Raw genomic sequence first — 62,408 nt, forward strand, 5'->3', positions numbered from 1 at the left:
GTTGGGCTGATAACCTGATAACCGGTAACTATTCCATTAGCAGGATGTGTGTGGCTACGTCTAGACTGGCATGATTTTCTGCAAATGCTTTTAACGGAAAAGTTTTTCCGTTAAAAGCATTTGCAGAAAAGAGCGTCTAGATTGGCACAGACGTTTTTCCGCAAAAGCACTTTTTGCAGAAAAGCGTCCGTGCCAATCTAGACGCGGTTTTTTTGCACAGGAAAGCCCCGATCGCCATTTTCGCCATCGGGGCTTTTTTGTGCAAAACAATACTGCGTAAAAAGCATTTGCGCAAAAAGGCTTTTGCCCGAACGGGAGCAGCATCGCATTTCCGCAAGAACACTGACAATCTTACATGAGATCATCAGTGTTCTTGCGGAAATTCAAGCAGTCAGTGTAGACAGATGGCAAGTTTTTCCGCAAAAGCAGCTGTGTGTATATGTGTAAATGCATATGCTATTTGTTGTATTGTCAATAAATGCAGCATGTTGCCTTATCCCCCTGAAAAAGATCCCGTGTGCTTCTTATAAGCATAACATCATAACTGGGGGGGGGGGGGGGGCAGCTCGATGTGCCACCTCGGGTGCGGGGACCTCGTCGGGGTGGGTGTGTCCAGGGAGCACAGGGAGGGTGAAGAGGTGGAGCTGGAGCAGGGTCTGGATTGGCAGGGTGCCCAGGGGAGGGGCCATAGGCATCACTTGCAGAGGGGGCATGGGCCTGGCATGGGGAGGGAGCAGAGGCATGGCAGTGGAGGCAGGCGGATGAGGAGTGGGTATAGCGGGGGGGCAGGAGGCTGGAAGCCAGGAGCAGCGGCATCAGGCGGGTGTGCCATCACGTGGGACATGATGGCACACATGGTGTCACACCGCTGCATCAATTGATCCCAGGCATGCTCCCGCCACTCCAAGTCGGCGTGGATCTCGTGCGCCAGGGTTTCATGGATGTTGGACATCAGGTCCTCGTGCACCCTGGCTTGCCTTTGGGTCCCCCAGGCTCTGGCAGGTGGCTGCGGTGGTGTAGCTCAGCCCTCAGTCCTAACTGGTCCGGCTGTGGAGAACACACAAGAGGGAGAGGCAGTCAGTCATCCCTACAGACACCGTCCCTGGGGCTGTGCCCTTCTCTGTGAGCAGCGACCAACAGTCCGCAGCCAGAAGAGGGGGAAGGCCATGTGGGGCCTGCACGAGGCCCTGTCGCACAGGGGCCATGACGAGCCCAGAGGACCGTGCTGCTCACTTCCCACCCAACCTCCTAGGGCCCATGGACAAGCAGCCAAGGAAAATGTCCTGCCACAGTGGGATCCCCTTGCGGGTGGGAGAGGAGCCGGGCGTCCCTGAGGTCTGCACACACAGGTGCAGCTCTCTGGGCTGCCTGTGGGAGCAGCTTCTGCCTTGCACATGCAGACATGCCCGCGTGCGGTGTGCGGCACTCCTTGGTCTGTGTGGGGTCGTGTCTGCATCCTTGTGGCAGGACGCGTGGCTTCCCCTGAGCCTGGGAGTAGGATCCCACCCACTGCCTGCTGCGTCCATGTGCCACACAGTAACTCAGCACGTGATTGCACATGCATGGACCACTGCACGATGTCCAGCCCGGGCGACACTGTGCACCCACCTTCCCACCCCCAGTTTTGGAGATTAGGACATAGTGGAAATAGAATCCCTTGTCTCTGTGCTCCTGAGGAACCTCTTATAGAGAGAAGCCCCAACACCTCCTGAATAAGGAGCAGCTCATGAGAAGGATCCCAGAACAGGGATGAAGAAGGAGGTGGGAAGGAGGGAGAAGAGCAGGATTAGAGAGAATTTCCCCTTCTACCATGTGAAGAACTCAGGAATCCAATGTTATTTGGGACAAAGCACAGTAGAAGTGGGATAGAAGGTTCATGAAATAAGGGGAAGGATCCAATGTTGTAGCAGATGCAGTCTCCTCAGGTACACCTTCCAAACACCTGCTTTGAGCTTGAAGATGGTTTGCTTTGGCCCTGGCCTGCCCAGAGGGAGGATGGGAAGGCTTACACTTGCCACTCTTACCCCTCCGCCTATAGAAGTCCTGACTTGGACAAGGATGATAGAAGTGTTGCTGTTGCCGCTGCGGCTTCAAATGTTTATGTTCGGTTACCAGGTGTGCATACCCAACAATTTCATGACTGCCTAGGAGTCCATGTGCGTTCTAGAATCCATGTGCTTCGAAAATAACCCTGTTCTGACAAACGGCACATCCTGCAGGGTTTGCTGCACTTCAGAGGGCAACCTGGATGCTTGTAGCCATGAGCCCCTTCTTATGGTTATCCCAGAAGAAAGGCTGTGGGTGGCAGAGTCTGCAGCATCTAGAGAGGCCTGGAAGGAGGTCCACGCCCCTGCCTTTCCTTCAGCAATAAGAGCCGCAAACTAGGCTTTGGAGTCTGTTGAAATTAGGTCCTTAAATTTCAGCATGGAGGCCCATCAACTGAAGTTATTTCTACTGAGAACAGCTCACTGATTAGATATCCTCAGCTGCGCGCTCCCAGTTTAGTAACTCATTCTACCGAAGAGGTTTAACCATTTTGACTCCTTAGATTTAGGAGTTGGCCCCTTTTCTCCTCATTAACCATGGCCACTACAAGGGTAGTGGTATTTACAAGGCTGTAAATGAGAGACCAGGTACTCAGACCCATTGGAGAGGACAAAGTAATTGGCTTCGTCTAGACTGGCATGATTTTCCGCAAATGCTTTTAACAGAAAAGTTTTTCCGTTAAAAGCATTTGCGGAAAAGAGCGTCTAAATTGGCACGGACGCTTTTGTGCACGGACGCTTTTGCGCAAGAAAGCCCCGATAGTCATTTTCGCCATTGGGGCTTTTTTGCCCAAAACAGTTTTTAGCTGTCTACACTGGCCCTCTTACGCAAAAACATTTCCGGAAAAGGGCATTTGCCCGAATGGGAAAGTCAAAGCATTTGCGCAAGAAACACTGATTTTGGACTGTAGAACGTCAGTGCTTTTGCGCAAAATCAAGCGGCCAGTGTAGACAGCTGGCAAGTTTTTGTGCAAAAGCGAATGCTTTTGTGGAAAAACTTGCCAGTCTAGACGCAGCCCTTGTGTTCTACACCAGTTGCTTTTGCGGAAAAACTTGCTAGTTGTCTACACTGGCCGCTTGAATTTCCGCAAGAACACTGACTTCCTACTGTCTGAAATCAGTGCTTCTTGCGGAAATGCTATGCTGCTCCCATTCGGGCAAAAGTCCTATTTGCACAAAAGGGCCCGTATAGACAGCTAAAAACTGTTTTGCGCAAAAAAGCCCCGATGGCTAAAATGGCGATCGGGGCTTTCTTGTGCAAAACCGCATCTAGATTGGCACAGATGCTTTTACGCAAAAAGTGCTTTTACGCAAAAGCATCCGTGCCAATCTAGACGCTCTTTTCCGCAAATGCTTTTAACGGAAAACTGAAAAAGCATTTGCAGAAAATCATGCCAGTGTAGACGTAACCCTTCAGTAATAGGCAAGATTGATGCATGGGTCTGCCAGTCTTAAAGTTGCTCTGAATTGTTTTTATCCAGGCAGAGCTACCCCAGAAGTACCCTCTGGTGTTAGGATGTCGACTATGAGATTGATAGCCTGCAGCCCCATGTCGTAAAAGACCCTATGCAACAGGTCTTGGTATGCCTTGTATTCTGAGCTCAAAATCCATTTTTTGAAGTCCTGAGCTCAAAATCCATTTTATTGCCTCTGGGAATGAGGAGGCGGCCACAGACAATACAGGGGTGGGTGAGATTCTGTGGCCTGCACTGTGCAGGGGGTCAGACTAGATGATCATAATGGTCCCTTCTGACCTTAAAGTCTATCGAGTCTATGCGGGTTCTTATGATGGATAGGACGAGTGCTGGCCAGTACCTATGACTAAAGGGTTAAATTCGGGTAGCTAGCAAGGGTTTTGTCAGGGGGGGCAGAAGAACCAATGGGATACAGTGCTGAATTTTAAAATCCTGCTGCCTTTCTCTTTGCGTGAGTTCTAAGTTAAGGGCAGGAGGGAGCAGATACAGTCATCAAAATTAACATGCCTAGCCTACAAGGAATATTGGGCATGGAAGTGAACTGGGCCTTGAAGTACGGATCAGCGCAGATTGTGAGCAGAATATTTAGTCCCGCTGAGGGCATTTTTCTTTGTTTTGGTTGTTTGGTTAAGCTTCTTTATGTAAAATCTATGCCTTCCTTCTCCTATTCACTATCGAATGAGATAGAGAATATCTCTGGGTACACTGTTTTAATTTGTTTTGCTCAGTTGCTCTGTAACACCTAGCAAAGAAACATGCTTTATCAAGTATATCTCTTGTTCTGTTAATAAAACCACCTTTTTAAAAATTGATTTGATTCGTGTCCTGAAAAGAATCAGGAGGTCTGTCTGTCTGTATTCATGCCTCAGACTAAAAAGTCAGCTACCAGAGACTGCAGCTGTTTTCTCTGTTTTTCAAGCTGTCTTGTGGTAAAGGAGCTTTGGGGCACCCCTTTGGTAGAAGTCCAAGTGCTTTCTTCCTGGGTTCAAGAAAGGGGTTTTCTTTTGTTTCACTTGGTGGTGGCAGCCACCTCACCAAGTCAGTGAGTCTGTGTCTCTGGGGCGTTTCTGTAAACAGAGCCTATAGTGGCAAGGTAGATAAGGTCACTTGCGGGCCCCCACCTTCTGCACTTGGAGTGCCAGAGTGGGGAACAGCCCTCCTGACCTTCCATTTCTCTCATCTCCTCCTGGTCAATTTGGGTGAGGGCGCTGTCTGACCTGACTATTGTTGCAGCAACAGTGGTCTGACTGGGCAGCAAAACCTGAAGTCATGTCGGCAGTGACCTGGAGAGATTGTCATATTGTGTATTCCCAGTAGGTAGGCTGCTGCTATTAGGACATAGTGGGATATATACCAGTTCCATAACTTCAGCGCTTCAATGCACAAGGAATGAGACCAGGTGCCTCCTTGTAGGTTTATGCAGTATTTGACCTTTGTGTGCATGTCCTTGACGGAGGAAGTGAGTGCATGTATTTCTGACTGCTCTGAGCTCAAGCAGGTTGCTGAGAAGACATGTCTCTGCTGGAGACCATTTGTTCTGTTTGACTATTGAGATGCATTCCCCATCCTACGAGGGATACGTTAGCGGTCAGAAGGGATGAAGAAAAGGGAGCAAATGAGATTCCCAGCTAGATGTTTACTGAGTCCTTCCACAAGACTAAGTACAGCTTGACCTTGGTGGACATGGATAAAAGCTCGCCTATGTTGTCTCTCTTCTGCTTCTAAAAAACAAACAAACCAGGCTTGGAGACATCTCATGTGTAGTCTGGCATGAGCAATAACCGATATGCCAAGTGCCCCAGAACCGGAGGGCAATGTTTGGCCAAGATTTGAGGACTGCATAGTATTGCCTGCATCAATAAAGAGAGACTGAAAGTTCTGTGATATGGATGGAGTACCCTCACCTGAATGGAGCTGAGGTCAGCTCCTATAAATTCTAGTCTTTAAACCAGTATTAAGACCAATTTTTGTTAATTAATCTGTAGGCCCAGTTTCAGAGACAGGTCCTGGGTAGTCCGAGTGAAACTTCTTGGCTTTGACTGCTCATCTAGTAATTTGATCTACGCCATCAAATGCCAACAGTGCCCCTCTACTATACACACTGGTCAAACTGGACGTTCTCTACAGGAAAGAATCAATGGACACAAATCGGATATACGTAAAGAAAATACTCAGAAGCCAGTTGCAGAACATTTCTGTTTACCTAACCATAATCTCACAGATCTGAAGATGGCGGTCTTGTCACAGGCCAGCTCCTCAAGCCAAATACACAGGGAAAGCTTGGAATTACAATACATATGCACATTCAATTCAATTACTAATGGACTTAATCAAGCTATGGAGTGGTGGACCCTTTATCACTGAAGGTGCTAACAGCTTTCTGAATGGTATCCTTCCTGCCTTACGAATCTATCCACTGACTTTGATCTTTATCTACTCAGGTTTAGCACCCTTTCTCCTGATACTTTGGCTGTGTCTACACAGGCAAGATTTTGCACAAAAGCAGTTGCTTTTGCGCAAAATCTTGCCGCCTGTCTACACTGGCGTTGTAATGTACAAAATCAGTGCTTCTTGCACAAATACTCTGATGCTCCCGCTCAGGGATAAGTCCTTTTGTGCAAGAGGCCAGTGTAGACAGGTAACATCAATTTCTTGCGCAAGAAAGCCCGATGGCTAAAATGGCCATTGGAGCTTTCTTGCACAAGAAAGCATCTACATTGGCACGGATGCTTTTGCACAAAAGCAAATCTTTTGCGCAAAGGCACATGCCAGTATAGACACTCTCTTGCGCAAATACTTTTAACGGAAAAACTCTTCTGTTAAAAGTATTTGCGCAAAATCATGCCAGTGTAGATGCAGCCTTTATGTATAGAGGTGGAGGGTGGGCGACAGAGCATCTTTCTCTCCCCCTCTTCCCTTCTCCTATTTCGAGTTTTCTTATCCCCTAGTCATTACTCCGGTCATCTGAAGAAGTGGGCTGTGCCCACGAAACCTCATGATACCATCTACACGTTTTGTTAGTCTATAAAGTACTACCAGACCCTTTGCTCGCTGTTTTTTTCTGTAACAGACTAACTCGGCTACCCCCTGAAGTTTGTGGCTTCTGTGCACGAACATGCTCTGAGAAGGCAATCATCTAGGTAGGGATAAATCATAGAATCCTAGGTCTGGAAGAGACCTCAGGAGGTCATTGAGTCCAAACTCCTGCCCAAAGCAGGACCAACCCTGCCAGGACTTTGTCAAAACATCCCACCAAGGGCTTTGTCAAACTGGGACTTAAAAACCTCTAGGTATAGAGATTCCAGCACCTCCCTAAGTAACCCATTCCAGTACTTCACCACCCTCCCCAGGAAATAATTTTTTCTAATATCCAACCTAGTCCTCCTCCACAGCAACTTGAGACCATTGCTCCTTGTTCTGCCATCCCTTACTACTGAGAATAGCCTCTCTCCATCCTCTTTGGAACCTCCCTTCAAGCAGTTAAAGGCTACTATCAAATTCCCCCTCACTCTTCTCTTCTGAAGACTAAAGCCCAAATCCCGCAGCCTCCCCTTGTAAGTCAAGTGCTCCAGCCCCCTAATAATTTTTGTTGCCTTCCACTGGACTTTCCAATGCATCCACATTCTTTCTGTAATGAGAGGCCCACAATTGGAGGCTCCAGATGCAGTCTCACCGATGCCAAATAAAGGAGAATAATGACATCTCTGGATCTGCTGGCAATGCTCCTCTGAATGCACCCTAATATGCCACTGACCTTCTTGGCTACAAGGGCACACTGTTGACTCCTATCCAGCTTCTCATCCACTGTAATCCCCAGGTCCTTTTCTGCCAAACTGCTGCTAAGCCAGTTGGTCCCCAGCCAGTAGCAGTGCTTGGGATTCTTCCATCCCAAGTGCAGCACTCTGTATTTGTCTTTGTTGAACCTCACCAGATTTCTTTTGGCCCAGTCCTCCAAATTGTCTAAGTCACTCTAGAGCTAATCATTATGGCAAAGAGCAAAAGTAAGCCACTACTACAAGAGGACTGTGGAGAACATCCTGAGGGCCAAAGAGAGGCTAAAAGAGAGTACTCAACCGGCAGTGGACCAACATGAATCTGAAGAAATGCCTGTGACTTGGTATGATAGAAATGGGGAACTACGAGTCTTGAAGGCTGATTCCCAAAAACAGTCTCCTTCTACTGCTAGGATGCTCATTTATGGACTTATCTTGAATTTCTACACTTTGACATAGCTGTTGAGCACTGAGGTTCAGCATAGGTTTCCAACCTCCCTTATCAGGAATTGACAAGAAGTCTTTGCCTCTTGGATGTAAGGATATAGGTTCTACAACTTCTATGCTGACACAGTAGACTTGTGAGAAGGGCCCCAGAAGAACAGGGAAGGGTGTTTGGGAGGCGGAAGGGAGGAGAAATGAATAGCATAGCCATTTTGGATTATTTCCAACACTTACTTGGAGATTCTGTTCCCAGGTGCAGCAGAATGAGGTAAGGCAATAGCCAAAAGGAGGAGTAACATTTTCCAGAACAAGGTGGTGAGGAGAGTGTTCTACGGGCACCCTGACCAACCCATCGAAACTGCTGCCTCAAGGTTGAGGACTAAGATGAAGTTGGTTGCGGTCCTGATTGCTTTTAATTCAGGAACCTTGATTTCTTACTCCATGGTTCATGAGATCTGATGTGTTCTGAGGTGTATACTGTGATGACCGGGGCTAAAAAGTCAGCAGAGGATTGTTTTTCTCCTGTAGGTTGGCATGTATATCCCTATGGGACAAAGGCTCACCTGTGAATCCTTTAAGAAACAGATTTGTTCCCTCAAAAGGAAAAGCCTTCCACTGTGATGTGGACCTCTTTAGGGGAGCAGAATTACAGTTATGAGGCAACCCCAGCCACAAAAATAGATATGGCAGACATGGTAAAACATTCAAATGCAGACCGGAGAGATGCTTCCACCACTAGTTTGCCCTTGTTAATTAGGTCATAAATTGGTCTCTCTTAGAATGCAGGAGCTGATCAATAAAGGAATCTAATTTCACATAGATCTGGTATCATATTTGGCCAACAAGTGCTGGTAATTAGCCACTTTAAACTGAAAAGTAGCTGATGAATATCCTTTTCTCCCAAACAGACCCAAGCACTTTCTATCTTGATCATAAGGGGTAGATTTAAACTGGCATTGGTGACCCCTGGAATTGACCATATCTACAATGATAGAATGTAAAAGTGAATGGGAAAATAAAAATTCTACGCCCGTTGCTGGCTTATAGAATGTTTTGTTCCCCCACTTGCCTGTGGTGGACTGATGCAGGAAACTGCCATATAATGCTGGCAGGATCCAGGAGCACCTAATTAACTGGGAGGGCCACTCTGACAGAGATGGAAGAGAGCAGAATGTCTACCAGCTTGTGGTGAGGCTTGGTCACTTGGTGCAGCTGTATCTGCAGGCCAATCCTGAGCTAAATCCTGGAAGGATTTAAAATAATCTACCATGTATGGAGGGAGGGAGGGGGCACCACTGCCTCATCAAGTGAGGAGGATGAGATGAATTTGAGGGATATCCTCCCTTTCTGCCTCAGCTTCAACTTCCTCCCCCAGTTGCTCAGAAGTGTGACCCTTTTGACACAACTGAAGGAGGTACCTCCTTGCCTGTTGATATGTCACATTTATGGCCTTAGAGACTTAACTCTGAAAATGGCAGGAATCCCAGGACAGCCATTGTCCGCACCATGAAGCAGATGTTCATGATGAAAATGGGACTCATGGTTGGTAGGATGAGTAGTCAGAAACCAAGTCCTCTTGCTCACCATCTGAATCTGATGGGAAAGATTCTAGGAGAGGCAAGGCCAGTGCATCAGACACCAACAGATCAATTGTACACCAGAAATCCGCTCATGAAGATGTCAGTGGCAATGGTTGTCAGTGCCAAGCAGCTTGTACCAACAGAACTGAGATGTAGACCTAATTATATGGCCTTTTGGTGCCATGTGCACCAGGGCTGATCCCAGTGACCATGTCTACACAGCCCTCCCTAGAACAGATCTTTAATGCTTTTCATGGCCCTACTGTGCCAGTATTACTTTGCCTATACCTACTGGCTACGTCTAGACTGGCATGATTTTCCACAAATGCTTTTAACGGAAAAGTTTTCTGTTAAAAGCATTTGCGGAAAAGAGCGTCTAGATTGGCACGGACGCTTTTCCACAAAAGCACTTTTTGCGGAAAAGCGTCCGTGCCAATCTAGTCGCGCTTTTCCGCAAAAAAGCCCCGATCGCCATTTTCATGATCGGGGCTTTTTTGCGCAAAACAAATCTGAGTTGTCTACACTGGCCCTTTTGCGCAAAAGAACTTTTACCAGAACGGTAGCAGCATAGTATTTCCGCAAGAAGCCCTGATTTCTTACATGAGATCGTCAGTGTTCTTGCCGAAATTCAAGCGGCCAGTGTAGACAGCTGGCAAGTTTTTCCGCAAAAGCAGCTGCTTTTGCGGAAAAACTTGCTAGTCTAGATGCAGCCACTGGGTCATAGGCAGACCAACTTGCTCTGTTGGGTTGGTACCACATGTGCCCTGCGTACCAGCACTAGACAGCTTTAATTCTGTTTTCACCAACAGAACCAGAGATAGCTTCTGACTTGATCATGGCTTACAATGGGGATGCTCAGATCTTTTCTTAGTGGTCCTGAGTGGCTCATCTCCTTGGAATCACCTGTCTTTCACATAGGAGGTTGCGGTGAAAGTTCTTGCCAGGACTCCAGGGCTCAAAGGGTATAAGCAGTTTAAGCCTTAACTCTTTGTACTTCCAGGACCTGGGTTTTAACTGCTGGCACCAAATCACATTTCTGTGGATAGTGTTTTCCCCCAGGCAATGAACAGCACAAATGTCCATCTGTTATGGGGATAGATTCTTTGCAGATAAAGCATTTTGAAGCCTGGAGCGCTAGGCATACCCTTGGCCAAGAGTGTCACTCCCGCCTCCCCAAAAATAAACAAGGCACTAACAAAAAGTCTTCAAAGGAAGCTAAAATTTGCAAAACTTCAGAGGATTAATGCTCTGTGAAAAGGGAGCTCTGCATGCATCGGCAGAATGGACTGCTAAGGAAATTCTCCAATGTGCAGCACCGAAGGCGCACTAGGGAGCCATTTGTCAACCTCCCTGGTAAACCTCATCCCACAAGGCATAATGGGGAGGTCAACAAATGCCTTTGATGTCGACTGCAGAGTGTCCAGACTACAGCGCTGTGCTGCCAAACAGCTGATCAGCACAGCGTGGCAGCCATTTACATTTAAATGAAGCGACGATTATTTAAATCAACACTTCATTTGGGTATGTCTAATAAACTAATCTACATGGCTCTGGCGACAGAGCCATGTAGTCTAGACATACCTAATGTATTTGCATCTGCTAACTGGTAAGTAACCAAAAAGTCAACCAATTCTCACTTCTATAAAACCTCTCTCTCTTCCATAGAGCTGTCAGTAAGTGAAATTTACTAATTGTGCATGAGCATAGTTTTGTTATTGAGAAAGCAGAGGGAAAAGCCCAGGCTGCAATTTTATAGGACCTACAAGGCAATCTCTTTCTACAGGAGCTTTAGCATTCCTGGAAATGTGATTGGTGCTAAGATCTGATCTGCAGCAAAGAAACAAACATTCCCTGAGATAAACAATCTCATGCAGTTCTTGGAAGCCTCACATATTTACAGCTATTACACCAGAAGCTATAGTGGATTTGAGAATCCAGGGGATAACAGAGGGCCTGACATGGGGAGGCAACACGTGTTCTTTCTCCCCTGCCTCCGGCACTCACTCCAGCAGTGGGAGCCGGAGCGACTCAGCACCTGCTCCACTCTGCTGCCATTGGCTTTTCCATAGCAGCCGGAAGCCAAGCATCCAGCAGTTGCTGCATAGAACCCGAGCGCAGCAGGCCAGGAGAAGGCAGTGGGGCAAGAGTGGGCTGCGCCCTGGCTCCCACTGCTGTGATGAGTGCAAGCAGGGATAGATCCCTGGCTGCTGCCCCATGCTCACATTTAATCCCCTGGGTCCCATCCATAGACAATTGAGGAAGCCGTCGCAAGGCCTGGGGCAGCCAACCCAAACTCTCTTATGGATGGGATGGCTCTGCAGACAGTGATGGATTTTCTCTCAAGTGTGGCAATGACCATTAAGAAAAAGCTTGCACATGGTGTGTGTATATATAGCATCTTCATCTTGATGCCCTGAGAATCAGACCATGTATTCAGTATCAGAGGGATAGCCATGTTAGTCTGGATCTGCAAAAGCAACAAGGAGTCCTGTGGCACCTTAAACTAACATGTATTGGAGCATAAGCTTTCGTGGGCAAAAACCCACTTTGTCAGATGCATGTATTGTTACCAAGACCATGTATTGTTACCAAGATCTTTGGTGCCACAGATTTAGCAGTTACAAAGTACTAATTTATAGAAAAACTTAGCTACCACTCCAGGCAGATCTCAGCTTCTCTCAGACTGTCATGTCTGATATCTCAGTTTTCCCTTTGCATGTATAAATGTTACGTTACATTTGCACAATGAATTGAAGGCAGAAATGAACGTGATTTCTGCAGCAGAAAGCTGCAGCCTCCCAACCAAAGTTCCCTTCTTCCCAACCTGCGTAGTAGCATGGCATCAGCCCCGCCCAACCAAGGGCTCAGTGCATGGAGCTGCCTAGCTGGGGGAGGGGCACTTCTCCCTCAGCAATAGCAGCAACTCCCTCCTGAGGACAGAGCAGCAAGTCTCTCCCAGCCGTTAGGGAGAGTCCCCTCCCTACCAGCTGGAGAGACTCACTGCTGTCCTCAGCAGGGAGCTGCTGCTGTCACTGAGGGAGAAGCGCCCTAGTCCATAGTTGAGCGTGGCTGACTAAGCAGCTGGTTGGGCTGTGCTGCCACGTAGCTTAGAGGGAACCTTACTCCCAACCCTCCATGCACTGTGGAAGAGAATTTTTACAAAAGCACCACCTGCATTAGTTCTTATAAGAAGTGTATGATATCTTCCCAGAACCTAAGACCCAGAAATGAAACTGGTGGTTCTCATTTTAAAAATCTTTAACAAGTGCTCAAAATGCAGACATTTCATAGGCAGCTCAATTACAATTAGCAGTGGTTGGGGTTTTTTCCCCCCAGATTCAGAAGTTTATTTAGACTTTAAGACCAAGAATTCTGGATTTATTCAAAATAATAGTGGGTCTATATCAGACTTAAAACACTTATACCACAAGCATAGATAATAACACTTAAGTCAGCTGTTCCTACCATTCGCTGATCTTGGTACTGTTTGAATAACCCTGTGACAGCATTTTGGCAATCAGCTTTGTACTGTGAATGAGACTATAGTGACCCTATTAAAATGTAGAAGGAAAGACAAATGGTTTTCAAGGGAAGTGTAATTCTTCCCTCCCTCAAAGTAGATCTCTAAATCAGTGCACTATACAAAGCGTGGCCTGATTTCTAGCCATAACCAACTTGGTACTTAAAAACAGTAAAACTACATATCCTAAATCTCATGCAGTACTGGAGTTTTGACAGATGAAGCTAGTGGATCTCATGACAAAAAAATCCTCTCCTTTCCAGGAGTATTTAAAATGTAATTAATTCCCTACAGGTAGAGATAAAAAATGTTGAAGGTATTTATCAGCTCTCAAATTAGTAAAGGACCAAAGTCTCTGTTGCAAAAGAAACCATACTGTTTTAGCGCTGCACTTAAAAACCAAACAGCTGTGAGAATCTAATCATCATGTTTTTATTTTGCAAATCCTGCTTTTCATTCTAAAATTCAAAAAGATGATGCACCTCAAGTGTTTCTTGGGGAATGTACGGCTTCCTGCAGTCTTCAACCTAAAAAATTATGTAGAAAGCAGAACTAAGCAAGTCTACAGAACAAGACAGTTACGCACAAGACTGCTCCCATAACAGAACAGTTGGGTCCCTCCCCTTGAACAAAACCAAAGCCAGACATATTTCTGGCAATGCACATTCAGGAACTGCATTCAAATAAGATGGGGAAAAAAAATCAAAATAATGGATTATACAATTGTGCAGGACAAGTCACCTTTACACAAACATTCACGCAGTTATTCTTGCTGCAGCTCCGTTTCTACAGGTGGTGCCTCCTCTTCCACCTTTGCATCACTGGTTTCAGACTGTGTTACCTCACTTGGTTTTTGCTCTTCTTTTTCGACCTGCTGTACCTCAGCTTCAGCTTCTGCAAAAGCCACTGTCGCATCTGTATTTTCTTGAGGGGGGGTTGGTTCTTCTGTCGCAACCTCTGTTGCAACCTCTGGTGCTTCTATTCCAGCCTCTGCCCCAACCTCAGCTTCCTCTTGGAGTGATTGTGGCTCCTCTGCCTCTTTTTTAGGTAATTCATTTTCAGGCAACTCCTCAGAGGCATTTTCTATTTCTTCTCCTTCTACTTTAGTGGCTTCAGGGGCTTCTGTGGTTTCACTTGCATCCCCAGTACCTTCCTCCTTAGCCTCTGCAGTCGCACTTTCATTAGCCCCTTCAGCACCTCCATCACCTCCTTCCAAGGCCTCAGTTTCATCAACATCCTGGTCAACAATTTCATCTGTAAATGGATCATCACCCTGATAAAGAGAGGAGAAAAGACAGAAGTCATTTGTTTGTAGTATGGTTTAAGTTTCTCCTACAGGAAACCTCAGACATGAAATTCAGAGGTTTGTAATTGGAAACGAGATCCTCGATTTCAGGAAAACTGTGAAAATTGATCCAGTCAAGCTCAAAGCTCCTATAAAGTTGTGCACTCTAAACTTTTATCATGAAAAGCACCCAGGAAAATATTTGTCGAAGCCCCATATCAATAGGCAGTTACTTATTGTTGGGAAAGCCTCTACCTTGCAGAAATGCAAATTATATGTGAATCTCCTGTATTGTAACCTATTCAGGGTGCAGTAACCCCGGGGCTGGGGAAGGGAAGGCATATTATTAAGAACTGTGTGTGCTGCAATACTTAGGAAAACCAGGGGTGTCCAATCTTCTAAAAAGCAATTAAAACTATTTTTCACCTTCTGTCCAGTCCCACTTGAGCACACAACCCAGTGGTAGAGCAATTTCTCCCACTGGAAATGGTCCAGGCAGATCAACAACTGAAGTAACAGTTTTCATACCACCCACCCCATCTTTAGTAGCCAAGAAATCCAGGTATTTTTTGAAGTATTATTATAACTGATTTCAAATGAAAACTGTCTTGGTAGTCTTAGGAATTGGTTCCTGCTAAACCAACCCATGATAAGTGATAACTAATTAGATTGTTATTTTAGTGGGAGTTATTCACATTTTTCAGAGAAGGTCAAGGCCCTGAGAGTTTTGGCCTTGTTTAGCCTGAATAAGGCTGAAATCAGAGCTCACTTTACTCTTGTGGGACAGGGAACCCCCTAAGTTATCTGAGGGAAAATATTGTATAGCCAGCAGATGGACCCCCTGTATGGTTTGTTTGGGATTATGGTGTGGTGGCTCCAAAGCTCTCCTTCCCTTCCTCACAGATCACCTTGGTATGCAGGCAGCCTGCAACAGATGACATGTGAGCGAGGAAGATAACATGCCAGAGGCAGAAATCTTGCCCAGAATCTAAGAGCTTTTGAACTCTAAGTCATGGCTGTGATGGAGGTGAGGAGAGAAAGTTCTCCTGCTCTGCCAGTATCCGTGAAATCCTACTTCATGTACCAGAATGATCAGATTCAGACCAGTCTGGCTGCCTCCACAAGAGCAGATCCATGCAGGTGGAGGACAAACACAATGTCGTCTTCTCTGGCTGGATTTCAGCCAGCCAATCTTATCTACTGAGGTTCTGGAAGAACTCCGGGCTACACCCTGCGATCTGGACTCAGGTCCATAATCGCCAGTAAAATCTACAGGGGAATATGGAGTCCACTACTGGTGGAGACTGTCACAGCCTCCTCTTAGAAGGGCAAGGTGCCAGCATCCCTCAGAGGAGGAATCATTGGGCCCACGTTCAAGAAACCATCTCTTGACGCTGACAGTCTTGGCAATTATCGCCCTGTCTCCAGCCTTCCTTGGGGAAGGTTGCTGAGAAGGTTTTGGCGAGGCAGCTCTGGCATTACCTGGAATCCTCAGATTTCCTTCACCCCTTTCAGTCTGGTTTTGCACCTGGGTATGGTACGGAGACCGTGCTGGGATCGGTCGAAGATCTCCTCCTGCTGATGGACAAAGGTCAGGTGCCCATGCTGATTCTTTTAGATCTGCCGGCAGCCTTTGATACAGTTGATCATGAGGTGTTGTTGATGTGCCTGCGGACCCTGGCAGGGGTAGACGGAGTTGCACTTGAGTGGTTCCGTTCTTTCCTCTGAGAGATCCCAGAGGGTAGCACTGGGCAATTGCTCATCTGCCCCAAGGGCTCTCTCGCGTGGGGTACCGCAGGGTTTATTGTCACCCCTCCTGTTCAACGTGTATGAGAGGCCGCTAGGGGAGACAGCCTCACTATCTGGGCTGCATTGCCATCAATGTGCTGATAACTCTCAGCTCAAAGTCTCTTTCACTGGACCCAGAGGGTGGAGTCTCAGTTTTGCTAGTGTCTAGCAGAGACTGGGGCTTGAACGAGAGCTAGTTGGCAGAAGCTCAATCCAGATATGATGCCGGTGGAACAGGGAAAACAGCTGCTCCCCCCATATGAGGGGGTTTGCCTGCCCTGTTAGCCAAGTTTGCAAATCAGGGGTCCTGTTGGATCCTTGGCTGCTCCTGGATTCCCAGGTAGCAACAGTAGCCAAAGTGCTTCTTTTCATCTTCGCATGGCAAGGAGGTTGCGACCTTTCGTCTCAGATGCGGACCTCGCCAGTTACCCACGCCCATGTCACCTCCAGATTGCATTACTGCAATGTGCTTTACATGGGCATACCCTCGAAGGCAACTTGGAAATGTTAGTGCAGGACGTAACTGCCTGCTTACTCAGCGGTGCTTCTGCATGGAACACTTTACACCCATACTCTGAAGACTGCACTGGCTTCCAGCTTCTTTCAGGGTGCAAGTCAAAGTGCTGATTTGACCTAAGAACCCTACTTGGCGTGGGCCCTGACTTAGTCCTCAAGTTCCATCCCGACACTGAGGATCAGCTAGGGTGCTTTCACTGATACTCCCCTGCTTTGATCTCAAGGGACATGGACAGGACCTAAAGGCAGTGTGTTTCAACTCTGGAATTTGATGCCCCTGTTGGTCTGTCAGAGTTTGTTGACCTGCTGGGAAAGTTCAGAGCCTAACTATTCATGCAGGGTGAATTTCACCCCAGGCAGGTAGCTAGGATGAGGTCTAGGCACCACTTCAGTCCAATGCATGCCCTGTGGGACTTAGATGGTGACTATGCCTTGTCTCTCCTTTTGGTACCAGGGTGAATGCCCCCTCAGGCCACAGCCTGAGGGCTGGGTTTAGGGCACTGGAGTGCCTTTTGATATTTTGTCCCTTTAAAATTGGATTTTGGTTTGAATGATTTCATAACTAGTCTATGTGCACCTGGGGAGTTGCAACAGGTAAAATATGTAAGTTAAAAAAAATACATGAAAAGTGGTAAGCTGACTAAAAGAAAATAAGGAAACCAGACCCACAGCTCAGACTGCACATAAGAAATCAGAGTGGTATCTATGTTTCTCCCAACTGTATACAGAAGCGAGTTTTGTGACCAACATGCAGCACACACAGTGATACTCAGCTATGTCTTCTATATCAGTGTTCAGGACCATGTCGGTGTGTATCCCCATTCTCTGTGGAAAAGCAAGACTGTCAATTTTCCTATTCACTCACCTTGAGATACTTTTCCAGCATTTTTACTATGTGTTTGTTATTTAGAACACTCTTGGCAACATGGAGACTAGTCTTCTTGAACTGCTCAGCAGCCATCTGAAAAGGAAACCAGACACTGGGGGTTACTCTGTGGGTTAAGTCAAAGAAGGGTTTAAACAGAGACCAGTCACAAGCAATATTCCTTCTATTTTTTCCCATCCATGTACAGAATAAGTTTGGTTACATGCACCAAGGCAAGTGCAGATGTGCACCACTGGTAGAAGCACATGCTGCCAGCTGTGACTGGATATGGGTGCTCTGTTAATCAGCTGGGCAGCATCTGAATCTTTCCTGGGGATTCATCCAAACCCACAGCTTACAGGGAATACTGGTCATAAGAGGTTAGTTTCCTGGTCAGCTAGACTGTAAAGGGGAAATTCCATAAGGTATCTAGTCAGCCGTGGAGGACATGCCCAAGCTGGCAATACAAGCCCTGCGGGAAAGTCCATTTAAGGACCCTCGCTGAAATGATCACCAAAATGCAAGGTGCTGGACAAGGAAGGAGAAATGTAGCAATCTCTGGTTAAAAGAAGTAGATTCTTAGGTCTTTTCACTACCAAAAGTAAGTTTATTTCATGATCAAGACAGCTAAACAATATCTGCTATGCTCTGTCTGCATTCACATCCAAATACCATGAAGTGAAGACTGGCATTATGCCTTGACTTTTAATTTTAATTGAAACTGTTCCCAATAAGACAAGAAAACACGCCTCAAATACCTTAACAGTAAAATCAGATGCAACAAAATGTTAAGACTTTAAAATGAATGCTGTCTGAACAAGAGTCAGTGCAGGATCTCCAGCAGAATGGCTAGCATAAAATGAGCAGATGCACCATACTTGAGCTTGGCAGGATTCCATTTTAAATTGACAGATGTGAGCAAATATTGAGTTCAGCTGACACAATGAAAACTGATGAAAACAGTTAGTGGAACTGCAGCTACCCAGTCCCTTGCACGTATAGAGACTTGGTGTCAGCAGCCCTGCAGCAGCGCAGAATCCCCTCTGCTCCTCCACTCCTGTGACAGCAGGCCTCCAGATGATTCCCTGCATGGCTGCAGGTACAGGTGAGCCCTGTTCCCTGCAGGCACAACATGCAGGGAAAGCTGTGGTCCTGGAGAGATGAGTGGAAACCAGTGCTTCAAGAATGACGACAAATCCCCAACATTAGGACGGTCAGCCACTTCTAAATGTTATAGCTCCTTTCCTAGCAGGAGCCAGTGGGAGGGGCTTTCTGTGGCCAGAGATTCATCTAGCCCAGTGGTCTCCAACCTTTTTATGACCAAGATCACTTTTTAAATGACAGAACAAGCCAAGATCTACCATCCCACCTCTTCCTTGAAGCCCTGCCCCTTCCTCTCTATTCTCCTCCTCTCCATCACTTGCTATCCCCAATCCTTATACTGTTGCTATTTTCCCACAGGGTGTCAGTGGAGTCAAGGGACAGGGTGCTGGGGTGGGGACAGGGTGCCAGTGGGGCGTGGGGACAGGGTGCCAGTGGGGGCAGGGTGTTGGCTGGGGTAGGGAATCCTTGGCACACACCTCCCCCCCCCCAAGGAGGGAAGCCCTAGTGCACGCTTCCCCCTGGGACTCCTCCCCCTCTGCCCGGCGCACACTTGCCCTCGGGACTCCTACCTCTTCCCCAGTGCACGCCTCCCCTCCCCTCCAAGCTCCAGCACGCGCCTTCCCTCTGGGACTCCTACCTCCTCCCGGCACACCACAGACCTGGAGGAGGGGAGCAGGCAGCGCACTTCCTTCCACCCACGGGAAGCCAGCACTACCTACATTTTCGGAGGTAGGTAGTGGGGCTTCTTGGGGGTGGGGGGAATTGGGGGGGCCCCGAATGCCTCGTGAAGGACTCGTCGGTGACCACGGATCTAGCCAAAGGTCTCTGCTCAGCCTCCCCAGGACTGCTGCCTTCTCTGCATCTTGTGCCTGCAGGGATTAGGTGCCATCCGCCCTACAGCTGCACAGGGAGTCCTCTGCAGTCTTGGCCTCACTCATCCAACAACCAAGAAGGTAGAAATCATACTGGGGAGAAACAGTTCAGCAGCACCTAGCGTTTGGGGGTTTGTACTACCTGAAGTGTAGCCCTGACTGAGCCAAGACCACAGCCTCCCTGCACAGTGCACCCCAGTGTCTTGGGCCACTATAAAAATAAAAATTATTAGAAGTAGGAGACACTCTCTTTTTATTAAAGATTATAGATCTCATCATTAAGGCTAAGACTATCAGTTATATTTAGTAAAAAAAAAAAAAAGTCACAAAAACAGGTCACTGGCAATAAACAAAAATTTACAGAACTCTGGACCTGTCTGACATTTACTAAAAGTAACTTTAGAAGCTGCAGGACAGGGGCGTGCATGCAGCCCAGGTTGCAGAGCTAGGGCTGGCTCCAACTGCTGACATCTGAAGCCAAAGTAGTCACGGAGATCAAGTCAAGTCATGGACTCTATAACTGCCATGACCGCTGTGTCTAAATCATAGCCTTATTCGTCATGCATTGCTCCATTCTGAACTGAGACTAAAGGGCTCCTGGAAGCTGTACTGTAAAGCTCCAACTTCCATTGCAGCCTATGCTGGTTTAGGTGCTCATCTAACATGATAACCTGTTGGATTTATTATTGTGCTTGCCTCAAATATTCTAACAAGGGAGGTTTCTGAATTTTTTAAGAAGCGCTATAAAAAATGCAACCCCAAAAGAACAGGAAGGAAAAGCCAGACCATCACAAATTACCAGGGACATGACTGCTAACATGTATTATGCAACAGGAAGTCAGACTAGTTCGCAATGCTCTCTTCTAGCCTTAAAATGTATAAATCCAACTAAAATATAATTCCTGGCCCAATAAGGATCTAGCTAGCTCCCTGCGTATCATAGTCAGCATATAGAAACTTCTTAAATTCACTGATGGCAGATTACAAAAGTCAAGACCTGGTCTTGCTTTCTTTGTACCCATTTCTATTAATCACTCTCACTCCCAATATGTACTGAAACCCCTTCCAGTTCAACTGCTAATACCTACCTACCTACTTGTTAATACCTGCATCAGAACAAAAGCCACATGTCCAGTTCCTTGATCTTTCCATAACCACCAGCACCCACCATGTGATTTACTTGTTGGTTTCATACTCCATCAGGTCAGGAACAATAAGTCAGAAGATGAGAAGAGCTTCTAACAATGTCTAGCAAGCTGACATTTCTCTATGCAAAAGCATAGAGTACACCAGTTTCTCCGTGGTCAGTAACCTACAGTCCCTCATCTGTCCATAAACCGTTTCTCTGAATTAAAGTTAGATGATTTAAAGTAATGAGTAGTTAGCCGGAAGTAAGTATACTTGCTTACCCTGCGGTTCCTATTGTGGTCTGCTGACCTCAGGTGTCTTTGGAGGAGGTGGTTCTGTGCAGGAATTAACATGTCACAAGCCATACAGTGAGCTGCTTCGATCTTCTTGAAAAAGTGTTCCTGGCCGATACCTGGGGTGACACAGACATTCATTAGAGTTGCTGTTATCTCAAAAAATGTTCTGTTACGTCACATAAGGGATGTTAGGAAGTGTGTAATTTGGTAACTGTGTAGCTGACAACAATTTTGTCGGTTACACAATTAACCACTGTGGCTCTGCATAAAAAGGAGACTCAGGAGCTGCCGTGTAGTCAAGCTGGCTCGCGCTGGGTCCCTGCAACTAACCCCCGCTGAAGCTCTGCATTCAAAGCATTTGAGCCAGCAGGCATGCATGCTAGCCCAGTCTCAGCTCACATCAGTCCCAGAAGCTATTCCTACTGCGGCTCTTTATAGAAAGGACTTTCAAAGCTGGTGAGCAGGTATGCTAGCTCAGTCTCAGCTTGTGCCAGTCCTGGCGGCTACTCCCCACCCACCCCCAGCTCTGCACAGAAAGGATTTGCAGAGCCAGCAGGGGTAGCTGCTGGATTCAGAGTTAGCCGAGACTGAGCCAGCGTGCCTGCCCATCAGCTCCAAAAGTCCTTTCTATACAGAGCTGCGGTGCGGGTAGCTGCTGGGACTGAGCCAGCCTGACTGAGCGCCAGTTCCCAAAATACTTTAAATGCAATTCCCTCCCCGCCTCCCCACCCCCGCCCAGTGGCTCTGTATGTACTTGGTACTGTTAACCAATAAGCTTATATCCGCTTTAACCAGACATATACTTTTACAACCCAAACTTAATGTACTGAGAGTCCCATCAACACCCTCTCACCACTCCCACAAATCTCACATAACTCCCTCTGGGATGTAATGGGCAGTAATTTGACACCAGTACCTCATTTTCTTTCAATTCTGCCTTTTATTCTGAGAGCCAGACATGCGTGTCATTCTAAGAACAGAATTTGAGAAGCCACTTGTCTAACCAATCTAGATTCTAACACATGCCCCACGACTGTTGTATCACAGCACATCAAATATCACCTATATCCTAATGCCAGACAAACACAAAAATCACTGACTTTCCCTAAGCAGAGTGGGGAATGGAACCCAGATGTCCAGAGTCCCAGGTAAGTGCCTTTGCCACAACATACCTGCTTCTGCAAGACTCTCACTGAAACTACTTTCTAGTCTCAAATTCATTTCCTACATTTTAGAATAGTTCACTCTTTGTTTACCCATTTTCAGAGGCCTACAGCAAAAACCTGTCAGCTGGCTTACTGCTGGTCAATGCATAACTTAATTCAAGTGTATCTGTCAGAACCTAAGATCACAATATCAAAGCAATGTCGATTCATTAATTGGTAGCGTCTGAAGAGACAGGCAAGTTCTGTGGCAATGTTCCAGCTCCCATTTCTAAAATGGCACAAATCGGGGGGAGGGGGAGGGAGAAACTAACCATGAACAACAGCTTTTAATGAAGTTAAATAGTAAAATTAACATAGGATCTGCAGTGTTCAGCTGAATATTTACAAATATTGTAAACTTGCTTTGGAACATTTTCCTATCTGCCACTGCCACACATTTACACTGGCTACAGAATTTAGCGTCAGTAACACTCAGTCTACTATGCATAGAATCTACAACCTCTCCCCCACCTACATAGTGAGTAGGCATGCTAAGAAAATTTTATTGACTACATAAGTAATCGATAAGGGTTAGCACTCAGTCCCAGCTTGAGATGAATCCCAGCAACTACACCCACTACAGCTCTGCATTATTAGGGGACTGGAGAACCAGTATGCAAACAGGCTGGCTCAGTCCCCTAATAATGCAGAGCTGCGTTATTAGATAGCAGGGTTATTGCCACAGAACTTACCTGGTCCTGCTTAGCACACAATTCCCAACACATCTATAATGTGCCCTCTCTTCAGACACTGCCAGTTAATGAATAGGCATTGAACTGATATTGTGACCTTGGGTTCTGACAGATACACTTGAATTAGGAAGAGCCAGTAGTTGCCAGGACTCGGCTTGAGCCAGGACTCGGCCAGCCTGCCTGCCCGCATACCAGCTCCTAAAGTGTGTCTAATGCAGACAGCCCACTACAAAATTTACTTGCAGTGCTGTGCGGCAGGTGAGGGGGGATATCGTGTGTAGCCGACAGTGTTAATTGATAAGCACCCACTTATCTGTTAATTGTTTAATCAACTACACTATTATAATCCCTAATAGTGAGGACTTATTTTTACAAAATCTGCCACAGCATTCACATGTACTGTGATACAGCATCGGAAGCAAGGCTGAATTAGAAATGCTTACATCAGTGCCTCCCAACCTTTTTGAGAACACAGACCCCTTTTCAATCTATTAAAATTTTTAGAGATCCCCCTCCCCCCAAATAACAGAGCTGTGTCTTCAACCTGCACCCCTCAACCCGCTCGGGAAGCGGTGCAGGTTGAGGGACTTGCTGGCTGTGGCATGGAGTTTTCATGTCGGCAGCCAGCAAGTCCTTCACCCTGCATTGCTCCCCACGGCTTGGGAAGCAATGCAGGCTGAAGGACATGCTGGCTTCAAGAGGCTCCGTACATTTATCTCAAAATTCTATTTTAAGCTTTCCGCAGATCCCCTACAGAACCATCATGGACCACCATAGGACCGCAGACCATAGGTTGGAAACTACTGGCTTACACAAATGAGTAGATCATAGAGCAAGCCATTAGGCCTTAGAAAATGAACAAGCATAATTTTTAAACTTTCAAGATGCAGTTCTTTTTAGCAGGTATCTCAGTCACTGGAGTGAGATAGCAAAGTTGAAATAGAAACTGAACTGAGGGGAGGTGGCAATATTAGCTTCTGTCTTACCCCAGCCCTTTCAGATAAGGAATTTGGCACCAGAAAGGAAAAGCAAATGAGGCTCCTGTATCTTTCCTTCACCCAATAACGTCCCATCTACTAAGTCTTTTCTGTCAGCCCTACTGATTTCCCACTGACCATCTAAGCCATGTCAGATCTGAATAATACAACTGTTTTCTGCTAGGCGAGTTGGACAGTTTGTAGCATCTTGAGCCTAATTAAGAGTTGATCGATCTAGATTTACTGAACAGGCAGTAGTTAACTGTAAAATCTGCAGGGCAAGGATGGTCTTTTTGTTTTGAGTTTGTACAGCATCTAGCATAAAAGCGGTCCTGTTCCATTACTAGTGCTTCTAGGTGGCACTGCAAAACAAAATCTCCAAGCACTCAGAGACATCACTTACCTTTGAAAGGGTCTGGTTTCTGCTTTGTACCCTCCTTTTCAGTCAGCTCCTGACGACGCTTTTCAATTTTCTTGTTTCTGTTCACAATATATTCCTAAGGAGAGGAGAGGGGAATGAAACTCAGACTCATAGACTTTAAGATCAGAAGGGACCATTATGATCATCTAGTCTGACCCCCTGCACAATGCAGGCCACAGAATCTCACCCACCCCCTCCTAGAATAATCCTCTCACCTATATCTCAGATATTGAAGCCTTCAAATAGTTTGAAGACCCCAAGATGCAGAGAATCCTCCAACTGTGATCTGTACCCCATGCTACAGAGGAAGGTGAAAAACCTCCAGTGCCTCTGCCAATCTACCCTGGAGGAAAATTCCTTCTTGACCCCAAATATGGCGACCAAATATGGCGATCAGCTAAACCCTGAGCATGTGGGCAAGACTCACCAGCCAGACACCCAGAATGAAAATGGCACAAGCAAATGTCATCAGTAAGTAGCACAATCTACACCATGCCACTAAAAGAGGAAATGAGAGCTTTGCAAGAAAACCCAAGGGGAGAGGAAGAGAGCATAACTAAATAATTAAGAGACATGCCAAACACTTCCTCCCCATCCTGCCTATACCTTCAGGAGCTCAAATATCTACTCAGTCAGATCTATACACCTCACCACACTACAGGAAGCCAATAGCGCCATCAAAGTGGAAAATGTCTCTTTAAACCTGTCACCTGGAGAAGAATAAAATAGAGGCTGCAGAAGCACAAGCTGTCTGACACCTCACCTGATCAGAAGATCAATCTCTAGAATTTATACATTTCTTAGTTTCTCTCCTGAGCCAGCTAACTGATGGCTTAAACAGCATCAATTTAGCGTTATTTGTGTGACATGTACAAGTAATCCACTAGGAACTAAACAAAACACTGTATTTCAGATGAATCAGTAAATGCCAGCAGGCTCTGGATCCCATTACTAAACCCTATACAATCCAATTACCAGATGTGACAGAGACTAACACAATTCTTCAATTATCCTATGCCTTCTCCCACACCATTCTAGGACTTTTAAATAAGGACTCAAGAAAAGCTAAGCCAACCACATACCTGCAGAAACTCAACTGTTTTATCAGGGAGTTTTGTGCCAATGTATCGCAGAGTGTCTTTGTGAAACTTGCTTTGCAGGTGTTTCTGGATTTCTTCATCTTCAAAGCTTCGGAACTTACACACAGAGCAGGCAAACTGGATTCTGAAGAAAGTAATGTGTAGTACAATAACCTACACAGCGGAACTTTTCATGAGAGTAAAAATCATTAGCTTTCTCATAGAGAGAGAATTCCAATTTGAGGAATTTTGTGCTCAAATTTTCCTCTCCAGCTTCAACTGATGCAAAATTATTAAATTCCTAAATTGTGTAATTTTTGTTTGTAGCATGTATGTGCATGTTCAAAGAAGTGTATTTTATGGGTCAGAGTTAAGCCTAATTTTGGAATATACAAAGTGAATTTTCAATTGATTATACTATTGTTAATTTGTAGATATGGACTGAATGGGTAAATTATCTTAGTCATTAGAGTGTTTATTTTTTAAAATGACAATGCTCTGTATTTAGCATTTGGGTTATCATGAATTATAAACTATAACTGTAGCTATTAGCAGGGCTCGAAAATAGTGTAATCTACTCGCCCATGGCGAGTAAATTACAACCCGGAAGAACCAGCGCGGAGCGATCTGTGCATGCACAGAACCGCACGGCTGGCGAGCAGAGCTCGCTGCCACTCGGCAAGCCCTGGCTATTAGACAACACCTACATTCCCTTTTCTTTAATGGGAGCCACAAAGCACAGAGGAAATAGACTGACTACAAATAGGGATGTTAAAATACACTTATTTTGGAATTTTCAGAGGTTACATGTTTACATGTGGGGGTAGGGAGGATTGTGCCAAAAGTCGGTTCCCTGCGAGCACCAGCTCCCACAGATCCCCCCTCTCCTGCTGCTGCTTCTGTGTCAGAGGCAGCAGCATGCGAGGGGAGTGGGTTCTCACAGGGAGCCTGCTTAAAAGCCAACTCCCCTCAAGCGCCAGTTCTTGCCTCCCCCTCCCCCCCCAATTCCTCCTGCACTGCTGCCTCTGATACAGAGGCAACAGCACGCGGGAGGTGTGTGCACCTGGATGTAACTGGGCTCATTTATATGTGTACACGATCACATCCCTAGCTGAAACTGATGGGCTGATCCACTATGCTGACTTCCAGACAGGCACTTATATCTGTGCAGTATGAGTAGGTGGGAGTACACATCTCCTGCAGGGATCCCAGGAAACTTCTGTGCCAGGTGGGTTAGCAATGATGCACCACAGCACTGCCTTAGAAAACTGGATTTATTAATTACGCCTTCTGTAATCACTTACCTGTCCATTGCACGATCACGCATTCTATCTCTTCTCCTCTGTTTCTCCTTCTTCTTTTTCACCTCATCATCATCATCGTCACCACCATCTCCAGATGCTACAGAGATTCATATTTAAAAGTTGCTATATAATACCTAATGTCAATGTTTATGGTTAGCAGAAATCTAAGGCTTTGGGTTTTATTAGGATGTGAACTACTGTGCTTGCCTCCCATACTAGGCTATTTCTATCCCTCCTAATCTCTAACAGTTCTTTTGTCCAATTTGTTTTTTCAGGCCTGCTTCTCCATCATAGAAGTATTAAGTCCAAGGATATTTGGGCTGAAAGAAGAGTTCTCAGCTTCTGGAGAACAAACCCCAGAAACAGACTCCACTTTTGACTCTTGGTGCCCATATTTTTAAAAATATAATTTGAAAATATATTCAACGAGTTGTTTAAAAAAAAATTTAAATCGGATTTTTTTTTAATCAGATTTTTTGATAAAATGCTTTTTGAGAAAAAAAACTATATAAAATAGTTTTAATTAAGATACGTTGTTGCTGAAAGATGGAATAGGGATGAAACATTACATGAATTAGAGTTTGTAAGAAAAGTTTTGTAAACGAGTTCCAATACAGGCAGTCCCCTGGTTACGTACAAGATAGGGACTGTAGCTTTGTTCTTAAGTTGAATATGTAAGTCGGAACTGGCGTCAGCCGCTGCTGAAACTGATCAGTTTCAACCGCGGCTGAATCTGGACGCCAGTTCTGACTTACATACAGATTCAACTTAAGAAACCCAGGCGTCCCCAAGTCAGCTGCTGCTGAAACTGATCAGCGGCTGATTCCAGGAAGCCTAGGGCAGAGCAACTCTGCCTCGGGCTTCCTGTAGTCAGCGCTGGTCAGTTTCAGCAGGCTGACTTGGGGATGCCTGGGGCAGAGCAGCTGGGGTGCCGCTGGGTTGCTCCAGTAGCGCGGCTCCTCGGCACTACTGGAGTAACCCAGCAGCACCCCAGCTGCTCTGCCCCAGGCATCCTGATTCAGCTGCTGCTGAAACTGACCAGCAGCGGCTGAATCAGGACGCCTGGGGCAGAGCAGCTGGGGTGCTGCCGGGTTGGTCCAGAGCGGCGCTGCGGGACCAACCCGGCAGCCCCCAGCTGCTCTACCCCAGGGGTAGGCAAGAAAAGCCTGGTCTGCTGGGGGAGGGAAGTACTAGCTGCACCCGCCCCCAGCAGACCAGGGAGACGGGGGTGGCGGGACCGCCCAAGTCCTCCACGGCTTTGCTCCGTCTCCCTGGTCTGCTGACCTGGGAGACGCAGAGCAAAGCCGCAGAGCACGCGAGCAGCGGGACAGTCCAGGCGCACTTGGGCTGTCCCACTGCGGGCGTGCTCCGCGGCTTTGCTCCCCGTCTCCCTGGTCTGCAGGGAGACGGGGAGCAAAGCCGCGGAGCACGCCCGCAGCAGGACAGCCCAAGGGGGACAGCCCTGGGCTGTCCCGCTGCGGGCGTGCTCCGAGGCTTTGCTCCCCATCTCCCTGGTTTGCTGGTCGGGAGACGGGGAGCAAAGCCACGGAGCACGCCCGCAGGGGGACAACTCAAGCACGCCCGGGCTGTCCCGCTGCAGTCGTGCTCCAAGGCTTTGCTCCCCGTCTCCCTACATACCAGGGAGACGGGGAGCAGCTTTTCTCGCCCCGGAGGACGGGGGCGGCTGATCCGCGTAACTCGGGGACTGTCTGTAGTTCATGAATTAGGGACCTTATCTAATGAGATTTCAGAGGCTTCTGCATAGATTAATCTTTTTATCAACCCAATGGGACTCAGTGCTCAGTCTAGAAGATTACCATCAGAGATGCTTAGTTTTACAGTTCTCAAACTGTGGATTTGTGTCTCCAGAGATATTCTTGATAACAGCAAAAATGTGTTTAAATATTTAGAGGTGAGTATTAACAGACCTCAACCCTACTGTATTTCTGCAAATTTGTGTACACAGAGTCAATCCCTTATCTCTCTCTAAAAGTGCAAGATTTCAAAAAGTTCAATGAATATAAGCCAATATTTTACATTTCGCTGACATAGTCAATTAAATTTTTAAAAATGTAATTTGAAAATATATATGAAAACAATTAACAAAAAACCCCTTGATTTAACTAAACTCAAAAATTCATATCTGTTTTGTTAAAATATTATGTTTGCTATTTAACAACAACAACCACCCAGAATATGTAACATTGTTTTAGTTGAATAAAACAATTTAAATGTCTGTCTGGTGATGGTCTCCTAATATAGCATGGCAAGAAAATCCTCCAAATATTAATGATTAACTTGTTGAACTGGAGATCGCTCACTTCCCAATGACTTCATAAGTATCTGCTTCAATTACCTTTGGTAAATGAAATAACCAAACAATCATTTTCTGCTATAGCCGTAAAACTAATCTGAAAAGTTTTCAAAATAAATCACTATTTAAAAATGTAGTATGTACCTTCTAAAAATGAAGCCTACGTCTATCTCTTAGTTGTGAAGAGTATGTATTAAAGTTATATGACAACCAACAAGAATACATATATAGAAAACCATGGCTAAATTGAGTCATCCTCAATCTTATTTAAATCAAATCCATACTGACACACATGACAAGCAGGGAATTCTCATCACTTGGCTTCAGAAGTTGCTGGTTTCAGCAAAGACACAGAAACCAAAAATTGAACTAGGCTCTTACTGTTGAGTGAAGGCCTTCTCTTGGGGTAGGTGTATTATGGTGACATATCTTTACCCAACTTTCCCTGCACGACTACATGTACCTCCCCCCTTATAGCCTGGGTTTCTTTGGCTGGCTGAATGATGGGAATACAGACTCTCAGTAGGGATGCAAACAACTACTCAACTAATTGACTATCTGACAAGCAAATGCTTATCAGATAGTCAACACACTATCCACTACCCACTAGTTGCTTCCCCCCCACACTTGTGGTCTCTATCAGAAAGAGGCAGCAAGGGGCGGGGGGAGAGAAGAGAGTGCTTCAAAGCAGCAACACGGCTGAGTCCCCAGCTGACCCCGGGACTCCATGCAACACTGCCTCTTTGAAACACTGTGGGTTCCCCCTCCCCCTTCCCACCTCCCCAGGCCAGCAGCATTATTGCACCAGGCTGCAAAAGACTACACTAACGCTCAGGGCAACAGCTCAGTCACCTGGACCTGTGTGATGTACCTGACATGACAACACACTCCAACTCAAGTGAAAGGAAAAACACAACCCACACACCAGTTGGATTCATTAAGTCCATAGGAATTGTGTACAGTGTAGCAATCACCCTACCTTTCTTCTCCCAATCTTCACCACAACCCCCATTCTCCTTTAAAACAAAAACAAAACAAAAAAGCCATCAACAACTACAACTTTAAAAATCCATAATCTGTATTTACACTAATCTGTCAGTGACTGATATACACAGTGTAGAGTCATTTTAACATCAAACCATCATATTTAACTATAATTTGCAAAACTTTTGCTAAGACTACTTCAAAATTTGACAGAGATCCTATTTTGCAACTCTTACATTTTATGTGTGGTACCTGTTGTTGCTAAAACAATGAGTCACAGCCATGTACTGAACTGTGTTTGATGGTACCTAGTACAATGGGGATCCAGCCTTAGTTAGCCTTTAGGCACTCCTGTCAAACTCCTTATTAATCATGTTTATAACACCACTCTCCCGTCAAATACACAGTCTCTGAAATTAACAGTAACAGAGCACAGTGCTGGTCTAGAATGCAGAATTAGGTGCAGTCATATATATCCCATATTGCAGGAGGAGGAAACTTTTGTTACGCAGACTTCTAAACCTATATTTAGACTAACCTGAAGCTATTTTTTAAAATTCTATCACGGATGCAAGGGAAATGACATAAAGGACACAAGCTATACTACTCTAACATTATCTTGACTCTCAGCTGAGGCTAATCTAATAAAGGAAAGAAACTAGTAGACACATTCAGAAAATTCACATTAACATTATATAGACTCCAGAAAGTTACTTACACCTTTGTCTGCTTCATCTCCAGATTTGTCCTCTCCTTCACCATCATCTGCCAGAAACACAAAACAGATCATTTAACTTGGGTAAGGAAAGCCTGTCCTCCCCCTCATACTGCAAGTTACAAGAACCCAGCACTATTATCATTGTCTATTTACTCACAGAGCATTGGTACAGCACCACAAAAAAGAACTAACTGGATATTCTCTCCCTTGTCTGGCAGCCCATTACAGGTCCTGTCCTTACCCTAAAGGTGAATATACAGCACCAGGATCTGAGTCCCCAGAGCATCGAGGCACCTCATAGCATACCACAGTAACAGCGAGGGTATGTCTATACTGCAAAGTTAATTCGAAATAACAGCCGTTATTTTGAATTAACTTTAATAGCGACTATACATGCAAACCGCTATTTCAAAATTAATTCGAAATAGCGGAGTGCTTAATTCGAATTTGGTAAACCTCATTCTACGAGGAGTAACGCCAACTTCGAAACAGCTATTTTGAATGCTGTGTAGACACTTAATTTGAAATAGGGGGTCTCTAGCCCTTCCCAGGGAGCCCTGGTGGCCACTCTGGGCACAACTAAGAAAACTTAACTCTCCTCTCCCCCAGCCCCGGAGCCATTAAAGGGGTAGACCCTGGCCACAGTGCCTGTGCCAGCTCCAAGGCACAGTGGCCCCAAAACATGAGCCAACCAAGCCACTAGCAACCAGCCCTCCACTGCTCCCCAGGAGCAGGCTGCCAGCTCCCAGGAGCCTGACAGGGGCTGGAGAAGGTGGGTGCCTTCCTAGTCCAGGGTGGAGATCAGGGACCTTATTTAGGTTGGGGGCGGGGGGAGATGCCCCTAACATCCATGATCTCTGCACTAGATGGAGGAACGCAGCCGTCTAGGGCAGGATAGCTGCCAGCCTGGTCACCAAAGGCCACATGCGAACCCAGGAGCAGTCTGCATGAAAATCAAGTTGGTCCGACAAGACCCCAACCCTGGGCCCTGAGCTTCCCCTCCCACTTCTTCCCCTTGCTTCCCCCTTTCAGGTTTCCCCCTCCCCCTCCCACTCTCTCTCTTCCCCTCTCACACCTCCTTTTCCCAGTCTCCACAGAGGTTCATCCCCCCGCCCCTCCCAGTTTTGTTCAATAAACCCAGTTTATATTTTTGAACATACGTGTCTTTTGTTTAACATCAGGAAGGGGGGCTAGGGAGGGGTAAGCGGAAGGACATGAGGGAGGAATGGGGCACAAGCCCCCGGTGAGGAGGACCGGGGTGGCTCTGAGGGCTCCTTGGGGTGGACACTCTCCCGCAGAGCCTCCTGGATCCTGAAAGCGCCCTGATGGACCCCCCAGATGGCAGCCTGCAGCAAGTGCAGCCGGCCTGCCCAGGGACAGCTCTGGCTCCATGTGGCCAAGTGCTGTGGTTTCCCGAGTGCGGGCACTGAGGGCACTCCAAGACAGGACTGCTTTGCTGTCCCTCATCGAGGTAGACAAGCAAGTGGGGAACCCTGAGAACTGTCTGTCCGGGGTGGGGGTAGGGTCCCTTTAAGCAAGGAGTTCAGTTAGCCTCAGGCAGCAGCCCTACACACTAAGTCCTAACTTGATGCCCTGCCGGCACTGGTTCCGGCCAGTTTTAACTTCGGTTCAGGGTCCACTCAGTGTGGACGCGCTATTTCAAAATAGTTTTTGTGTATAGATGCATTATTTCGAATTAGCTTAATTCAAATTAACTACTTCGAATTAAGTTAACTCGAATTAACACTGTAGTGTGGACATACCCTGACATATTGGAGACTCAGATGAAGGACCACTAAGTTTTAAGATCTAGATCTATAGCACTGGCTGTCAGTCAGTAAAGAGGAAATAGTCAGTGAAGACAGTCATGCTAGCTCTGAGTCTTATTAGTCTTAGAAAAAGAACTGTACCATTCTCTGTGTCGTCTCCTTCACTGTCAGTCTTTGCCTGTTTGCTGTCTGGTTCATCTCCACTTTGGGACTGTTTCCGCTTGCGCCCTCCTCCTTCAGTATCTGATCGCCCTCCTGAGCGGTTGCGGAAACTCCTCCTCTTGGGCTAGAAACACAAAGTTGAATGAGCACCTAAAAACATGTGTGACCCTTCCATCTAGATTATAACAGGATTTACTACATAAAATACAGCTAGATTGAGCAGTCTGCACTAAGGGTATCCAAAATACCATACATGGTTTCTTATCTCCCAAATAGTTAAGTTTTTCTAAAGAGAGTCTACTCAAACTATATCCTATTTGTACAGAGAAACCGCATACCAGTCTGTTGACTCTTTGAAAGGTGACAGTCAAATCTGACAATCAATGGAAAATGTACCGTTCTAACAGGAAGTGCATATTTCACAGCTAACCCCAGTGCTCCTGGATTAACAATGCACAAGATGCCTTTTAAGGGTAACTAAATGAGTAAAAAGCAAAGTAACAAAGGTGTTAGAAGAACAAGTAGCTTGACGGTTCTTACCATAAGAACGTTCAGATGCCACGGCACTGTACTCATTCTGTTTCTTTGCCTGGCAACTCCATATGGCATGTTACCATACCTTCCCATTCCTGGCATTCCCATCATGCCATAGTCATAGTCACCATAGTCTCCGTAGTCTCCATAGTCACCATAGTCCCCATAATCTCCATAATCCCCATAATCGCCATAGTCCCCATAATCGCAATAATCAGGGACAAGGGCTTGGGAGAAGAGAGAAGGGAGCCTGTTGGGGCAGGGACCACCCATGCTCCGCCCACCCATGTAGTTCAACTCATTCCAGCGTGCAGATAGTCGCTCAGTACTTGAAGATGGCATGAAGCGGTCCGTGCGGTTGAAAGCATTTAGACGTGCCCGATTTTGAATCCGATTCTGGCCCCTCCCTCTAATGAGACCATAGCCATTTCCTCTGTTGCCGGCCTGATTCCTGCGGCTGTCAAACTGGCTTCCAAAGGAATCGTTCCGATCAGTTCCAACTTCGCCATAATCATAGCCAGCTCTGTATAGATCACGGTCGTTCATTGAAGACCTTGAGTCATAAGACTCAAAAGACTCAAACCTGAAAGAGCTGCACAGCAAGCAAGGAATCCAGTGAGTAGCTAATAAAGTGCAGAGTCATGCTCTGCCAAACATAAAAGAAACTGAGAAATTTATATACAGATTTAATGTGGGTTAAAACTAGCATCAGGACACAAAAACTGAAGATGCAAAAAATGAAAAAATACAATGGCCCCTTGCTGAATTATACGTTCTCACAGGAACTACACTGACCTTAGGGAGACTTGAGAATTGAACTAAAAATTTGCAAAGTTTGCAGTACAAATATGTCTGATCAGAAATATGTCTGAATAAGTTTCTCACTTTTAATTTTATCTTTTGAGTGGGCACTTGCTGATCCTTCAGTCAAAAACTGGTGAGTTTATCCACCTTTATCCCATAGGGTATGTCTACACTACAGCGTTAATTCGAGTTATCTTAATTCGAAATAGTTAATCAGAATTAAGCTAATTCGAAAAACTGCATCCACACTGAGTGGACAGTGATTCGGATTTAAGGCTGGCCGGAACCAGGTCGGGGTAGGGCATCAGGTCAGCAGTGTCTTTGTGTGGCTGTTGCCTGAGGCTATCTGAGGCTTGTGCTTAAAGGGACACAGATCCCCGCCCCCTTGGGCAGCTGGTTCCCAGGTGTCCCTGCTTGCTTGCCTACCTCGCTGAGGGACAGCAAAGCATTTGTGTCTCGGAGTGCTCTGGTTGTCCTCACTCGGGACACCAGAGCACTCTGCAACATGGAGCCAGAGCTGCCTCTGAGCACTCTGGTGCTTCTTGTGAACATGTTGCTGCAAGCCTGGCTGTACTTTCTGCAGGCTGCCATCCCGGAGGTCCATCGGGAGGCTGTCAGTATCCAGGAGGCCCTGCAGGAGAGCTTCCACCCTGAAGAGCACTCAGAGCCTCCCTGGTCTGCCCCACTGGAGGCTTATGCCTCAATCCTCCCTCACATCCTTCCACTTACCCCTCCCCCCAACCCCGCTTCCTGATGTCAAATAAAATACACATATTTTCATGAACACAAACTCTCTTTATTTAACAAAACTGGCCGGGGGGGAGGGGGATGAAACTCTGGTGAGAATGGGAAAAGGAGGCAGGAGAGGGGAAGAGAGAGGGTGGAGAGGGGAAACCTGGGTGGAGGGAGCTGGGAGGGGAAGCTCAGGGTTGGGGGTCTCGCCGGATCACCTTGATTTTCATGCTAACCTGCTCCTGGGATCACGTGGCCTTTGGTGGCCAGGCTGGCAGCTATCCTGCCACAGACAGCCGTGTTCCTCCATCTAGCATGGACATTGAGGGCATCCCCCCCCCCCAAAACCTGAGTAAGGTCCACCCTGATCTCTGCCCTGGACCAGGAAGGTGCCTGCCTTCTCCGGGTCCTGGCAGGCTCCTGGGAGCTGGCAGACTGCTCCTGGGGATTGGAGGAGAGCTGGCTGCCAGTGGCTTGCTGGTTCATGTTTTGGGGCCACTGGGTCAGGGGCAGTGATTGCTGGCTCTGGGCCGGCAGGCTTGGAGCTGGCACAGGCACTGTGGCAATAGTCTACCTCTTTAAGGGCTCCAGGGAGGGCGAGGGGGGGAGAGGAGTATTCTTGCTTGAGGCTAGAGTGGCCACCAGGCCACCCTGGGAAAGCTGGAGACCCCCTATTTCAAAATAAGTGTCTACACAGCACTTATTTCGAATTAGCTAATTCTAGTTTGATGTTACTCCTCATAGAATGAGGTTTACCAAATTCGAATTAAGCGCCCTGCTATTTTGAATTTAATTTGAAATAGCGGTTTGCCTGTGTAGACACTATTAAAGTTAATTTGAATTAACAGCTATTATTTCAAATTAACTTTGATGTGTAGACATACCCATACTGAGGTATAGCCAAGAGATCCCTTTTTTTCCCACTGCCAGCAAAAACACACAATAAACCAGGTACTGTACACAGATGCAGAAATAATAATAAACTGAAGAATTAGATGCAGAGGAACAAGAGAGCAAAAAATACCTGCCTGAAGTCGTGATGATAAATTTAGATTAATCGGCTAATTGAATAGTCACAATTTGCATCAACTATTCAATTAGTTCAGTGCTTCTCAAATGGTGTTCCATGGAACCCTGAGGTTCCGTGAGAAAATAAAATAGTTGCAGATTAAACACCTCACTTCAGCATCTTTTCATTAATAAAAGTAACTTTCTGTCCAACTAACTGTGAACAGAGAAACCAGAAAATATAGCATTATGAGGAACAGGAGTTGATAATCTGGGCATGAGAGATCAAGGCTGCATTTTATCCTAACATGTCTGTTTATAAGGAATTTATATTGGATCATTATCTTGGCTAGGGAAGGTTTCAAATCTAATTTGAAATTACAGCAATTTAAAAATGTTACAATCTCTGTGAAAAGTAAGAAGTGATAAGTCACCTTTCTTGGTCTTCCATTCCTTCCCCAGCTCCACCACTGCCTTCCTTAGACAGCATATCCAGACGCTGGTTTATTTTGGCTATGATGGAGTCAGAGTTCTCATTCGCCACAGTTTCTGTACTGTAAGTTGCAACTGGCATACTGGTGTTGACATCAGCAGTCATGCTCATGTCAGTAGTTTTGGGAGTCTCCCAGGTAGTGGTGGTGGCAGCAGCAGCAGCAGCAGCAGCTGCTGCTGCAGCATAATTGTACGAGGCAGCTGTAGTAGAGCCGGTGGTTTGGGTGCCATAATAATCATAGTTTTCATAGCCTTGGAGAAAGAGAAAATAAAATGGTATACACCATCACAGCAATATAGGCTCATGGAAGGAGTTTGGAGTCTAACAAACTCACTCTACCAGTCAAGTTTGCAGCTGATCTTTACTATATGATGAAAACTTTTAAACTAGAACAAATATGGTCAGGTACTCTGTAAAGGAAAATCCAGTTTTTCTAAAACTACAGAAATCAAAGAAAGTATCTGTTGCAGTCAGCCAATTATCATGAACCAGTGTAGGATTATTCCAGAGCTTGGTCCAGCCTGGTTTTAAATGATACAAGAAAGATCTTGCACTATCATAAAGATTTGCTGTTATAATAATGTTCAGCATTCACACTGTAACACGCTGCTAGCATGCACTATCTATGTAGTAGGTTCCATCAAGTTCTACTAAAATTTGAGACCCCCTATGTTGTTGAGCTTGTAAAACATATCCAAGGATAAAACACAACATTAAATGTATGTTAAGACACTAACCAGAAAATTTGAAATTATGGGTCACAATTTGTTGTTCTAAGAACAACAAACTGCACTACAGCTACGTTCATGCCACTACTGGATATTGCTTATGCAAACCTAGCAACTCAATTTGGGATGCATATGACAGTACAGCAAATACTTATAATAGCACTACACACCCATAAGCTCTCAGCAACTAGGAATGTTAAGAAGCATGTAATTTGTTAATTGTGTAATCAAAAATTCTGTAGACTACTTGATTAATTGATAAGGGTTCTATTTGGAAATCATGGGGGGGAAGGCGGGCAAAGCCCGCCCACCTTCTAAAAGCCCCTCCCCAGCCTTATGGGAGGGACACTGGACCCATGTCCAATTAATTGCTTGGGACAAATAATGACAAAAGGATCAAGGAGCACGGGCTAAAGGTTCAAAATAAGGGAGCCGGATGGGGACACCGAGCAGAGAACCCCGGACAGCGCCCACTGCTCCTCAAAGCTATTGAAGGAGCCAGTGGACGCCGCCCAGAGGAACTCTGCCCAGATTCGTGAAACCAGGGAGGAACGGAAATAGGCCCCACAGTCGCAGAGAACCCCCTCGTCCAACATCCTGCTCCTGGTATTATAGATGGTGGTCTTTGCTAGGGCCAGGAGCAGGTTGACGAGGAGGTCTCGCGACTTTGTGGGGCCATGGGTAGGGTGTGCATACAGGAAAAGGTGAGGGGAGAAGTGCAGCCAGAACCCCAGTAAGAGGTTCTGGAGGAGCCAGAATAGGGGCTGCAACCTGGCACATTCAAGGTAGGCATGCGCCAGGCTCTCCCTCACGCCGCAGAAGGGGCAGGTGTCTGGGATGGGGGTAAACCGCACCAAGTACATGCCAGTGCTCACGGCTCCATGAAGGAGCCGCCAACTAATGTCCCCGATGGGCCGTGGAATTAGATCAGAATAGATGCTGGCCCATCGGGGTTCCCCTCCCTCTACGGGTCTTAGGTAGTCCCGCCACTTGGTATCGGGGCGGGACACAAGGGTGGGGAAATGCAGGGTGTGGAGCACGAGCATGTACAGATGTTGTCTTGGCGCGGCTCGAAAACAGACCGGCTGCATATTTTGCAGCCGGCTGGGGGTCCAGGGATGGGGAGGCCAGGGGGGGCCCGCGGAACAGGGGCCCGATAATAAGGGACAGAGGTTTTGCAGGGGGGAGGGGGGCGGGGCGTACCCTCTCGCAGGGCTCGCTGTAGGAAATCGAGAGCGGGCCACGGCAAAGCCGCCTTCACCTCCTGGAGTAGGCGCAGGGGGGTTCGAGGGGTGGAGAGCCCCATGCACCGAGCGAGCGCCCGGGGATCCACCCAGTCCCCCCCGTCGTAGTCCAGGAGGTCTCCGACCATGGTGGTTTCTGCCAGGATCAGCCTCCATAGCCAACCAACTAAAAATTTTACTTGCAGAGCTTTGTGGGGGGAAGGGAGGGAGAGGCACAGGGGTTATTGTGTGTAGTCAATAAGCACCTGCTTATCAGTTAATCGTTTAAATTGACTACACTATCACACTCCTAACAGCTACAAGCAGTGCATTGACTCATCAAGCCAGGGCTGTACTAGTTTTGAAAAGAAAATACATTCTGAGCACTGTACTGTACTTAAAATACAAGCTTCCTCTCATTACTACTTCTGACCTGCAATACCTTCTGCAATGCCAATCTTAGGGCTTGAGTGAAGGGCTGCCAAATGATCATCAAGAACATGCTCCCCAAAATCCCTCCATTCTATTATGCCTACAATAAACTTGACAACTTTAGACCACTGATGCCACTGCCTACTCACAGGACCAAAATGGTCTAATTTCCTTGTACTTCCCTATCTGTCTTATCCATCTGTTGTCTCCTGTCTTAGACTGCAAACTCTTTGGGGCAGGAACTATCTTTTTGTTCTATGCTTGTACAGAATGTAATATAAAGGTCTATAACTAGGGCTTTTAGGCTCTGATAAACACAAGTAAGAGATTCTTCCCTATTGACTTTTCCAGAGATGTAGAGCCTTCCATGCTACACAATCGCCTCTTTTTTAAAGTGAAGACTAGAGAAAAAGATGACTGAAAGTTGTAATAATTAGTTTTTCCCAAATTAAGGCACAAACCCAGTTTAAAAATACTTCAAACCACAGCCAATTACACCCAGAGTGAAAAGGTAAATTCTAAACCCCAAACAAGGATTTATTATGAGAACAAAGACAAATCCTTTAGCACAGGGTTTCTCAAACACCACTGCACCACAAACTCCTGACAAAAAAATTACTACATGACCTCAGGAGTGGGGACAAAAGCCTAACTCTGCCCAACATACACTGCCATGGGCAGGGAGGCCAAAACTAAAAGCCTGAGCCCCATCATCCAGGGCTACAGCTTCCACCCTGTGTAGTGAGGCTCAGGCTTCGGCCTTGGGCCCTAGCAAGTCCAACACTAAGCCTGGCAACCCCAATACAATGAGGTCGTCCTGATCCACTTTGGGGTTCTGGCCACAATTGGAGAACTACTGCTTAGGCCAGGCCTAGGCAAAATATGGCCTGTGGGCCCAATCCGGCATGCCAAACCACCAGATCTGGCCCGCAGATGCTGCAGGGAGCCCAAGGCTCCCTGCTTGCCTCATCCCATCCACACAGTGCTCAGAAATATGGTTCCAGAGCAGTTTGACTTTAAAAACTGAGCCCGGAGGACAGAGGGGGAAACTTTAGGAGCTGCTCCCGCCTCCAGCACAATCCCATTGGCTGGCTTCTCGCCAAAAACTAGTCAATAGAGCTGCCTGTTTCAATAACAGGCAGCCATGAAGCAGCACAAGGGGTTCATAGTTATTCACAGAACAAACAGCTGAGCCTGTGCGGATGTGGGGGAGGAGCAGGTAGGGAGGCTGATTCTGGAAGGGGCTGCTGGCTGGCAAGTTTTGTTGCCAGAGCCTGCATCTGGTACCCCGGCCCCTCCCTTCCCCAACCCTCTGCCCACGTACTCCTCATACCCAAATCCTCTGTCCCCTATCCTGCACCCATGCCTCCTCCCAGATCCAGCATCCCAATCCACTGCCCCAGATCACATCCCCTCCTGACCTAGCTCACAACCCCACCCCTGCACTCCAATTCCCTTCCCTACATCACAATCCAATGCTTTGCACCCCCAGTCCAGTGCCCCAGGTCACAAATGTCTCCTTCACCCGAACTCTCTCTCACCCCAAAAGCTCCCTTCTGCACCTAACCTCTATCCCATACCCTGCACCTATATTAATATTATATTAATATAATATTCCATATTAGTATTAGAGGAAAGTGCAGCCCTCGACCACTTTCCAAATTCTTGGAGTGGCTCTGCATCAGAAATTATTGTCCACCCTTGGCTTAGACAGATACAGCTATGTTTAATGCACATAATCTAGGTGTAATTTTTAATGTCAAGAGCATAGTCCTAGCTTTTGAGGGGAAAGGTTTGTTACCCAGGCTCATTACTATTCTGGCTTGAAGCCAAACAGTGCAGAATAACAAAGCAAAGTATAAATGAGTGAATTGGGAGAACTGACCTTGGTATTGCAGTCAACTCAAGAAATTAAACAGAGTATAAAGAGACATTAACACAAAAATAATGCATTTATAAGACATACCTTGCCAATTTGCTGCATTTGTTGCATATGTACCTATGGGATGAAAAGGCAAAAGCATTATATCAACATCAGATGAATCACCCAATTCCACTTACAAAGCCTCCCTCAATGTCATTCAATTTAATGCTTACAAAAATATCCTTTCATATAAAGCAGGAAGGAAAAAGCTCTCCAAAGTACTGTCTTATGAAAATATAACAAGTAATTGGAGAATTAAATGGAAAATTGTATTATGTGGGAAATAGCTCTGATTTATTTCAAGAGAAAGGCGGTGATACAGAAATAATATACTATTACACTCAGACCTTCCAGTCACAAAAATAAATATATTCTTCCGCAGCTTATTATTCAAAAAATCTGTTGGTTTAATAAATATTATTAATCTTTAGCCTATGTTCACCATTGGCAGACCTAAGATTATTAGCTTCCTCCAGTTCTATTAACACTCCTTTAAAGCAGTTCTTTACAAAAAGGAACTCTAAAAATGTAGGATTGCTTCACAAGCACAAATCAGTTTTCAGGTTTCTCAGCAGAAGCCACATAAGCAACCACAGAAGTTAGGCTGCAACTTACTAAGAACTCCAGTTTCAACAATCTCTTATTGGCAAGACCATAATGCACAGGGGTCGACAAACTATGGAAAACCCTACTTGCCAGACAAAAAAAGGGACTCGCCACCCTCCCCCACAAAAAGTGGTTTTTTAATGGCATAAATTCCCAATAAGAATAAGAACAGTAATTACTTATAACTTATTAGTAATTACTATCACCCAGGTTATTAATAAATATCTTATAACCCTCTACCTTTTCTCTCTGCTGCCATGTCTCCTCCCCTTGCTCCATCAGCTCCCCTGGTGCTTGCTGCCCCCCAACCCCTCACCCTGTGCTGTCCTGACTCCTGCCCTTCTCACTGCCCTCAGCCTGCCTGAGACCTGCCCCTCTCCGCCAGCCCTTCTCTCTGCCCTGTGCCCACTCCTCCAGTAGACCCACTGATCGTGTGAGCTACCCCTCCTCATCCCCTCTCCTAAAACCTCCCTCTACACACCTGCCCTGCCTCTCTCCTCTGGTGCTGGTTTTTCCCATGCAGTTGTCTGCCCTTCTGCTTCACCCCTAGAATCCCATGGCACCTGCCCCCTCCTGGTGTCTCCCCCTTCTTACTGCCCCTGCCCCCTTTGCTCTCTTTTTCCCCCGATACCCACCCCCTCTGCCCCATTCCCCTCATGCCCGTGCCCTCACAGATGCCTTGCTCCATCCCCGCCTTCCTCATGCCTACCCCTTCTTTCAAGCCTTGCCTTCTCCCAGCACCTCCCCCTCCCCCTCCCGTCCCCAGTGCCCTTACCCTCTCCTCTCCCAGCATTACCCTGTCCCCCCTCCCACTGACACCTCCCCATCTGCCCTTTTCCTCATTGTCTGCACATGGCCCCCTGGCATTTGTCTCTCCTGCACCCCTGTCACTTGGTGCCTTCCCCTTTCTTATTATTATTCTTCTCCTGACCTCTTCCCCTCAGCACAAGCCTCTTCCCCATATTTTTCCCCTCCCCACGGGCCAGCTCTAGGTTTTTTGCTGCCCCAAGCAAAACATTTTTGCCCCCCACCCCCTTTGGTGTTGTCTTTTACACATGTTTGCATTTTGCAATGTTTTTTTTGTTTTGTTTTCTTTTTTGTCCCGGCATTTTAGCCCAATAAATAACAAATAGCATTTTCATTCGTTTTTTTCCATAAAGGCAAAGGCGCTTCAAGTGAACTTCCCTTTTCACTGCCCTGTCCAGCCCCTCCCTATGGGCAAGCACCCTTCACTACCGACCCACAGGGGGAGCAGGGTGCAGGGACAGCACAAAGCCAGAGGGGTGCAGGGAACAGTGGGCGAGTACGGGGGTGGCACGGGGAACGGGAGGCACAGAGCCAGAGGGATGCACGGATCGGGGGTAGCAGGGTGCGATGGAGGCATGGGGAATGGGATGCAGGGAACGGGAGGGGCAGAGGGATTGGGGTCTAGGGACAGTGCCGACAGAGGGATGCAGTCTAGACATACCCTAACAGGAACAAAACACTCTGAAATGTCTTGCTTTTATCTCCTCAATTCAGATGGATGACAAGACGGGGGATATAATGAGTTTAAGTAGTAGGAACCTTATCTAGCAAATACTTGAGCACATATTTAACTTTACTACAGTATGTTGCCCACTGAATATAGTACCCAAACATTCGCAGAATCAATGCCTAGGTGTGGAAAGCAACCTTCCAATATAAGAGACCAGGAATATGATGGGAAGGTGGAAGGATGGACAGACACCACCACAGAACAGAAGTGAGTAGTCCTGTTTTTCAAGAAATAAACAGTGTCAATATTTAAACAATAAATAAATAATAATAATAATAGAGGAAAAAAGCTATAAGCCAAAAATGAAGGATGCTACACTTTCAGTTGCAGAACATTAGAAAGGAAGAGGCATAAAACAAGTTATTTAAAAAAAATGCAATTCGCCATTACCAGCTTGCAATGTCACTCTGAAATTTACCTTGAGCATTGGTGGCTGCAGTACTCCAGGTGCCATAACCTATAGAAAGAAACAAGCATATTAAGCTACTATAACAGTGGCCAGCAACCAGTATACTGGGATCTACTGGTAAATCTTGGAGCCTTTGACAGGTGATCCTGACAGGTTTGGCGGGGAGGCTTTCAAGTGCCAGCACTTCATCTGCCCCTCTCAGCACTGACCTGCTGTTGCTGAGAAGCTGCCTCCCAGCCCCGGGGAGCCTTTTGTTTGCTGTGCAGGGTACAGGAGGAAGAGGAGAGGGCACTGATGTCAGGCACCTCCACCCACCCTGTACCCCATCTCCACAGAGCGGGTGGGGGGCATTGATGGAGAGAGTTTGCTGGCTGCTTTTGGAAGTGGTGCAGGGCCAGAGTAGGGGTAAGCCTGCACCACCACCCAGAAACCACGTGTGGTAAGTAATGCCCACCTGGAGGCTGCATTCCAAATCCCCGCCCCAGTCCTGAACCCCTCATGCATCCCAAACCCCTGCCCCCAACCTTCCTCCCAGAGCCTGCACCCTGAACCCCCTTCTGCACCTCAACTCCTTGCCCCAGGCTCAGCTTGGCACCCCTCCCACACTCCAAATCCTTTAGCCCAAGGCCAGAGTCTGCATCCCCCTCCTCCGAACCCTAGCCTGATAAAAGTGAATGAGGACTGGGGAGGGATGCAAAGGGGGGGGGCCTCGGAGGAAGGAGGTAGGGCAAGGGTGTTTGGGTTGCAGGTAGATTTTGGATTGCACTTAAATTCAAAAAGTGATCTTATGCTTAAAAAGACTGGAAACCACTGTACTATAAGGACATGCTACTCTTTCCTAAGGCTCTTGTACAATGAAGGCTACCCTAGTGACTAGCATTAAAGGGTGGCTTTTGTTTCTTTCTTCGGTGGTTTAAGGGACTATTTTTGTTTGCAGATTTTTATTGTTTGGCATATGAAGCCCTGGATCTGTGATTTTAAAAAACTACTGCTAAACACAAAGATACATAATAAGAAGTGAAAGCAGAAACATTGAGAAGTTTAAAATACTCTACATTTTACAGGATTCCCCCCCCCCCCAAAATAAGCAATCACAGGAGACTCCTGAGATGCAACTGCCCAAGTTCTGACCCCCCACACTTACAACCATTTTTGTAACAACCATTAATTTCCCCATATATGGCAGCTGTTCCAAACCCCCAATCATTTCTATTGACCTTTTCTGAACCTTTTCCAATGGCAATATATCTTTTTTGAGATGAGGTGACCACATTTGTACATAGTAGTCAAGAAGTGGGAGTGCCATGGATTTATAGAGAGGCAATAAGATATCTGTTTTACTGTCATTCCCCTTTTAAAATTATTCATAACATTATGTTTGCTTTGACTGGTGATGCACATTGAGTGCATGTTTTCAGAGAGCTATCCACAATGACCTCACAATCTCTCTACACAGCTATATTAGTCCCCATCACCTTGTATGTGTAGTAGGGATTATTTTTTCCAATGTACATTATTTTACATCAGGACTACTTAACTTTGGAAGCCCTGGGAGCCATACTGATACTCACAGCACACGCTGAAGACTGCAACTTAAGTGTGATTGCATATATATACACAACTATATGCAAACAGCTTCTTTCACAGCGACAGGCACGAATACAAAGATTAAGGCAAAATGACACAACACGCAGGCCCCATTTAAGTCAGTTCTATTGATATTAATAAAAAAGATATTTACCCAATTTCCACCCATAGTAAAACATTTTTAATGAGCAATGACAGTCCAGGAATTTAACTACTAAAACGCATCTCAATAGAAGAACATTAAATTAACTACTTTTTTGTTTTGGCTCCACCCGCATAAACCCAAACTGTACCACAGGCCACAAACAGACCCTTGGGGGACCCCACTAGTTACCTCTCTCCACTCTGAAAACTTACCATTTATTCTTATCCTTTGTTTCCTGTCTTTTAACCAGTTATCAATCCATGAAAGCACCTTCTCTCTTATCCCATGCAATTTACTTAAGAGCCTTTGGTGAGGGACCTTGTCAAGGGCTTTCTGGAAATCTAAGTACACTATATACACTGGATTCCCCTTATTCACATATTGTTGACCCCCTCACAGAACTCTAGTAGATTAGTAAGACGTGATTTCCCTTTACAGAAACCATGTTGACTTTCCTCCAACAAATTATGTTAATCTCTTTCTGACAATTCTATTCTTTACTATAGTTTCAATCAATTTGCACAGTACTGATGTTAGACTTTCCACTCTTGTAACTGCCAGGAACACTTCTAGAGCCCTTCTTAAATATTGGCCTCACATTAGCTATCTTCCAGTCATTAGGTACGGAAGCTGATTTAAAGGACAGGTTACAAACCACAGTTAATAGTTCCGCAATTTCCCATTTGAGTTCTTTCAGAACTCTTGGATGAATGCCATCTGGTCCTGATGACTTGTTACCGTTCAGTTATCAATTTGATCCAAAATCTCCTCTAATAACACCTCAGTCTGGGACAATTCCTCAGATTTGTCACCTACAAAGAATGGCTCAGGTTTGGGAATCTCCCTAATATCCTCAGCTGTGAAGACTGAAGCAAAGAATTCATTTAGCTTCTCTGCAATGATTTTATCATCTGAGTGCTCCTTTAGCATCCTGATCGTCCAAGGGTCCCACTGGTTGTTTAGCAAGCTTCCTGCTTCTGATGTACTTAAAAACATTTTGCTTTCTGAGTTTTTGTCTAGCTGTTCCCCAAATTCAAGAACAGTTAGTCAGAATGCTACAAATCACACTGAAGTGACCATATACACTCAGATAATACATGTTGTTATCTTGCTGAAGAAGCCATAGAAGGCAAAAGACTGGTTTTCCTCTCTGTTTCTTTTTGGCTACCAATCCTATTACTAATTTAGAAAAAGCCAATGTAATTTTTACCCTAGAAATCAAGTAATTTTTCTCTTCTCAATTCTGGATTCCACCCTTTCCTCAAAACATTTAGGATGGGATTTTTGAGTTCTGCACGCTTCGTCAGGAGCATACGGGGCCATAAACACTGCCCTTTCCCTCTGTAGGCAAGGCTTGTAGAGACTCTTGCCTCTAATTTAGTTTCACAAGTCCATATTTCTCAAAGAAGACTTAAGGAAAATGTATTTTAAAAATATATAAATTCATTTAAGACTAAAGGATTGAATCCTCTATTCTAAAACTCCCTTTAGAACATGAATACCGAGAATTTTCCCTACCTTAAAGTTAACTTAACTAAATCTACACTTTCATAAGGATAAATCCACACTGATATTACTAAACAAAGAAAAAACCCTCAGAGTCTAAAATAAATTGCCAAGAGGAGCTTAGAAAGAATTACTGCTCCTATTATAATTGTTATATGTCAGTAAGAAAGTACAAGTTGTACCTCCTTGGTCCAGCACCCCTGGGGTCACAGATGAGGGATTTTGCCAGACCATAGAAGATAATTTCTTGGCCCCCATCATTGCCCCCCCCAACCATGGCATCGCTGCCAGCCTCTCAGGTGGCTTCCCTCTGCTGCTGGCCCCTCCGCACACAGGGCTCCTGGCTCCATTACGGCAGCTCCACAACCCCAGCACCAGGCTGCCAGCCCCACAGGGCAACAATCACATCAGGGAAGTCTGTTGGGCACTAGTGGGGCATATAACAGCCCCACTCCTGGATTTGCAGCCCTGCTGCAAGACAGCCCTGCAGTAAGGCTCCTGGCTCCAAGAGGCAACTGTGCTGCCTCCTAGTCCTGCCGTTCAGCTGAGCTGATTGGCAGCAGACAGGCTACTCGGTGGCCCACTGTCTCCAGGTTTCGCCGTGCAATTTCGCTGCTGCACTCCAGCCCCACTGCCTCGCAGCCCCTGCATCCCACTCCCCGTAGTGTTGGCATCAGGCAGCAGCCCTAATACTGGGTCCTAGTCCTTCTGCAGGGCTCTTAGGGTATGTCTACACTACAAAGTTAGTTCGAACTAACAGACGTTAGTTTCAATTAACTTTCATAAGCGCTACACTAGCACTCCGCTAGTTCGAACTTAATTCGAACTAGCGGAGCGCTTAGTTCAAACTAGGTAAACCTCATTTTACAAGGACTAAGCCTAGTTAGAACTTACTAGTTCGAATTAAGGGCTGTGTAGCCCCTTAATTCGAACTAGTGGGAGGGTAGCCCTCCCCAGCTTTCCCTGGTGGCCACTCTGGGCACCACCAGGGAAACTCGTATGCCCCCCTCCCGGCCCCGGAGCCCTTAAAGGGGCACGGGCTGGCTACGGTGCCCGTGCCAGGTGCAAGCCTGCCAGCACCCAGCCAGCAGACCCTGCACCTGGCACGCCATGAGCCAGCCACCCGATGCCCCCCAGCCCTCCACCTCTTCCTGGGACCAGGCTGGCGGCTCTCGGGAGCCTGGCCAGGACCGCAAGAGGCGGGCACCCACCTGGTCTAGTGCAGACATCGTGGACCGCGTCCATGAACTCCACACTAGGCACAGGAAAGTGGCCGTCTAGGGCAAGAGAGCTGCCAGCCTGGCCACCCCGGAGCAGGTTGGCATGAAAATCAAGGTGGTCCACTGAGAGCCCCAACCCTGAGCCCTGAGCTTAGAATGGCCATACTGGGTCAGACCAAAGGTCTATCTAGCCCAGTAGCCTGTCTGCCAACAGCAGCCAACCCTAGGTACTCTGGAGGTGATGGACCAAAGACAGTGACCAAGCCATTTGTCTCGTGCCATCCATCTCCAGCCTTCCACAAACAGAGGCTAGGGACACCATTTCTACCCCCTGGCTAATAGCACTCAATGGACCCAACCTCCATGACTTGATCTAACTTCTCTTTAAACTCTGTTCTAGTTGTAGCCTTCGCAGCCTCCTGCAGCAAGGAGTTCCACAGGTTGACTATTTGCTTTGTGAAGAACAACTTTCTGTTTTTAAGCCTGCTACCCATTCATTTCCTTTGGTGTCCTCTAGTCCTTCTATTATGGGAACTAATGGAGACCTTTTCTTGATGCACCCTCTCCACCCCACTCATGCTTTTACAGACCTCTATCCTATCCCCCTCAGTCTCCTCTTTTCTAAACTGAAAAGTCCCAGTCTCTTCAGCCTCTCTTCATATGGGACCTGTTCCAAACCCCTGATCATTTTAGTTGCCCTCCCCCTCCCACCTCTTTTTCCCAGTCTCCCCCAGTTTTGTTCAATAAAGAGAGATTCTATTTTTGAACACACGTTTTCTTTATTTTGTACATCAGGAAGGGGGGCTAGGGAAGGGTAAGTGGAAGGAGGTGAGGAAGGAATGGGGTACGCACCCCCGATGGGGAGGACTGGGCTGGCTCTGCGGGCTTCTCGGGGTGGAAGTTCTCCTGCAGCCCCCCCGATTGCCCCCTCCCCCCAGATGGCAGCCTGTGGCAAGTGCAGCCAGGCTGATTGCCGAGTGCTGTGATGTTCCGCGTGTGGGCACTCAGGGCACTCCAAGCCAGGACTGCTTTGCAAGCGGGGAACCCTGAGAACTGTCTGTCCGGGGTGAGGGTCGGGTCCCTTTAAGCACAGCCCTCGGCTAGCCTGAGACAGCAGCTCCACGCTCTAAATCCTCATCTGATGCCCTGCCGGCACTGCTTCCGGTCATCCTTAACCTCTGTTCAGGGTCCACTCTGTGTGGACATGCTAGTTCGAATTAGCAAAACGCTAATTCGAACTAGTTTTTAAGTCTAGCTGTGCTAATTCGGATTAGCTTAGTTCGAATTAGTTAATTCGAATTAAGTTAGTTCGAATTAGCACTGTAGTGTAGACATACCCTTAGTGACCAGCCCTCCACCAGCACTCTCTGATCCTGGGACACCCGTGGCCCTGCCAGTCCAGAGGATGTTGCTAGACTAGGGATGTTAAATTTTAATTAACTAACTAACCGAATAATTTATGGGATTTCCATCCACTATTCGATTAGTCAATAAGAGCTTCCGCATTCCACCTTTGAAATGTACAACAGCCCCAGCCGGGGCTCTTGTGCATTTCAAAGTTGGAACACGGCAAGCATGGAGCCGGGGGCCAGCAGGGAGTCCCACTGACCCTGGGCTCCATGCCACTTTCAATTGTGAAATGCCCAATAGCTCCAGCTGGGGCTGTTGTACATTTCAAAGTTGTCTGCCGCTGTGGCCCTAACTCTTCCCATGAAGCTGGGGTGAATGGGCTGTTAAGCGGGCTCCCACCAGTAGCCCCACCTCTTCTCCCCCTTTGCTGCCTCTTTGTGATGGAGGCAGCAAGGGGGAGGGGAAAGCAACTAGTTGACTAGTGTGTTGATAATCACTAACATCCCTATGCCAGACCAGGGAGGTTCAACCTGTACATCTCTAAATGCTCCTGTAGTGCTCAGTATGGTGCTACAGCAAAATGGGAATTGTCAGATTAAAAGTCAAGGATATTTACAAGTCTACAAGTTTTGATGTTTACTTTTGATGATTCATCATCAAATTTAATCTGTTCACATTATCCATCTCTTTCAGGATGAACTTTAGTTTCACTTCAGTTCAGCAGTTTCACTTTTCAGGTTTTTTTTTTTTATATACACTAGAATTAGGCTGCTCTGTTTGGGCTGCATATGGGACATTGCAAGGAAGGTTTAAACCCAGTCCAAAACACAAAAGTACATTTTTTTAAAGTTAATGATAAAGCCTGAAACCTATAAATGATATGTGTACACAGATAACTAGGACCACAGACCCTTAGTTTTGAAGTCCACCACTTTAGCAGACAGAAAATAATTCTCTTATAAATATGAAAAAATAAAAGGGGAAGAGAGGAGCAAATATTTGTATTGCAATGAAACCTGCAGAGCCCAAATTAGATTAATGACCCACTTTTCTATGCACTCTCTATTCAGAATTTGAGACAAAGCCTGAGAGAAGAAAGAGCCACAGAGCAGAAAGTGACTTGCCTATGTTCACAGCAGGTGAAGCAGCTGAGCCAAACAAAGACCCCAAATCTGAAATCCTAGGCATTGCCTTAGTCACTCGACTACAATACTGTAATACATAGAAAATTAGCTCACAAGTCAAAAAATCACTAGCATGGGTTTAATACAAATGTCAAATTAAAGCTTGCTTTGCAGTATATGCAAAATGTACAAAACCACAAAAGACCTAAGTAGCTGTACAACAGGGGTGGGGAACCTTTTTTGAGTCAGGGGTCACTGACCCACAGAAAAATCAGTCACACAAGTGAGAAGCAAAACCAACAAAACAGCAACAAAAACAAAAAATTCCCCTCACTGACATGGCAGGGGGGACTGGAGCACTAGTATGGGCTCCCCAATGCTGGAGGGAGCTCTGAGTCTTGGGGGCCAGATTCAGGCCAGCCAGGAACTGGATGTGGCCCCCAGGCCTTAGGGTCCCCACCTCTGCTCTACAATATGCCCTACAGATATCCCGAGTTTTGACAGTTACTGTCTGCAGAGGCTATTTGGCCTAACATGGAACATTCAATCTTGGTCCATGGCTAGACTACTCTATGCTGAAAACTGTAGTATTAACTAAGGATGTTAAGTATTAATAAACAATTATATGAGTAGTCGATGCATTTTTGCACTGACTATTTGATTAGTCAATAGGGAGGTGTTTCAAAGAGGCAGCACAGAGCCCGGGTCGACTATCCGATAAGCATTTGCTTATTGGATAGCCGATTAGTCCTTAATATCCCCAGTATTAACAGACTACACCTCCGAATTAAAGATGAGGACAGCTGGAATGTCTTCTACTATATACAAACTGGATGTCCACCTCAATGTCATGACAAGTGTTTAATGCAAACGAGGCAAATAAAAATGTGGTTTAAAATATAACTGTGTAATCTCTAAATATCATAGTAGTTACACATGCTGCGGGATGCAGTACAAAATTAAATAAGCTTTATACTGCAGTGAAGCAGCCTCCCTGGGAGTGGGACTAGCATGGGCTGCTGCAGGCCTTGCTTGAGGGGAGCCTGTATCACCTGCAGCTGGGAAAGGGAGGGCTGGCTGGGTGCATCATGGACAGGAGCTGCTCCAGTGAGCCCTGGGCAGCACCCTGCCAAGGTGGACAGGAAGCTACTCCAGCCCCCACCTGTTAACCAGAGCCGGGTAAGCTTCACCCATTAATGGTGAGGCTTACTGATACATCCCTAAAGCAAACCTCTATAGGGTTAAAGGTGAGGATTATAGGTTGAACAGGTTGAACATTCACATCTCAATCACAGAAGTATCTCCCTACTCCACGCCAATATTAAAATCATAAAATTTAATGAAAATCAGTTTTTCCTAAGTTTTACAGATGAACAAATAACTTTCCAAGGGTCAGAAGTAAGACTCTAGATGGTGAGGCTCAAAACAAACCATTTTTAAGCTTGTTACTTATGTTAAAGAGATTAGGGGGTGACTTTTAAACTTGATAAGCATCTACACAAGCAGGGCTTGGTGAATGGGGGGGGGGGGGGATAGCTCAGTGGTTTGAGCATTGGCCTGCTAAACCCAGGGTTGTGAGTTCAATCCTTGTGGAGGCCATTTAGGGATTTGGGGCAAAAGTTTGTCAGGGATGCTCCTTGGTCCTGCTGTGAAGGCAGGGGGTTGGACTCAATGACCTTCAAGGTCCCTTCCAGTTCTAGGAGATAGGCAATCTCCGTTAATTTAATTTAAATGGCAGCAAAAGCCACTCGCCAGCCCCACACAGCACATGTGCAAGACCAGCATTGAGCATGCGCATGCTGCAAATGAACAGGGCACCCAGCTGAAATCTACTCGCCCTATACATGAGGAACAAATATTGAATAATGAACTCTAGCAGAAAAAGGTATACAGGCAGTCCCTGGGTTATGTACAAGATAGGGACTGTAGGTTTGTTCTTAAGTTGAATCTGTATGTAAGTCAGAACTGGCGTCCAGATTCAGCCACTGCTGAAACTGACCGCCAGTTCTGACTTACATACAGATTCAACTTAAGAACCCCAAGTCAGCTGCTGCTGAAACTGATCAGCAGCTGATTCCAGGAAGCCCAGGGCAGAGCAACTGTGCCTCGGGCTTCCTGTAGTCAGCGCTGGTCAGTTTCAGCAATGGCTGACTTGGGGATGTCTGAGGCAGAGCAGCTGGGGTGCTGCTGGGTTGTTCCAGTAGCACCGCTCCTCAGCGCTACTGGACCAACCCAGCAGCACCCCAGCTGCTCTGCCCAGCAGCACCCCAGCTGCTCTGCCCCAGGAGTCCTGATTCAGCCACTGCTGAAACTGACCAGCAGCGGCTGAATCAGGACGCCTGGGGCAGAGCACTTGGGGTGATGCCGGGTTGGTCCAGTAGTGCCCAGAGCGGCGCTGCGGGACCAACCGGCAGCGCCCCAGCTGCTCTGCCCCAGGGTCCACAACAAAAGCCTGGTCTGCTGGGGGGGGGGGCACACTAGCTGCGCCCCCCCCCAGCAGACCAGGGACACAGGGAGCAAAGCGGCAGCGGGGGGTGCCTCGCCCCTGAGGCTTTGCTGTGGCCGGACCGCTTTGCTCCCGGTGCCCCTGGTTTGCTGTAGGCGGTCCCCAGCAGACCAGGGGCACCGTGAGCAAACCCGCAGCCGCGGCGGGGTCCCCGCGCTTCTGAGGCTTTGCCAGAGCAAAGCCTCAGAAGCACGGGACCCCCCCGCGGCTGCAGGTTTGCTCACAGTGTCCCTGGTCTGCTGGAGACGGTCCCCAGCAGACCAGAGGCACCGCGAGCAAACCCGCCGCTGCTGCGGGTTTGCTCCCGATGCCCCTGGTCTGCTGGGGATGGTCCCCAGCAGACCAGGGGCACCGGGAGCAGCTTTTCTTGACCCGGAGCTTGAGGTGGCTGATCACTGCCTGTGAGCTCCGGGGCGAGAAAGCCCCGTTCGTAAGTGCGGATCCGACACAAGTCAGATCCGCGTAAGTCGGGGACTGCCTGTATAACATGATGCAATGGTTTGAAGTTAGACAAATTTAGTTTACTCCTTATTTCCAAATTGGAATAATTTATGAAGGCCTGTGTGAGTGCCCCAGGAAAAGGTAACAGTTTTATTGGTTAAAATTTTATCAGTTACATGGCTAATTTTTCCCCCATTTTTTACATCCCTAATCCCTTTCAGTCTTGGAATCTAGGACAAAGCTACCTCTCACTAGGAATGTAAACATTTGTTTTAAAAATTTAACCATGCAACTGCTAAAAATCATAGCTGTTATACACACTGTGAGCTATGCCTTATACTTCTCACATTCCACCTCTTGGTTTTCATATAGAACAGATTTGTTCTACATCCCTAGACACTTTCAGTTTTGGAATCTACTTAAATAAGCTTCAGTAGGGATGGGAACAACTAGCTGACTATCAAATAAGCAAATGCTTATTGGATAGTCAACACACTAGTTGCTCCCCCACTCTTGCTGCCTCTATCAGAAAGAGGCAGCGGAGGGGGTGCTTCAAAACAATAGCTCTGCCATGTGGTGCCTGGGGCCAGACTCTGGGCTCCAGCAGCGCTGCCACTTTGAAATGCCATGTGCAGCCCGGGGACAGCTGAGGAGTCCCCAGCTGGCCCTGGGCTGCACTCTGTTTCAAAGCAGCAGTGGCAGGGCCATGGGGAACCCAGGATCAGCTGGGGACTCCTCTGCTGACCCTGGCCTCCATGCTGCTTTAAAATGCCACAGGGAGCACAGGGCCAGTGGGGGACTGCTTGAGTGCCCCACTGGCCCCATGCTCCCTGCAGCACTTCCACCTCTGAAGAATAGAAACAGTCCTGAGGCTGTTGCTACACTTCAAAGGTGGAGGTGCCCTTATCAACTAATAGAATAGCTGTAAATTGCATCAACTATTCGATTAGCCAATTAATCTCAATTTAACATCTCTATACTGCAGAGCCCACAGCAAAGCCACCTCCCCAGAGTGCAGGCTCTGCAGCCAGTTCCGTGGGACCAGGGGGCTCCCACAGAGCCAGTGTGTAACCTACAACAGGGGGCAAGCCAGCCTCACCATGGACAGGAGCTGTTCTGGCAGGCTCCCTGCCTAGAATAGGCAAAGAGCTGCTTCAGGCACTACGGGTTTCATTTATATCTCTACTTCTCAGAGGGGTACCCTTGTGAGTCTATAACTGAAAAAACTTAAAAAGTGGTCCTGCAGCACCTTAGGGACTAGCAAAAAATGTAGATGGTATCATGAACTTTAATGGGCACAACCCACAATCTGTACTTCTTACATTCAACCGCCTAGTTTTTGTACAGGACCGATATAACTCCAAATGTAAGTAGTAATAGAGATGTAGCCATGTTAGTCTGGTCTTGCTAAAACAAAAAACAGGACTATGCAGCACTTTAAAGACTAACAAGATGGTTTATTAGGTGATGAACTTTGTAAGTCACAATCATCACAGGCTTTGCAGATAATTTAGCATGCTGTTTCAGTCATAAAAGCAATCTGCTTGTGTTGAATTCTTTGCCATCTACTAAAGGAAATGGTTTCCACCAAGAACTTTGCAGATTTTAAAAGAAAGCAGCACATATTTTGGTCAGGGCACCATTCTGAATTGTCCTATAGACAGCAGCATTTCAATCCACTTATAGTAAACAATGGTACAGAAAGTGACCTTTTGATTAATCCTATTTATAAATTATTTTATCTCCAAAAGGGCATACTGATACTTAGGAAGAGACAAAGGATGACAACACACAAAAGGTTTAGAAAATAATGTGAAGTTTAAGGAACTTAATATGTACAGTTCTTAATGTTTATTCCAAGTCTGTGGCAGAACAGCACAAAGGAGTAGAGATATATTCAACGGTTAAAAAGAAACTTAAAATAAGAAATGTCTAAATTAGCCACATTTAGGGAAGGGTTTTTCTTTTCCTTTTAACAATCCTATATCATTTAAGAACATACAAGGCCACCTACTGGCATTTACTACAACGATGATAAACAACAATGCTTAACATCTGCTTATCACTGTCCTAAGGCATATTCATGTCATGAATTCATGGTATTATTTGGAATAAAAAACCAACAGTATTTTCTCAGTTTTAACAATTGTCACAGAACGTTTTGATAGTTAAATCTGTTTTCTCCATGAATTCCATTCATCACCCTCTACTGCACACATACACATTTTTGTTATTGTACTCAAAAGGGGAAGTGTTTAAACTTACAGATACACTCAACTAAATACACATTAAAATGTCACCTGCTAGAGATCCATTGGGCATATTCTATCATTAAGGTGACTATATCTGTATAGTTTTATATAAGATCTCAGAATTTACAAATGTTGATATATACCTGAGAACCAAAACCATAAGAAACCTAAATAATTCCCTATTCATGTCCATAACCCTGGCTTTGATTTTGTTCCTCTCAATCAGATCCTTCTTTTCACAGGCTGGGGTGGGTAGCTCTGCCATAACAAGCACCAAGCTTGAAACACCTACGCCCCCAATTTCAATACCCCGGATATTTTTCCATCTAACAGGAAGCCATTTGGGGTTGGATTACAGGGCTGCGCTGGGGGGTGGCTGAGAAGGAAACACGGCGCTCACTACTGAGATTAGGCAAGGGCTGCACAGGGGAGGGGGGAGCTGCTACCGCAGACACAGAGATGGAGAGAGCCAGAGCATGCAGGGAGGAAGGCTGCTGGGGTGTCTACTGAAGGGATGGCGCTCTCGCCCCAGGCCTCAGCTACAGGGCTAGGGCCGCTATTTTAGGCAGCACTAGTTGTGTTGGGCCCCATGCCCCGCCAATGGGGGACCGCGGAGCAGCACACAGGCCCGCACCACACAGACGGCCGCGGCTTCCTACGGCGCATCCGAGGGAGCGCGCACGGGACAGAGGCGGTCGCGGGGCCGCGCACACGCGGCGAGGGGCGGGCGGCCGCCATTTTGTGTCGTCTTCAGAAATGAGACCCGCTCCATTTCCAATCCCGGGAGAGAGCGGGGCGGCTCCTCCGCCCCCCAAAGGGGCCCTGCCTCCCCTTACTCCCTCTGCGCCATTGCTCATGGTGAGGGGGGACAACAGCCAAACTCACTCTCAACGCCGTCCCCCGCCCCACCAATCCGCAGGGGTCAAACGCTGAGGGGCGGGTCCGACAACCAATCAGACCTGCCGTACCCACACGGTAGGCGGGGTTAGCACTGCCGGGGGTAGGCTGCACCCCCTACCCAAACAAACGGTGTCGGTGAAGGTGGATAGAGAGCGGGAGAGTCCCCCGCGATGCCTCAGCGCTCTCTGTAGAGCTCAGACCTCATTCCGTCCCGCTTGCTCACCGTATCCCTGATCCATGTTTCCCTCCGCCTTGAGCCAAGTCCAACGGCACCTCCGCACTGCACGCCCTTCCGCTCACTACGCAGGCGCCACACGCTTGTTGCCCATTGGCTACTGCTGCCATCAGGTACCGCCCCCAACGTATCCTATTGGGTCTACTATCTAGTTCCGCCCCACCGGCCACCCATTGGCCAGGGCTCCCCGAAAACGCTGCCTTTCTCTCTGTTTCCGTTGGTTCGTGTTTCTTGGGTACTCGGCAGTTCGAGAGATTCCATTGGACCAGCCAACTTCATCTCGGGTGACCTCGAGCGTTCTCTTAGGCCTGTTGCTGGGCTGTTAACTGTCAATCAAATAGCCAGTTGGCTGGCGGAAGGTGAGAGGACGCCATATTGGAAGTCACAGGGGCGGTTGGTGGAGCACCCACGGGGACCACTCGAAGAAGAAGGGGCCCCTCCGGGCAGGCTGGGGTGACGAAGTGTTTGCGGGTCCCAGGGGCTGGCCCAGGGATGGGGCACTGTCCAGGGATCCACGCGTGCCTCAGACTGGGCGAGTGGGGGTCGCACTGCCCAGAGTCTGGCTGGGCCTCTGGCTGAGGGCTGGATTCCACACCCTCCCTGGGCAATTTGTTCCAGTGTTTAGTCACCCTGACAGTTGGGAAGTTTTTCCTAACGTCCAACCTAAACCTCCCTTGCTGCAGCTTAAGCCCATTGCTGTTAGCAGCAGCCAAGGAAAACAATTTTTCTCTCTTCTTGTAACACCCTTTCAGGTACTTACTGCATTGCCCTGGGCACCAGAAACATATTGCTAGGTAGAATCACATGACTGTTCTTGTGGCTTCCAGAGCAACACTTTAGTGTAAATGTTTACAGCCTTTGGTCAGTGTAGATGGGAGCAGGGTCTCAATGAACACACACTGGTCATCTGAAGAAGTAGGCTGTGCCCACAAAAGCTTATGATACCATCTACATACTTTATTAGTTTTTAAAGTGCTACCAGACTATATGTTGTTTTTAAGTACTTCCTTGACAGCTAGCCGAGAGGGGGAAAGACTTTGGGTGTGTTTATGTAATACCGTTTGCTCCTGCTCACATTCAGCAGACAGATTATTGTCAAAGTGATCAGTTTCAGCTGGTATTGGGTACAAATCACCCTAGTACTGAATTCAGGGGTAGTGAAATATAATTACCAAATTTTATAATTATTGTGGCAACAGGCAAAATCAGGGCTGTCCTTAATCTGTCCCAAATAAGGGGGCCAGCCTCGGTTGAAAGAACCTTGTTAAGCCAGGTCGAATGTTAGAGCTCTGTTAAAGGAAGAGGAGTGGGGGCAGATGTTTAATCTAGGAGGCTGTACACCCTCATCAAGGCTATGTCTACACTGGGGGCTTCTTGCGCAAGAACAACTTGCACAAGGATTCTTATGCAAGAACACGGCCACGTGTGAGATGTGCTTTTGTGCAAGAGCATCCATGACTGTGTGGACGCTCTCTTGTGCAAAAAAGCTCTGATGGCCATTTTAGCCATAGGGCTTTCTTGTGCAAGAAACTCCTGCCATGCATTTACACTGCCCTCTTGTGCAAGAGAGCTTACACCTGTTAGAAAACAGCGTAGCTCTTGCACAAGCAGCCCTCTCCTACCATGCTTTACTGTAAATCTTATTGCGTAAGAGCGGGCAGGCAGTGTGGATACTCTGCGGAAGAATGGCCGTTCTTGCACAATAACCCCCCCCCCTCCCAGTGTAGACATAGCCCAAGAATCCTCCCTGGAGTGGTTTAACTTGTGTCCCCTCTCCCCTTCAAAGAAAGGTAAATAGGCTTCAATAGGAACCTCTTTGTTATGTTAAATGCTCAATTACAGTTGAACTGCTTTGTAGCCTGCTAAAAATTACTGAAACTGAAATCACTGAAGATGGAGGCAGCTTTCTGCCCAGACTGCAAAGAACTGAAAGTTAGTAAAAGACTGATGTGTAGCTGTTGTACCAGAAGGCAACTGACAGTCAGCTTGTGCAGGGGTCTGCAATCTTTTCAAATCAAAGAGCCAAACTACATCAAAATTCAAAACAAGTGGTCAAAAAAGAGCTGTAAAAGAATGCCCATTTGCAAGATTCCAAATATGCAACAATATTATTAATTGACATGATTAATAACAGCATAAATGAAATGTATTCACAGACTCCTGGGACTTTTATGGGACTTCCACTGCTGCATTTTTTGCACATTTCTTGGAAGTTTACATCATAACTGGTCAAAGTGTGCTTCATGCACACTTTCAGGCTATCTTCTGTCAATCTTATGGCAGGAGTCTGGGTTGGAGTATATGATGGGCTCAGGGCACGGGCTTGGGAGATGTGAGGGTGCAGGAGTCGAGATGTGAGGGTACAGGAGATTAGGCATGTAGCGGTATGAGGGGCTCAGGGCAAGGAGTTCATGTGTATGTTGGGCTCAGGGTTGGTTTGTGAGTGAGGGGGCAGGAGTGTTATGATGCTGCAGCCAGATGGGGAATGGGCTCAAATAGGGGGCTTGTTGGCCAAGCTTCATTTTTAAATAAATTAAAATACTGTGTCCAACACAAAAGATTTCAACATTGTATTTCTTTATGGCAGGGTGGGGAACCTTTTTTTGGTCAGGGGCTACTGACCCAAAGAAAAAAGTCAGGGACCACACAAGTGTGAAGCAAACAAAAAAACAAACAACCCCTCCCCCCCAAAAAACCCTCCAACCCTTACTGATGTGTCCCCCAACTGAGACACCTCACTCCTGTGGCACTCCATCTCCATGGGGAGAGGAAAGGGCAGGAAGAAATGAGGTTCAAGTCCTCAGGCCAGATTAACTCTTCTGGAGTTCTAGGATTAGTGGATTTTGTGGGCCTCCTTGTGCCCCCAAAAAGGAGGTTAACCGATCTTGCGGGAAAAGGAGGGTTTTTTTTTGCCAAAAGAAAACATCCAGACTGCTTGTTTTTGCACAAAAACCCGAGTGAAAAATGCATTGGCAGAAAATATACAAATGAGATCATGACGCATGCAAATGAGTCCCTCATTAGCATATTTTTTGCCCATAAAAACTCATAGTGTAGATGTAGCCCTTGTCACCAAAGCCCATATCCTCCACTGCCATTTTAGCTGCCCTTCCCACGCTGCCCCAGTGCACTCAATGTGCATCACCACCACATCCAGCACAGGTAGATGGACTTGCTCATGTGATCTTGGTGTCTGTGTCCTTTGAGACGAGAGATGCTTCTTAGATTACAAGATTATTTTAAAAATCTAGGAAAGCTGGAGGCTTTCTCTACCCCTCACTTCCAGCAGAAAGCGGGCACTGGCTGGATCACCAGCATAGGTTGCAGAAGGGCGGAGGACTCGAGCTGCAAGCCATATTTGGCTCCTTTGTGAGCCATAGGTTGCTGACCCCTGAGGTAGTGAATGAATAGCTGGTGAACTGAAGAGATGCAATGGACAGCCAGTAGGGCATCAGCAGAAAGTGACCAGTAGGGTGGTGAGCAAAGGAGTGAGTAAGGTGCCTCTTTACCTTTCCTCGAGGTGGGAGGCAAGCTCTATAGATGCGCCAGTGAACTCTGGGTCTGCACTGACCAAGAACAGTAATGATGAGCACAAAAGAGTTGGGCATGTGAACGGGACTGTTGGGTTGCTGGACTTAAGAACATGAGGGGAAAATAGTATCAGAGGGGTAGCCGTGTTAGTCTGAATCTGCAAAAGCGACGAGGAGTCCTGTGGCACCTTATAGACTAACTGAAGTGTAGGAGCATAAGCTTTCGTGGGCAAAGACCCACTTCGTCAGATGCATGTCACATGCATCTGACGAAGTGGGTCTTTGCCCACGAAAACTTATGCTCCTACACTTCAGTTAGTCTATAAGGTGCCACAGGACTCCTCGTCGCTTTTGAGGGGAAAATGACACTTCCCACCAACCTACCTGGGAGTGGGTCTTTTACTCATGGTTTATGAACCCTGTTGTGTTTTCCCAAAATAATGCCAATTTACTTCCTTCCTTTTATTAGGTTTCTTTTCTACACTCCGTTTCTATGCTTGCGAGTGGGGAAGTATTGCCGCACAGAAGGGGGGGAGCCAGTTCGTGTATCAATCAAAAGGAATCTTGAGTCTAGATTCTGAACCTAGCCCTATTTGCTGCTGGCTTCACCTGCCAGAAGGGTTACATGACATAAAATACCTTGTGTTGAGACCAGCCAACCACCAACAATAGTGTTCAGTGTCACAAACTTTCTGTAAATAGAGATGACAAAACTTTAATAGTTCAATAATTTCTGAAACATTTCTAAATCTTGTCCTTAGTACCATTCAATAATTGAGCTTAGCTGCAGTCTGCTGATACAAATTTAAGAAGGGTCTCCCTTATTTTTTTTCTAAGTTGTACATCTCAAAACTTAAAGTAATCTAAACATAAAGGCTGTGTCTACATTGGCACCCCTTTCCGGAAAAGGGATGCTAATGAGACCAGTCGGAATTGCAAATGCCGCGGGGGATTTAAATATCCCCCGCAGCATTTGCATGAACATGGTTGCCGCTTTTTTCCGGCTCAGGGTTTTGTCGGAGAAAAGCGCCAGTCTAGACGGGATCTTGCAGAAAATAAGCTCTTTTCCGGAAGATCCCTTATTCCTACTTTCAAGATGAGGCATCCCTGCATCCTCTGTCCTGGTCCCTCCTTAAAACATCTGGTGATGGCTTTCCTACTTCTCTCCTAACACATACATTCCTCATTCACACAACAGGAAGATTTCATTAATATGCAAACAATGTCAGCATTTGGGCAAGGACATAAAGTTACAGTTTTAACAGACTTTTCATTTTTCACAATATTCATCTCAAGTCTGAGTTTAAGTAATAATCATAAGGGTCTGTTCTTGTCCTTAATATCAGATACAAATACAAGAAAATACAAGCAATTTGCCTAATGCTAAACTATTACAACATTGTCCTAACTTAAATATAGCTAAAATAGAATTATATACGACAGACCTGCATCAAAATGATGGAGTGGGGAAGATGAGAGCTAGTAGTTAGGGATGTAAAATCCTGTTTAATCAAATAACCTGTTAAACTTTATGGTTAACTGGGATCCCTCGGGCAGGGGGCTGCTCCAGTCTGACTGGGCTGAAGTGCCCCCCTTCCGCTGCCTACAGGATCATAGAACTGGAAGAGACCTCAGAAGGGTCATCAAGTCCAGCCCCCTGCTCTACGCAGGACCAATCCCAACTAAATCAACCTGGCCAGGGCTTTGTCAAGCTGAGACTTAAACACCTCTAGGGATGGAGACTCCACTACTTCCCTAGGTAACCCATTCCAGTGCTTCACTACCCTCCTAGTGAAATAGTTTTTCCTAATATCCAACCTGGACCTCTCCCACTGTAACTTGAGACCATTGCTCCTTGTTCTGCCATCTGTCACTACTGAGAACAGCCTCTCTCCATCCTCTTTGGAACCTCCCTTCAGGAAGTTGAAGGCTGCTATCAAATCCCCCCTCACTCTTCGCTTCTGCAGACTAAACAGATCCAACTCCCTCAGCCTCTCCTCATAAGGCATATGCTCCAGCCCCCTAATCATTTTGGTTGCCCTCCTCTGGACCCTCTCCAATGCGTCCACATCCTTTTTGTAGGGGGGGGCCCCAGAACTGGACACAATACTCCAGATGTGGCCTCACCAAAGCCGAATAAAGGGGAATAATGACATCTCTGGATCTGCTGGCAATGCTCCTCTTAATGCAACCTAATATGCCATTAGCCTTCTTGGCTACAAGGGCACACTGTTGACTCATATCCAGCTTCTCATCCACTGTAACCCCCAGGTCCTTTTCTGCAGAACTACTACTTAACTGGTTGGTCACCAGCTTGTAACTATGCTTGGGATTCTTCCGTCCCAATGCAGGACTCTACACTTGTCCTTGTTGAACCTCATCAGATTTCTTGTGGCCCAATCCTCCAATTTGTCTAAGTTACTCTGGACCCTATCTCTGCCCTCAAGTGTATCTACCTCTCCTCCTAGCTTAGTGTCATCTGCAAACTTGCTGAGGGTGCAATCCATCCCTTCATCCAGGTCATTAATAAAGATATTGAACAAAATCGGTCCTAGAACCGAACCTTGGGGCACTCCGCTAGAAACAGACTGCCATCCTGACATCGAGCCGTTGATCACTACCCGCTGGGCCAGGCCTTCTAGCCATCTTTCTATCCATCTTACCGTCCATTTATCCAATCCACATTCCCTTAACTTGCTGGCAAGAATATTGTGGGAGACTGTATCAAAAGCCTTGCTAAAGTCAAGGTATATAACATCCACTGACTTTCCCATGTCCACCAAGCCAGTTACCTCATCATAGAAGCTAATCAGATTGGTCAGGCACAACTTGCCGTTTGTGAATCCATGCTGACTATTCCTAATCA

General features: G+C 46.7%; 1 protein-coding gene across 4 annotated transcripts; it reads right to left on the reverse strand.

The window, feature by feature from the left end:
• Window positions 1–580: 580 nt before the first annotated feature.
• Window positions 581–56,150, reverse strand: AKAP8 (A-kinase anchoring protein 8). 4 transcript variants are annotated; one of them, XM_075902147.2, is made up of 14 exons: window positions 56,001–56,150; window positions 42,756–42,794; window positions 40,237–40,269; window positions 35,829–36,138; window positions 32,857–33,442; window positions 32,296–32,440; window positions 30,388–30,432; window positions 26,370–26,466; window positions 25,069–25,210; window positions 23,969–24,062; window positions 20,677–20,807; window positions 17,292–17,387; window positions 13,579–14,110; window positions 581–1,047 (listed from the first exon to the last, which is right to left on the reverse strand). In XM_075902147.2, exons 1-13 carry the CDS (start codon window positions 56,014–56,016, stop codon window positions 13,601–13,603), a joined length of 2,244 nt encoding a protein of 747 aa, XP_075758262.1. In that variant the 5' UTR covers window positions 56,017–56,150; the 3' UTR covers window positions 581–1,047; window positions 13,579–13,600. The 4 variants fall into 4 exon arrangements, 3 of the variants coding, with proteins under 3 accessions (XP_075758262.1, XP_075758260.1, XP_014427450.2); XM_075902145.2 differs by lacking the exon at window positions 581–1,047 and adding an exon at window positions 13,248–13,364; XR_012896641.2 differs by lacking the exon at window positions 581–1,047 and adding an exon at window positions 15,605–15,799 and having other exon boundaries at window positions 13,973–14,110.
• Between the last annotated feature and the right edge of the window lie 6,258 nt (window positions 56,151–62,408).

The sequence above is a fragment of the Pelodiscus sinensis genome, chromosome 31, assembly GCF_052426305.1.
Source record: "Pelodiscus sinensis isolate ZL-2025 chromosome 31, ASM5242630v1, whole genome shotgun sequence".
NCBI classification, from domain to species: domain Eukaryota; kingdom Metazoa; phylum Chordata; order Testudines; family Trionychidae; genus Pelodiscus; species Pelodiscus sinensis.

Bases quoted from the DNA above. Each gene is read 5' to 3' on its own strand.
- AKAP8 (XM_075902147.2), bottom strand. The intron at 33,443-35,828 runs GTGACTTATCAC...CTTGCTGTGCAG, and splicing joins GGAATGGAAGACCAAGAAAG to CTCTTTCAGGTTTGAGTCTT. The intron at 24,063-25,068 runs GTATGTGGTTGG...TCCTCTCCTTAG, and splicing joins AAACAGTTGAGTTTCTGCAG to GAATATATTGTGAACAGAAA.